This window comes from Ursus arctos, unplaced genomic scaffold (assembly GCF_023065955.2).
Source record: "Ursus arctos isolate Adak ecotype North America unplaced genomic scaffold, UrsArc2.0 scaffold_16, whole genome shotgun sequence".
NCBI classification, from domain to species: domain Eukaryota; kingdom Metazoa; phylum Chordata; class Mammalia; order Carnivora; family Ursidae; genus Ursus; species Ursus arctos.
The window spans coordinates 40,350,886-40,422,781 of record NW_026622830.1 but is presented as its reverse complement, the minus strand read 5'-3'; the positions used below and the strand labels follow the sequence as shown (position 1 = coordinate 40,422,781).

At 42.2% G+C, this 71,896-nt stretch overlaps 2 protein-coding genes across 3 annotated transcripts; both read right to left on the bottom strand.

The window, feature by feature from the left end:
- Positions 1-41,993: 41,993 nt before the first annotated feature.
- OTOR (otoraplin) lies at positions 41,994-44,532 on the bottom strand. The gene is made up of 4 exons (XM_026502842.4): positions 44,351-44,532; positions 43,862-44,001; positions 42,872-42,982; positions 41,994-42,017 (listed from the first exon to the last, which is right to left on the bottom strand). Exons 1-4 carry the CDS (start codon positions 44,463-44,465, stop codon positions 41,994-41,996), a joined length of 390 nt encoding a protein of 129 aa, XP_026358627.2. The 5' UTR covers positions 44,466-44,532.
- A 5,483-nt stretch (positions 44,533-50,015) lies between these two features.
- SNRPB2 (small nuclear ribonucleoprotein polypeptide B2) lies at positions 50,016-61,567 on the bottom strand. Of its 2 annotated transcripts, none has more exons than XM_026503000.4 (7): positions 61,476-61,567; positions 59,470-59,559; positions 58,907-59,079; positions 54,635-54,775; positions 52,554-52,604; positions 50,837-50,925; positions 50,016-50,387 (listed from the first exon to the last, which is right to left on the bottom strand). In XM_026503000.4, the coding sequence occupies exons 2-7, from the start codon at positions 59,531-59,533 to the stop codon at positions 50,228-50,230; spliced, it is 678 nt and encodes a 225-aa protein (XP_026358785.1). In that variant the 5' UTR covers positions 59,534-59,559; positions 61,476-61,567; the 3' UTR covers positions 50,016-50,227. The 2 variants fall into 2 exon arrangements, with proteins under 2 accessions (XP_026358785.1, XP_026358786.1); XM_026503001.4 differs by lacking the exon at positions 61,476-61,567 and adding an exon at positions 61,017-61,271.
- Positions 61,568-71,896: the final 10,329 nt, after the last annotated feature.

The window sequence follows — 71,896 nt, the reverse complement described above, 5'->3', positions numbered from 1 at the left end:
AGTTCAGACCTGTCCCGGGTGCAGTTTCACAGGTGAAAGAAAGTCAGATCTCACTTTGTGGCCAGGCAGCTCTCCTCTGGGTAGGGTGACACAGCAAGGCTGAGTGACTATCATTTCTTCTCTTGCTTTCAAGCTAAGAAAGTCATTCCCCATCCAAATCCAGCTAAAATCCATCTACCTTTTTCCCTAGTTTATCTTAAATATACTTCTTTTCTTTGTTTCCATTAATTCTTTTTGGCTGGATTTTATTTGCACATACAATGTAAAGCAAGGATCTAACTTTTCCCCCTACAGTATTTCACCACTGATTTGTGATACGTCCTTTATCCTATTTTGAGCTTTTTTTTTTTTTTTTTTTTAATTTTCAGGTCTCTTTCAGTACTCACTGCTTTATTGATCTTTTGTTTTTTAGCTTTTTGACCAATGCAACACTATCTTAACTCTTGCTGCTGTTCAATTTATTTTTAGATTGGGAAGAACACGTTATTCTCTTGTTCTTTCTCTTTAGAAATATTCTGGCTATTTTTACCAATTACTTTTTTCTTCTTCCAGATGAACTTGAGGAATAAATCTATATTGATTTTTCCTTCCCTGTATTTATTCTTTAAAACTGGACCAAACAAGCTTCTCAGACTCTTCATTTGTTTCTTCTCACCTTTCACGACCTCTCTTTCCTTCCTTTATACCGAGAATTAACTACTCATGACATACATAATGAATAGATTTTTGCTTTTGTCTTGAAGACTGTCTTCAACAATCATATTTCCTCAAAAAAGGCTGACTTTCTCTCGTGCCTCTCAACCTCTAAGTTTTTCTATCTCTTTGACCTTGAAATAAGGGCAATGTAAAGCAACCTTGATCCTTAGAGATTTTTTTTAAATCACTTCTGAAAACTCAATTTATCTCTTCCCTTATCCTCCAAGAACAAAGGTTATTTGTTTTGTCTTCAGCACAATAGATGCTAAAATTATCTTCACAACACCATTTAAATCATGCCTTCCTCTGCCTGATATTGACATTGCTTAAATATTCAAACGCAGCTTTCTTTGCCGTAAACACAAATCACCAGACTTTTCCCAGCACTCCGCAGCCCATAAATCACCCATAAGCTAAACCAATTGCAAGAAAACAAATTGGAAGCCATCCAGATCGAGTTCGCCGTCAACACGGTCTGCGCAGACTCTGAGGTAATACACAGAGATGCGGTGGTGTCCCTTGGCCTGTGTTTCCAGTTCTCGAACGTACTCTCTGTGTCTAGCAGGCAAAGCCACGACCACCACCACCACCCTGAAGAGCAAGAGATGGGTGGGTTCAGGTTTACCAGTGAAGCCAAACTGGGCCATTGCATAGGCTCTCTTGTAAGAATCGGGGACTGGAATTCAGAAATGCCACAAATCCCTACTGATGGTTTGATCCGAGGGTGTGTAAATTCTGAAGCTATGACGTGTTCATCATTAGCACCGAGAGTCGGAGAAAAGATGTCTGCAGGGAAATAACAATGAAGCAGACAGGCTAAGAATAGAGAAACAAGTGCGGGAGAGAGAATTAGAGAAAGCGTGAATTACTTGGCTTGCTCCTGATACACTTGCCCCTCCGGGACCTGTGACTCCTGCCTGCACTTCCTGAAAACAATTTATTAGGTTGTGCTTCAGTTATCCTTCTTTTACTGTCCGTGTAAGAAAACTTGAACAATATTGGCTAAAACTCTGAAGTAGAATGATTTCCTAAAGCAATTCAGACTCCCCAAATTCAAGTGTGTTTATTTATCATACCCTACTGATAAATACACAAAAATAGGCTCATCTATTTTTTTTTTAATAATACAGCTTTCGGCATAAAACATAATAACAATATGGGGCACCTGAGTGGTTCAGTCGTTAAGCATCTGCCTTCGGCTCAGGGCCTGATCCCAGGGTCCTGGGATCCAGTCCCGCCTCGGGCTCCCTGCTCCACTGGGAGACTGCTTCTCTCTCTCCCACTCCCCCTGCTTGCGTTCCCTCTCTTGCTCTCTCTCTGTCAAATAAATAAAATATTTTTAAAAAACAAACGTAATAACAATCTGAAATGAAAACATGACAGGATTTGCAAAGAACCAATTGTTTCAAGAGTCCTCTCTAACAGCAAACAAAATCTGCCTGTACTTGTAATTATACTATGACTGTTATATCTTTACGTTTACAGTTTTAGTTTAGTTTTTTGGTGGTTATTTTTGTTTCCAAAATAACACATAAGTATGGCAAAAAATTGAAAATAGAGAAGGGTCAAACTGAAAACCAGTGGTTTCCTGCCCCACCACTTCCCATGCCTCCTCCCACCGTGAGACTCCATAACCTTTTACCATTTATCTTCTCAGTGCAACAGTGATTACCTCTATGTTTGTTTTGGGTTTTTTTTTTTTTAAGATTTTTATTTATTTATTTATTTGACAGAGACATAGAGCACAAGCAGGGGGAGCAGCAGGCAGAGGGAGAGGGAGAAGTAGACTCCCTGCTGAGCAGGGAGCCCGATGCTGGGCTCCATCCCAGGACCCTGGAATCATGACCTGAGCTGAAGGCAGATGCTTAACGAACTGAGCCACCCAGGCGCCCCTACGTCCATGTTTTAAATGAAGTGATTATGTCACTTTCTTGATTCATCTTGTTTTTTAAGATTTTATTTATTTATTTATTTATTTGAGAGAGAGAGAGAGTATAAGTGGGGGGAGGAGCAGAGGGGGAGAAGGAGTGAGGGGATGAATCTCAAGCAGACTCCTTGCTGAGGGATCCCAATGTCGGGTTCCATCTCACGACCCTGAGATCATGACCTGAGCCAAAACCAAGAGTCAGAAAGAGCCACCTAGATGCTCCTTGATTCATCATCTTTTGACAGTAATCACTGACTTACAGCTAAGAGAAGAAAGATCCGGCTCACCTACATCTCAACCATGCATCCTCTCTCTTCTCAATTTTTTATAATTACTTAACGGTAGTAGCATGATTTTTTGGCCATCATTTCTACATACCTTCCCTCCTGGGAGCAGTCTGATGTGATTTTTGAGTGCATCATGCAATTGCCTATCTGTTCTCAGGTCGTTCTCCCACCCATCTCTCTTTGCTGAATATTGTAGATCCTTAAACCACAATTGCTAGACTCTCTTGCCTTCTGGCTTCCTGAGTTTCTGGTAGTGAGAAATAGTGGCGGGTTACTGGAAGGCAGTTGGAGAGAATAAATTCTCTTCCTCGTTCCAGTTTTGGGCTGTTTCTCTGGCCCCAACAGGGACACCAATGTTAATGATGACAATATCAATGAGATGGTGGTGGTGGCAGCAATGGGGACTGCAACAAGAAGGGACTGCAAGATGCAGGATTCCTAATCACACAGTGACTTCCGATAGCAAGAACCTCTGTAGCACTGTGCTGCTCTGGATTATTTTCTCAGAGCTCTTTTCCACTTAACCACTTCTCTCTTTGACTGTTTTTAATATATTGGTTAGCTCATCCACTGGGTTTCTTTTATGTTGTAATTTGTGTCTTGTTAACAGATAGACTAGATGTTTTCCCCCTTATCCAAAAGTATACTTCTTTAAAAGTCCCGGCCATGTGAGAGTCTAGGATCAAAGTCTCCAAAGAGGAGACTAAGACTAGGGTTCATTTCTGATTCTCTCATAGCCATTAAAATATAATTGCTTGCTTACCTAATGCCAGTGAAGCTTCACTTCCCACTAAGCATCCTATTTGTTTTGTCCTCTGCATATTTTTCTTACACGTTCTTGGGATATCACAAATGCATTTTAAATTTTATACATATTTTTCTAGCATTTCTAGGTATTTTGTAGATTTTCCCTGCACTGTCTTTCCAGATGACTTATGAAAACAAAAACAAAATCAACAATGTTTCCGTCATTTTTGGCTAAGATTTAATTATCTGATTCCGACCCTATTAGAGCAGGAAAGTAATTAACTGTACTTCTTTTTCACTACACGCACATGTGAGTGAAGATTCTCGATCTTATTTACTTTGAGGCTAAAAATAAAAAACAAACACACAGAATTTATCTCAACATAGTACTTCCTCTTAAAGTAAGCTACAACAACGTAACTGTTTTTTAAAAGAATAGGATTTTTATTTAGTTTTATAAAATGATCTCCAAGATATATTTGTAAAGCAACGTTATAACTGTTATGTAAAGTATGCTCTCATTTATGTTAAAAAAGCAGGAGAGGAAAGTATATCTAAATGCATTTGCAAATGGATGGATAGATAGATAGATAGATAGATAGATAGATAGATAGATAGATAGTAGATAAATAGATCTATCGTGAAACAAAATAAAACAAGGTATCTATCTGCCTAAGAATAACTTTTTTAACTTAATTATTTTTTTTAAGAGTACAATATATGCATTGTCGTACAGCAGACCTCTAGAAATTATTCCTCTTGGGGTGCCTGGGTGGCATAGCGGTTAAGCGTCTGCCTTCGGCTCAGGGCCTATTTCACTTAGCATCCCGTCCTCAAGGTTCATCCATGTTGTAGCCTGTGTCAGAACTTCGTTCCTTTTTAAGGCCGAATAATTTTCCTTTGGACGTATAGGTCTCATTTCCTTTATCTACTCACCCATTGCTAAACATTTAGGTTGTTTCTACCTCTTGGCTATTGTGAATGATGCTGCAATGAATGTGGGGGTGCAGCGATCTCTTTGAGATCCTGATTACAATTCTTTTGGAAAAAGACCCAGAAGTGGAATTGCTGGATCCTACGATAGCTCTATTTTTTTTTAAAGATTTTATTTATTCATTTGAGAGAGACAGATGGAGAGAGCACAAGCTGGGGGAGAGGCAGAGAGAGAAGCAGACCCTCCACTGAGCTGGGAGCCCAACATGGGGTTCGATCCCAGGACCTGGAGATCGTGACCTGAGCTGAAGGCAGATGCTTAACCATTTGAGCGCCCCAACAATAGTTCTATTTTTAACTTTTTGAGGAGCCTCCATGCTTTTTTCCACAATGGCTGTGCCATTTTTCATTCCCACCAACAGTGCATAAGGGTTTTAATTTCTCCACATCCTTGTCAACACTTGTTATTTTCTGGCGTTTTGTTTTGTTTTGTTTTTTGTATAATGACAATCCTAATGGGGGTGGGGTGATAGCCCATTGTGGTTTTGTTTCACATTTCCCTGATGATTAGTGATATTGAGCTACTCGTATGTCTTCTCTGGAGAAATGTCTATTCAATTCCTTTGCCCATTTTTTTTTTAAAGATTTTATTTATTTATTCGACAGAGATAGAGACAGCCAGCGAGAGAGAGAACACAAGCAGGGGGAGTGGGAGAGGAAGAAGCAGGCTCATAGCGGAGGAGCCCGATGTGGGGCTCGATCCCACAACGCCGGGATCACGCCCTGAGCCGAAGGCAGACGCTTAACTGCTGTGCCACCCAGGCGCCCCTCCTTTGCCCATTTTTAAATAGGGCAATTATTTCTTTGTGGTTGAGTTGTAGGAGTTTCTTACACATTTTGGAGATTAACTCCTTATCAGATACATGTTTGCATATATTTTCTCCCCTTCCGTAGGTTGCCCTTTCACTGTGTTGATGATTTCCTTTACTGCACAGAAGGTTTTTAGTCTGATGTAGTTCCACTGTCTATATTTGCTTTTTTTGTCTACATTTTCGGTCTCATAGCCAAGAAATAATTGCTGAGACCAATATCATAAAGTTTTTATGCTATGTTTTCTTCTAAGTATTTGATAGTTTTGGGCCTTGTGTTTAAGCCTTTCATCTCTTTTGAGTTGATTTTTGTGTAATCTGAGCTAAGTGTCTGATTTTATTCTTTTACATGTGGCTATCCAATTTTCCCAGCACCATCTGTTGAAGAAACTATCCTTTACCCATTGTGCAGTCTTAGAACCCTTGTCAAAGATTATTTGACCACATATATGTGGTTTTATTCCTGGGCTTTCTGTTCTGCTTCATTGTTCTATATTTCTGTCCTTAACCCAGTACCATATTGTTTTGATTACCGTAGCTTTGTAATATGTTTTCTTTAAAAGATTTATTTATTTATTTATTTATTTATTTATTTATTTATTTATTTATTTTGAGGAAAAGAGAGAGCAAGCAGGGGGAGGGGAAGAGGGACGGGGAGAGAGCGGATCCTCAGACAGACTCCCCACTGATCATGGAGCCTAACATAAGACCTGAGATCATGACCTGAGCTGAAATCAACAGTCAGACACCTTACTAACTGAGACACCCAGGCAACCCTGTAATAAGTTCTGAAGTCAAAAAGTGTGAGATTCCAGCTTTTTCCTTCTTTCTCGAGGTTGTTTTGGCTATCTCGGGTGCTCTGTGGCTCCATATTAATTTTAGGATGGATGTTTCTATTTCTGTGAAAAATTCCACTGGAATTTTGATAGGGAGTGCACTGAATCTCTAGATGGCTTTAGATAACGCAGACGTTTTAACAATATTAATGCTTCCAATCCATGAACACATGATATCTTTCCATTTGTTTGTGTCTTCATTTTCTTTCACCAAAGACTTTTAGTTTTCAGTGTACAGATCTTTCACCTCCTTGGTTAAATTTATTTCTAACTATTTTATTGTTTTTGGTGTTATTATGAGTGGGATTTTTGAAATTTCTTTTTCAGATAGCTTGTTAGTATATAGAAATGCAACTGATTTATGAATGTTGATTTTGTATCCTGCAACTTTATTGAATTTGTTAATTAGTTCTAATCTGTTTTTGGTGAAGTTTTTAGGAGTTTCTTCAAACACAATCACATCAACTGCAAACAAAGACAATTTTACTTCTTCCTTTACTATTTGGATGTCCTTTACTTTTTTTTCTTGCCTGATGTTCTGGCTAGGACTTCCAGTATCATGCTGAATAGGAGGGGTATGAGTGAGCATGGACACCTTGGCCTTGTTTCTGATCTTAGAGAAAAATCTTTCAATCTTTCGCCAGAATGAGATAGCTGTCGGCTTGCTATATATAGCTTTTATTGTGTTGAGTAACATTCCTTATATACTCAATTTGTTGAATGAATACAAGAAAGTATCTTGTATTTTGTCAAATGCTTTTTCTGTATCTATTGAGATGATCATATGATTTTTAACTTTCATTCTATTAATGTAGCATATCACATTTATTGATTTGGTGTGTTGAACCATCCTTGCATCCCACGGATAAATCCTGCTCTATCCTGGTATATGATCTTTTTAACATGCTGTTCAGTTTGGTTTGTTAATATTTTGTTGAGGATTTTTGCATCCATGTTTATCAGGAATATCTGTCTGTGGTTTTCTTTTCTTATGCTGTCCTTCTTGGGTTTTGCTATCAGGGTGATGCTGGCCTCATAAAATGGGTTTGGGAGTATTCCCTCCTCTTCAATTTTTGGAAGAGTTTTAAGAAGAACTTTAAATGTTTGATAGACTTCACCAGTGAAACTACCTGGCTGAGAACTTTTCTTTGTTAAGACCTTTTATTACCTTCTCCAAGTCTGTTATTATTTGCCTTATATATTTAGGTTCTCCTATGTTGGGTGCATAAGTATTTACAAATATTATATCCTCTTATTCACCCATCTATCATTATGCAATGACTTTATCTTTTCTTACAGTCTGTCTTAAAGTCTTTCACATCTGATATAAGGATAGCTACCTCAAACACTACCAACAGCAGCCAAATTATGGAAAGAGCCTTAATGTCCATCGACTGATGAATGGATAAACAAGATGTGGTGTATATAGACAATAGAATACCATTCAGCCATCAGAGAGAATGAGATCTTGCCATTTGCAACAATGTGGGTGGAACTAGAGTGTATAACGCTAAGCAAAACAAGTCAGTCAGAGAAAGACAAATACCATATGATTTTACTTATATGTGGAATTTAAGAAGCAAAACAGATGAACATAGGAGAAGGGAAGGAAAAATAAGATAAAAACAGAGAGCGAGACAAACCATGAGACTCTTAACTATGGAGAACAAACTGAGGATTGCTGGAGGGGAGGAGGGTGGAGGGATGAAATGGGTGATGGGCATTAAGGAGGGTGTTTATTGTGATGAGCACCGGGTGTTACATGTAAGTGATGGATCGCTAAATTCTATCCCTGAAACTAGTACTACACTACATGTTAACTAACTTGAATTTAAATAAAATCTTGGAAGAAAAAAAATAATAAATGTAGTTACCTCAGCTTTCTACCATTTTGCTGATATCATGAAGTCATCTCATTATTATTGACTCAGCATTTTACTACTGACTCATCATAAAGAGATCCAGCCTAATCAGAGAGGAATTACTTACCATATTCTATTTTATGCTTATATTTTTATAAGTGTACTTATATTTTAATTTATACTTCTCATACCTTTATTTTTATAAATTAGGATTTGTTTTTATTATATTGATTATTTTAAATTTATTTTTAATTAAGCCAACTTACTGCCATTATAAATAACTCCTATTCATGGCAAAAAATGGTTTTTCCTGCTTAATAGTGCTATTAAAATGATTATGTTTAAGTAAAAAATGATTACAAATAAAAGAAAATGTAAGTAAATAATAACAATACACGTTGTATAAGATACGGCAAAACTCATATGAGTAAAGTTTAGGAAACAGATTTGTCACCTGGTATCTGAAAGAGAATTTTCTTATTTTATACACCTTCAAAAGTATGCCTTGCCTTTTTTTTTCTTTTTTTGTAAAAGATGAGGATAGGAGGGCCCGTTTTACTTCTTTCCACCTGTCTTCCTTTTTCCAATTTCCAAATCCATTAGCTATAGCTTTGCGTTTTCAAGATTGATAAGATTTACATTCTGGTTTTTTGCTGTAATTAATTTCCATTTACTTTGCAATTTCCATTTACTTTGCTGTAATTAATTTCCATTTACTTTGAGAGTGTATAAAAGTGTGTAACCACAAGCGTTTATATTATTACAATATGTTTTTCTTCCCTCGCAGAGCCATGTAGTACACCGTCTCTATTTTTCTGTTTTACTACTATGAAATTCAAGATTTAATGAATTGTTTTATTACGTCTTACTATTCTTTAACATCATGCCAAATTTCAGCTTCCTGCATACTCGGACCATGACTTTCTTTTACAGTTCTCTGTATATGATTTTTCTAAAGTTTCTCAATGCTCTTCTGTCTTTAAATTGCTTACACATACATTTGATAAGTATTTATTGAGTGTATATCCAGTGTCAGGCAAAGAACAAATAGTCAACGATCCCTGACATCATGGAGCTTACATTCTATGGGGGACAAAGGCAATAAACAATAAACATAATCAGTTGATCAATTAATCATATCACATGTTAATAGAGCAGAAGAGAGATCGGAAGGGCTGGAGTGAAACAGTTTGCAGGTTTAAATATGATTATCTGGATAAGCCTCACTTAGATGACATCTGCACGAAAGCTTAAAGGAGATGTGGGGGTGAAATGTATGGACACCTGGAGTAAATGCATTTATGTCAGAGAAACAGGTGACCCAAAACCCCTAAGGTGGGGTTGTGTCTGCTGTCCTTTGAGGCATGTTGAGGAAGCCAGGGTGGTTGGAACTGAATGAAGGAGAGAGAGGTGGGAGATGGGTAACAAAGGGCCAGATTAAGCAAAACTTGTAAGCTATCATCAGAAGTGTGGCTTTGAGGCACCTGGGTGGCTCAGTCGGTTAAGCCCCCGACTCTTGATTTCAGCTCAGGTCATGATCTCAGGGTCATGAGATGGAGCCCCACATTGGGCTCCAAGCCCTGCATGAGTCTCCTTAAGTTTCTCTCTCCCTCTTCGCCTCCTCCCATGTGGGCGCTCTCTCTCTCTCTCTCTATCATAGAAATGAAAGAAAGAAAGAAAGAAAGAAAGAGAAAGAAGGAAGAAAGAAAGAAAGAAAGAAAGAAAGAAAGAAAGAAAGAAAGAAGAAAGAAAGAAGAAAGAAAGAAAGAAAGAAAGAAAGAAAGAAAGAAAGAAAGAAAGAAAGAAAGAAAATATTGTGACTTTTGCTGTGAATGAAATGGAGAGCTACTGGTAAGTTCTGAGCAGAGGAGTGACATGATATCTCTGAAGCACTGAGACTAGACTAAAGGAGAAGGAGAGTAGAAACATACATGTCAGGAGGCCATTGAAGTGATGCAGGTGATAGATGATGGTGATTCAGACCAAGGTGGAAGTAGTAGAGGTGATGGGAACCGTTACAACTCTGGATATGGATGTGGGATGAGAAAGAAGAGAGATTGGAAGGATGGTGTTGCCAACAACTGAGGTGAGGAAGGCTGGCCGTGCAGCAGGTTTTAGGGCGAGTATGGTGGACATCAGACTTCAGTTTGGGACATTGCATTTGAGATATCTTATTATACTTCCTAAGGAAGGAATGATTACACGTCCTAAGGAAGAACATTCCTAAAACATTGTAGTCTAAATGTCAGAATCTCACTCCAAATGCTTGAGAAAGTTGTGTTAGATCCTTCCACGTTCCTGTTCTAGTTTAGAGAAATATCATGCCGCGCCATATAACCATCACCCTGAGATTCATCTTCTTTTGATTTTTAGGATGAACTTCTGATTTGCATGTACCACAACCTCTCTCTTGGTATTTACTGTCTCCTTGAAATAAATACTCAGGTAACGTCCTCAGAAAAGGCACACAAAACTTTCTAAGACTATACATTTTCTGAAAATGAATTTAACTTGACTTACATTCAATAATTACTTTAGCCCTGAATAGAAGTCTATACCTCTCAGAACTTTAAAGTTTTTGCGTCATGCTCTTCTGGAATCCATTGTTGCAGATGAGAAGACTGCTGACAGTCTCGGTCTTATTCCTTTATTGTGACCCCCCCCCAAGACTTTATCTGTATCCTATATGTTCAGACATTTCATAGCAATGTGACTAGGACTGGGCCTATAATTATTTATTCGGCTCAGCATCCAGTGGAACCCTTCTCTTTGAAGAATGTGTCTCTGATCAGCTCTGGGAAATTTTCTTCCATTCTGTCCCTTCTAGATTCATCCTCTATACTCTTACCTTTCCTTTTATATTTTATTCTCTGGATTCTGAGCGATGCCCTGAATTAGTCTTCCAAACTTCTGAATATATGCGTTCTAAAAATATCAACAACCATATGTTTAATTTCCAACAGCAATTTATTGTTTTCTGTTCCATTTTCATATCATCCTGTTCCTGTTCTACGGATGAAATGTCGCCTCTGATTTCTCTCACAATAACAGTCTGTTTTACCATCTCTTCAGTTTTATGATTACCTCTTTTCTATTAATAGTCCCTCTATTAATCTCCACCCTTCTCTTGCCACAGGTTTTCTTCCAATGTCTATTTATGTTTGGATTTTATTAATACTTTAAAATAAAGGAAAGGTGGCTGGTAACTCAGTGAATATATGTGAGGTCTATCATCCACCACGGAGTGAAAATAATACGTAGCTATGCTCAGGGCTCCCCCAGATGCCATAACAGGTGTATATTTATTCTGAGACATGAACACCTGCCCCAGCTCTCCTAGTTGTCTTTACACATACTGTCCAATTCCTTTCGAGAGAAACCTGGGGTGAGGGAGGGAAAACCCTGGGATGACTGAACTCATAGGTGGGAGAGAGAAGGGGGGACTGAAGGTGGACTATTTGTGATGAAATCATTAATTAGTCCTCTTGTTTTTATCTCCACTTCTCACCCTCACATTGCCTGGTGCCCACCATCTCTGAATATAGAACCTATCTAGGATTCTTCTGGGCAGCCTCTTTCCATTTATTCTGGCTGTGACTTTGTCCACTCGGTTTTCTCCTCCATCTTCTGTCCAACATATAGAAACTTACGTCATTCATCAACTGCTGGCCAGACTCATATTCTCTTTTATATTTGTCTGATATGGCAATGGGCTTCTCAGACTGAAGAAAGACACAAGAGGGCTCAGTCTTCTGTGCTCAGGTGGAAACCCTTATACATTGATTCCTGATCCCAGCAAGCTGCTCCTCCAGCCTTCACGCCGCCCTACACAGGACAGGAGGGAACGTTCACAGGTCTGTGTACCCCTAGTTAAGAGCATCTGTGTTAGCTGCCTCGATCAGGTATCCACAAAATGTGGCGGCTAACAAAATAGGAGCTTATTTCTTTTACACATAAACATCGAGATAAGGGATACAGAGCTGATAGGACACCTTAATAATGTCAGAAATCTGGGCCATCCTCAAGTTGCAGTTTTTTGATTGTGGTCCAAGATGCATGCTCTGGATTATGGTATCTCATCTGTAGTTTAGCCAAAAGGAAAGGAGAACGAGGGAATGGGATGGAGGATGGAGGGTATGGCCCTTACATTTTAGAAACAAGACTTAAAAGCTGCATACATCAAATTTACTCACATCCCGTTGTCTAGGACTTAGTCATGTGGCCACACCCAATTGCAAGGGAGGCTAGAAAGTAAGATTCACTGGGTGGTCATGTTTCTAATGTATCCAACTAAAAATTTTATTACTGTGTAAGAGGAGTAGACATTAGCCACGCCACACCATCATTCCCTCATCCTCTACACCCTGTTACTGTCCCTCCACCAGTCTTGGCATTGTCCACAGCACGGTTCAATGAGTGCGCTCTCTCTCTCTCTCTCTCTCTCAAATAAATAGATAAATCTTAAAGAAAAGACACACACTTAAAATGCAAAGATTCCAGAAGATTCAAAGTAAAATGATAGGTAGATACACCAAGCAAGGAGAAATAAGAAAGAAGGGGATATAAGAGTGATATCTGATAAAGTTCAATTAAGACCCAAAAACGTCTATGAAAGATATTTCCAGAGGCTACAAATCATAACAGAACACATAACAGTTATTAATATTTGTACTGCAAAACACCCCATAAGTATCATAAAATAGAAACTATCACAGATATAAGGAAAAATACGCAGAAAGCTGGGATGATAGGAATGTTACACACACCTCTCTCTAATGAGACTGAGCAGGAGAACCAATAAAACTTAAGATGGATCTAGAAGTTCTAAACATCATCTCATCAATAAGGTAGAAGTGACAGGTATATATTGAACTCTGAACTCCGTAATAGATAATACACCTTTTCAAATGCCACGGAAGGCATAAAATTTGACCATCTCTTGAATCACAAAAGAATCTTTAATAAATTCCCCCATACAGAGATTATATAAACAGTGATCTCTGACCACAATTCAATAAAACTGGAAATTAATAACAAGCCAAAAAAACTCATTCCACCTGAAAATTTAAAAAAGCTGTGCAATGCTGAGTCAAAGCCGAAGTAATGGGAGAAATTGCAAAATTAATTAATTAAAAACAAAGAATAATAGAAGATTTTGAGTGGGAGGGACTTGATTTATGAGTCCTTTTCTCTGATGCTTTAAAAATTATTTTGTTTTAAGAAAATAAAGAAGTGTGCTTGGGTGGCTCAGTCGGTTAAGCAGCTGCCTCTTGATTTTGGCTCAGGTCATAATCTCAAGGTCGTGAAATTGAGCCCCTCATTGGGCTCGGCGCTCAGTAGGGAGACTGCTTGTCCCTTTCCATGCCCCTCTCCCCCACCTGCTCATGCTCTCTCTCTTAAATAAATAAATAAATAAATAAATAAATAAATAAATAAAACCTTTTTTTAAAAAAGATGTGTAAAGGGGCGCCTGAGTAGCGCAGTCGTTAGGTGTCTGCCTTCAGCGCAAGGCGTGATCCCAGCGTTCCGGGATCGAGTCCCACATTGGGCTCCTCTGCTGGGAGCCTGCTTCTTCCTCTCCCTCTCCCCTGCTGTGTTCCCTAGCTCGCTGGCTGTCTCTCTGTCACATAAATAAATAAAATCTTCAAAAAAAAAAAAAGATGTGTAAAGATACACAAAAGTAGAGAGAATGATGAACTCTCCTTCAATGATCTACACCTGACTATCCTTGTTTCATTCGTACCTCTATCAACTTTTTCCTTCCCGCCCTATTATTGAATTATTTTGAAACCAGTCCCACCTCACACAGAATGAAATCCAGAATTCTTCCCAGTCATGAGATCCTACATGATCCAGTTCCCAGGCGGTAACACATCGCCTTGCCTCTGACTCTCCCCCTTCTGCCGTCCTGACCCTCCACTCCAGCCACAGCCAGCAGGACGCCTCCCCAGGTTTGCCCTGGCTTCGTCCCCTACCTTGAATGCTCTGCAGGCAGATATTTGTGTGCCTGATTTCAATGCTTTTATTCAAATAGCAGTGAAATTTTTCAGCAGTGAAATTTTCTGACTACTCACGGGCATTTTCTACTATTCCCTTGTTCTAATCTTTTTTTTTTTTTTTTTTTTTTTTTTTTTTGCCTTCAAACGCATACTGTTGCCTGACTTGAAATCAAATACTTAATACTTCTTTATCATCTGTCTGTCCCCATTAGAATAGAAGCTTCATGAGGACAAGGCTCTCTCTCCTTTGCTGCTGTATCCCGGAGCCTGGACAGTGTCTGGCATGTAATAGGTTCTCAGTACATATATTCTGAATTTGTTTAATGAGTATTTATTTTTGAAAATTTTTCAAATAAGCCCTGGCTATTTGGTTGATGGGGGTACCTATTACATGAACATCTCCCTTAACTCAGGCTTTAGCAATAAGTGTAGCAAAAAATCAAATGAAAGGAATGAATTATCATACCCCAGTTTCTCAGCAGAAACACTGTTCGAGAACAAAATAATTTAGGAGGGATTAGGATCCACTTCAAGATAGCACAAAGGGGATTGTGGGAATGAAAATATTATTAAGTGTTGCTAAAATCATGCCAAAGGTTCTAGAAAGCATAAAAGAAGATTTTAATATAATCTCTAATAATTAACTTTAAAAAAATTCTTCTACACATGGAATAAAACTTGAAACAAGGCATAAATGCTATTGCTTTTTTCCCGGAAGACCTGCTGTGACATGTTAGCAAAAGAGCGAGCAAGCGTCGGGGAGCATCCCCGCGCAGTGTGGTAGAGGCACTAGGATGCACCTTTCGCAGCCGGAGACACATGGTGGCTGCGAAAGTATCTCTCTCCCAGCAGATTCTGTTCTTCTCCTTAATTTGGGGGGATTTTTTTAATGATTTTATTTATTTGAGAGAGAGAACGAGCAAGCGCATGAGTGGGGGGGGGGGCAGAGGAAGAGGGAAAAGCAGACTCCCCCTGAGCAGGGAGCTCAAAGCGGGGCTCCATCTCAGGACCCTGAGATCATGACCTGAGCCAAAGGCAAACGCCGAGCCAACTAAGCCACCCAGGCACCTGAACTCTCATTTCTGATGCCCAAAATGACGCCCAAATTAATTTTTTGTTCAAGATGAATAACAATGAAGATTAAGGCAAAGCTTTAAAACGGACGTTGTAAGAAAACGTGTTTCTGTATTTCATTGTGTAGTTAAAAAGTAATGAAAGAATTAAAAGCCAAAAGAGAACCAGCGATACCAGCATGTGTACCAGTTTTCACTGGCCCATGTTTGGGGGGATGTCTAGAAGAGAAGGTTTCTCCACCCCTGTCTGAGTGCTACCTGCTGTCTTCCCACCACCCACCATCTCTCTCCAGATCCTTCCTCCTGCTCAAATCAGCCTAGGAAAAAGCAGCAGGACTGGGGCACATCCAAACATAAAATTGGGGAGGGGGAGTCAATGAGACAACAGAGTGGGGGAATGTATAGCATTCTCCACACAGGCAGAGAACCGCTTACTGTCATCATTTTTTTTCTCCACCTAGTGTTCTAGACCAATGCACCCCAACAGAACTTCATGCCATGCTGGAAAGAATTCTATGTTTGTGCTGGTCAATGAAATAGCACTACCATCATGAGGCTATTAAACATTCACAATGTAGTCAGTGCAACTGAAGAGCTGAACTGGCTAAATTGGACTTAATTGTAATTAATTTACATTTAAGTAGTTGCATATTACTAATAGCTACCATACTGAACAGCACATCCCCGGGTAGGGATGAGATGATGGCCACCCCGTAAGGCTGGCGTAGCCACCACTTGTAGTGGTTCTTTGGGGTCTGTCTGGTGGCTCTTGCTAAATGATCCTCAGATTTAAGGTTGTTTCTGTTTTTACTTAATTCAGAGACCCAAAAAACTCTCCTTGTTAACATCCTGATATCCAACGGGTGAACGGCTCATTCTGCAACCTCAGGCAGTTCGCAACTTGGATGCCTATCTTCTTTCCACTCCCCTACTCACAAACCTCCCAACTGAGTTACCTTCAGCATACCAAATGCTCCACTATCTTTCATCTTTTAAAGCATTTTCTGTTGACCTCGTATTTTCCTCTAAGTCCCATTTCTCTGTTCCCTTTCATAGTAAACTACTCCCGAAGAAGTAAACTACTCCCGAAAGGTGCATACTAGAGCCATAGTAAACTGCCTCTCTCCACTTCCTCAGACTCCCTATGTCCTAGAACCCACACTAATTGGGCTTTTACTCCCAGAATTCCACTAGCGTCTCCATGTTACCAAACCCAGTGATCAATTCACACCTCTCATCATCCTCATAGCAGCCTTTGACACCGTTGATCATATTTTTCTTCTTAAATTACATTTTCTTTTGTTTCTGGTTCACTATCCATTCACTGAATAAATTTTTATTGACTGTTCCTTGAGAAATAATCCCACTGAATATATATTAGCACTCCTCTTTTCTCAGCTGCATTAATAGATAAAATGGTACAAAACAATAATTATAACACTGTATCATTAAGTTTGTAATATTTTATAGATGAATACTTATAATAATAACAGCAAAAAGAAAGCAAGGAGACATAGAGCTATTTCTTTTTTTTTCTTTTTTTCTTTTTAAGATTTTATTTATTTATTTGACAGAGATAGAGACAGCCAGCGAAAGAGGGAACACAAGCAGGGGGAGTGGGAGAGGAAGAAGCAGGCTCCCAGTGGAGGAGCCTGATGTGGGGCTCGATCCCAGAACACTGGGATCACGCCCTGAGCCGAAGGCAGACGCTTAACCGCTGTGCCACCCAGGCGCCCCCATAGAGCTATTTAGAAGAAACATTTCTATACGTTATACTAACCTAAGTTAGTATAAATCTGAATTAGATTCTGGTAAGTTAAAATACATATGGTAAATGATAGAACAATGACTAAGAAAATTACAAAAATGTAATAGTGAAAAATTCTTGGAGAAACTAGGACGCTACCCTAGAAAGTATTTGCTTAATGCAAAAGAAAGCAGTAAAGGAGAAATAGAAGAACAAAAAAGACATGAGTAATACAGAAAACAGAAAGTAAAATGGCAGAAATAAATCCAACTATATCAATAATAACATTAATTGTGAATGGATTAAACAATCCAATAAAAAAGAGACTAGCAGAATGAATTAAAAGACATGCTCTAACTATGTGTTGTCTAAAGGAGACATACTGTATTTTTTTATTGAAGCATAATTAATATACAGTGTTATATTAGTTTAAGTATCAGGAGACCGCTTTAGATTCAAAGATACAAATAGGTTGAAAGTAAAAGGACGGGGAAAAAAGATCACCAAATAACAGCCATAGGAGAGTTGAGATGACTACACTAATATATGATAAAAGAGACTTTAAAAGAAAAATACGTTACTACACATTTATAGGGACATTTTTGAGTTATAAAATTGTCAATCCATAAAGAAGTTATAATAATTACAAACACACATGCATCTAACAATAGAACTTCAAAATATATGAAACAAAGGCTGACAAAACTGAGGGGAGAAACAGGAAATTCAACAGTCATAGTTGGATGCTTCATGCCCCATTTTCCCTAATGGACAGAACAACCAGACAGAAGATAAACAGGAAATAGAAAACTTAACCAACACTATTAACAACCTAGACCTAGCTAGGTCTATTGTTGTCAATAACAATCCGAAAACATAAGAATAATAAATTCTTCTTAAGCAATGAAACATTCTCCAGGAGAGACCACAAGTTAGGCCATAAGACAAGCTTCAGTAAATTACAAAGAATTGGAATCATACAAATTATGTTCTTTGATCACAATGGATTGAAATTGGAAATTGGTAACAGAAAAGAAACTGAGAAATTAACAAACACAGAGAAATTAAACAATGCATTCCTAAGTAATCAACGAGTCAAAAAAGAAATCACGAGGGAAATTAGAAAATGCTTTCAGATGAATGAAAATGGAGACATAACACAGCATAAGAGATGCAGTTAAGCAGTTTGTACAAGGAAATGTGTAGCTGTAAAAGCCTACCTCAAGAAAGAAGAAATACCTCAAATTAACATTCCATCTTAAAAACTAGAAAGGGAAGAGTGAACTAAATTCAAAGAAAGCAGAAGGAAGGAAATAATGAAGATTAGATGAAGGTGAATGACACAGAGAATAGAAAAACCCTAGAGTGAATCAATGAAACCAAAAATTGATTCTTTGAAAAAGATCCAAAAAATTATAAATCTTTCACTATACTAACAGAGAGAGAGAGAGAAAGAGAGAGAAGAGATTCAAACTACTAAAATCTTAAAAGAAAGTGGGGATGTTATTACCAGCCTGAGAAAAATAAAGAGGATTATAAGAGAATACTATGGACGATTCTATGCCAACAAATTAAATAACCTTAATGAAATGGATAAATTCCAAGAAACCTACATTACCAAGACTAACTGAAGAAGGCATGTAAAATCCAAATAGACCTATAACTGGTGTAGAGACGGAATCGTTCAATAAAACAAAACTTCCAACAAAGAAAAGCTCAGGACCAGATGGCTACATTGGTGAATGCTACTAAATATTTAAAGAAAAATGGACATCAATTTTTCTCACAATCTTCTAAAAAATGTAAGGAGAAGAAACACTTCCTAATTCAGTCTATGAAACCAGTATTATTCTGATACCAAAGAAAAAATCACCACAAGTAAAGAAAACGACACAATTTATAAATATAGATGCCAAAATCCTTAACAAAATACTAGCAAACTGAAGTCAGCAGCATACGAAGATAATTATACACCATGCCCAACTGGATTTACTCCAGGAATGCACGAGTGATTCAACATAACAAAAATCTATCAATGAAATACACCATATTCATAGAATAAAGGAAAACACACGATCGTCCCAACTGAGGCAGAAAAAACATTAGACAGAATACCATACTCTCTCCGTATAAAAACAGTCAACAAATTAGGACTAGAAAGGAATCTCTTCAAATAATAAAGAGCATCAGTGAAAAACCCATGGTTAAAATCATGCTTACTGGTGAGAAAAACTGAATGCTTTCCCTGCAAGAACAGGAAAAAGACCAAAATGTCTACTCTCCCCACCTCTATTCACTGTACTGGAAGTTCTAGCCAGAGCCGAGTAGGCAAGAAAAAAACAGGGTAAAAGGCATATCTAGATTAGAAAGGAAAATATAAAACTCTTCTTGCAGAAGACATGATCTTACATATAGGAACATTTAAAAAAAAAATTCATGAACAAACTGTTCAAATTAGTAAATGAGCTTGGCAAAGTTGTAGGATACAAGATCAATTTTTTTAATATACTTGCAATGAACAAAATAACATTATGAAAATAATTCCATTTATAATAGCATCAAAAGCAATAAAATATTTAGGAATAAATAACCAAGGAATTGCAAAACCTTCACATTGAAATTACAAAATATGGTTTAAAAAAATTAAAGAAGATGTACATCAAAGGGAAAAAACTCATGGTCATGGATTGGAAGATTTAATATTCTTAGGACGGCAACCCTACCAGAACTGCTCTACATATTTGATTCTTTTTTTATTATAATAATAATTTTTATTACATTATGTTAGTCACCATACAGTACATCCCCGGTTTCCGATGTAAAGTTCGATGATTCATGAGTTGCTTATAACACCCAGTGCACCATGCAATACGTGCCCTCCTTACTACCCATCACCAGCCTATCCCATTCCCCCAGCCCTCTCCCCTCTGAAGCCCTCAGTTTGTTTCTCAGAGTCCATAGTCTCTCATGGCTCATTCCCCCTTCTGATTACCCCCCCCTTTCTTTATCCCTTTCTTCTCCTATCAGTCTTCCTAGTTCTTATGTTCCATAGATGAGAGAAACCATATGATAATTGTCTTTCTCTGTTTGACTTATTTCACTTAGCATTATCTCCTCCAGTGCTGTCCATGTTGCAGCAAATATTGAGAAATCGTTCTTTCTGATAGCTGAGTAATATTCCATTGTATATATGGACCACATCTTCTTAATCCAGTCATCTGTTGAAGGGCATCTCGGCTCCTTCCACGATTTAGCTATTGTGGACAGAGCTGCTATGAACATTGGGGTGCATATGGCCCTTCTCTTCACTACGTCTGTATCTTTGGGGTAAATACCCAATAGTGCAATGGCTGGGTCATAGGGTAGCTCAATTTTTAACTTTTTAAGGGACCTCCACACTGTTTTCCAGAGTGGCTGTACCAACTTGCATTCCCACCAACAATGTAGGAGGGATCCCCTTTCTCCACATCCTCTCCAACAATTGTTGTCTCTTGCCTTGTCTATTTTTGCCATTCTAACTGGCATAAGGTGGTATCTCAGTGTGGTTTTGATTTGAATTTCCCTGATGGCTAATGATGTTGAACATTTTTTCATGTGTCTGTTAGCCATTTGTATGTCTTCATTGGAAAAGTGTCTGTTCATATCTTCTGCCCATTTTATGATTTGTGGGACTTCACCAAGATAAAACCTTCTGCACAGCCAAGGAAACAGTCAAAAAAACTAAGAGGCAGCCCACGGAATGGGAGAAGATATTTGCAAATGACACTACAGATAAAAGACTGGTATCCAAGATCTACAAAGAACTTCTCAAACTCAATACACAAGAAACAAATATACATATTTGATCCTTATCAAAATCCCAGCTGCATTTTTTAAAAAGATTTTATTTATTTGTCAGAGAGAGAGTCATCATAAGCAGGGAGAGTGCCAGGCAGAGGGAGAAGCAGGCTCCCCTCTGAGCAAGGAGCCCAACGCGGGCCTCTATCCCAACACCCTGGGGTCAGACCCGAGCCAAAGGCAGACATTTAACCAACTGAGCCACCCAGGTGTCCCTCCAACTGCATTTTTGACAGAAATAGACAAGAGGATCCTAAATTTTATATGAAATTGTAGGGTAATCCAAATAGCTGAAATAATCTTGAAAAAGGAAAATAAAGTTAGAGGACTCACACTTTCTGATATCAAAACTTACTATAAAGATACAGTGATCAAAACTGTATTTGTGGCATAAAGGTAGACATATATACCAATGGAATAAAATTGAAAGTCCAGAAATAAACTCAAACATCTATAACCAATTGATTTATGACAAGGGTGCCAAGATCATTCAGTGGGGAAAGAATATTATTTTCAACAAATAATCCTGGGATAAGTGAATATCTACATACAAATAATGAATGTGGACCCCTACCTCACATCATATACAAAAATGAACTAAAATGGATCAAAGACCCAAATGTAAGAGATAAAACTCTTAAAAGGAAATTGTATTGGGGAGGGGTCTATAGCTGGTGTAGTAAATGAAAAATATGCAAATTATGACCTGCTGAATGGGGAGGCAGGAGCTGTCAACACAGGGTCAGCCAGTAGGTTCTTCGGCATCTGAGTTTCCACTTTGGGGAAGTGAAAACGCTGGGGTCTTTTTAATTGAAGGCAGTTTCAATATACTCACACAAAGAAAGTAAAGTCACAATATTAATTACTTACATGTCCCAGAAACAGGGGCAGGGTGTGCAATGAGCTGGGGGAAGGTACTCCTCTGCCCCAGGTCACCAGTAAGCAGGAGATAGAGAACAGGGTAGCATGCACCTAGTACTTACAAGGTGGTTGAGGCAGAAGTCACTAACTTTTTGTAGGCTCAACTCTAAGTGGTTGCTTTAAAACATGCCCCAGGAAAACAAAGTGGGAACTTGGGGGTGCAAATCCTAAATTCGAGTCCTGATCTCAATGTGCAGATTCTGGATGTGAGCAAGGTTGTCATACTGTAAGATACCTAGGCAGCAACCCAAACTAGCTGGTTTTTCATACCAGAGACATGGGTCTAAATGTCCACGATCTTGTCATGGTCACGGTTTCTTAAGTAGGACACCAAAGCACAAACAATAATAAAGAAAAGAGATAAGTTTGACTTATTAAAATGGAAAACTTTGGTGCCTTAAAGGACACTACTAATAAATTTTAAAGACAACCCACCTAATGGGAGAAAATCATGTATCTGCTAAGAGTCCAGAAACCAGAATATAAGGAAAAAACCCTGCAAAACCATAAACAACTCAATTGAAAACTGAGCGCAACCCTTGAATATTTCTCTAGAGAAGATAGACAAATGGCAAATAAGCACATGAAAAGATGCTCAATATTGTTAGTTACAATGGAAATGCAAGCCAAACACAATGAAATCCCACTTCATATACATTAAGATGGTTATAGTACAGTAATAATAATAATAATAATAATAATAATAATAATAATAAAGTGTTGGAAAGGATGTGGAGAAATTGGAATACTGATACATTGATGGTCAGAAAGTAAAATGGTACAGCCACTGTGAAAAACATTTTGGCTGCTGTCAAAAAGCTAAACATAGTATAAGACCTATGTATAGGGGCGCCTGGGTGGCACAGCAGTTAAGCGTCTGCCTTCGGTTCAGGGCGTGATCCCGGCATTATGGGATCGAGCCCCGCATCGGGCTCCCTGCTCCACCGGGAAGCCTGCTTCTTCCTCTCCCACTCCCCCTGCTTGTGTTCCCTCTCTCACTGGCTGTATCTCTCTCTGTCAAATAAATAAATAAAATCTTAAAAAAAAAAAAAGACCTATGTATGTACCCAAGAGAAATGAAAGTGTATGTCCACACAAAAACTTGTGCCTGAATATTCGTATAAGCCCCTAAGTGGAAACAAATTAAATGTCCATTAACTAATCAACAGATAAATAAAATGTGGTTTATCTCCATATAACAGAACACTACACAGCACAAAAACAGTTATAAAACACTAACGTATGCTAAAACATAGACAAACACTGAAACTATCGTGCTAAGCTAAGGGAAAAATCCAGACAAGAAAAGGCCTCATATTATATAATTCCACTTATAGAAAACACCCAGAAGAGGCAAACTCAGAGAGACAGAAAGTAGAATCGTGTTTGCCAAAAGCTGGGGGCAGGGCAGAAAGGGGAACTACTGCTTCATTGGTACAAGGATTCTTTTGGGGTGATACATCCCAAAATTAGATCGTAATTACGATTGCACAACATTGTGATGGTGCTAAATGCCCCTGAATTATACACTTTATTTTTTTTTAAGATTTTATTTATTTATTCGACGAGATAGAGACAGCCAGCGAGAGAGGGAACACAAGCAGGGGGAGTGGGAGAGGAAGAAGCAGGCTCCTAGCGGAGGAGCCTGATGTGGGGCTCGATCCCAGAACGCCGGGATCACGCCCTGAGCCCAAGGCAGACACTTAAGCTCTGTGCCACCCAGGCATCCCTGAATTATACACTTTAAAATGGTTAAAATGGTGAATTTTAGGTTATATGCATTTTTCTTTCCATTAAGAAAGAAGCAGAGAAAAATGAATATGGCAGAGAGGAGAAAACAATTAAGGAGACTGGAGCATGGACCCATGTCCACAGCTGCAGCAAGACTGGCTGGACCACGCAGGCGTGGCGGGGCACATCCCACGCACCTGCAGCAGGGGTCTTTATTCTGAGTGGTCTATGTGCTGCTCAAATTCAAGAACTTGCTACTAGAGGAAGAAGGAGAAAACCAGAAATGGACCTCGACTCTATGGTCAACTAATCTTTGATAAAGCAGGAAAAAACATCGAGTGGAAGAAAGACAGTCTCTTCAATAAATGGTGCTGGGAAAATTGGACAGCTACACGCAAAAGAATGAAACTTGACCACTCTCTCACACCATACACAAAGATAAACTCCAAATGGATGAAAGACCTCGATGTGAGACAGGAATCCATCAAAATCCTAGAGTAGAACATAGGCTGCAACCTCTTTGACATTGGCCACAGCAACCTTTTTCATGACACATCTCCAAAGGCAAGAGAAACAAAAGAAAAAATGAACTAGTGGGACTTCATCAAGATAAAAATCTTCTGCACAGCCAAGGAAACAGTCAAAAAAACTAAGGCAGCCCATGGAATGGGAGAAGATATTTGCAAATGACACTACAGATAAAAGGCTGGTATCCAAGATCTACAAAGAACTTCTCAAACTCAATACACTGGAAACAAATAATCAAATCAAAAAATGGGCAGAAGATATGAACAGACACTTGTCCAATGAAGACATATGAATGGCTAACAGACACATGAAAAAATGTGCAACATCATTAGCCATCAGGGAAATTCAAATCAAAACCACACTGAGATACCACCTTAGGCCAGTTAGAATGGCAAAAATAGACAAGGCAAGAAACAACAAATGTTAGAGAGGATGTGGAGAAAGGGGAACCCACTTACACTGTTGGTGGGAATGCAAGTTGGTTCAGCCACTTTGGAAAACAGTGTGGAGGTCCCTCAAAAAGTTAAAAATTGAGCTACCCTATGACCCAGCCATTGCACTACTGGGTATTTACCCCAAAGATACAGACGTAGTGAAGAGAAGGGCCATATGCACCCCAATGTTCATAGCGCATTGTCCACAATAGCTAAACTGTGGAAGAAGCCGAGGTGCCCTTCAACAGACAAATGGATTAAGAAGATGTGGTCCATATATACAATGGAATATTATTCAGCCATTACAAAGAACGATTACCCAACATTTACAGCGACATGGACGGGACTGGAGGAGATTATGCTAAATGAAATAAGTCAAGCAAAGAAAGACAATTATCAAATGGTTTCACTCATCTATGGAACAAAAGAAATAGGAAGATTGGAAGGAGAAGGAAGGGAAGAATGAAGGGGGAAAACAGAGGGGGAAATGAACCACGAGAGACGCTGGACTCTGGGAAACAAACTGAGGGTTTTAGAGGGGAGGTGGGCTAACCCGGTGATGGGTATTAAGGAGGGCACATATTGCATGGAGCACTGGGTGTTATATGCAGACAATGAATCATGGAACGCTACATCAAAAACTAATGATGTACTGTATGGTGACTAACATAACATAATTGAAAAAAAAAAAAGGTAAAACAGATTTGGGGAATCCATTGGTGGTCTCTGTCAAATCCCCCTTGACTTTTATCTTGAATGGTTTCTCAGCAAAGCCACCAACAGGGAAAGTAAAACCAGGACCACTTAAAGGTCAGGGCCAGAACCACAGGCAGTATTTCTGCCAGTAGTCCCCACCAAGTCAGGCCTCGTGCCAGGTTGAGGCTTTGTGAAGACCCAGAGCTTTGCCTTCTTTCATGCACGTTGGCCGACCCTGTGCCTTCGGGTACGTTCTCTGCCCTGAGTGGTATCGGAGCCCCTCTTGTTAGCAGTACGCTCCGAGGCAGGGAAGAACTAGCTACTGCTGCCTGGCAAACTGCTCCTAAACTCGGTGTTTTAAAATGACATATTTGCCTGTGAACGTGCAGTTTGGGACCCTCTGGATGGGGGCAGCTCATCTCCGCACCACATGGCTCCACCGGAGCCGCTCAGTGGCTCACGACTAGCATCTTCTGAAGCTTCACTCACGCCATGTCTGCTGCCGATGATACTTAGGATGGCTGGTCAACGCTGACAGTCGGCTAGGTTTGTGGCCAGGACTTCAGCAGTGGCCATCCCATGCGGCTGGCGGCAGGATCCCCAGGTCAAGGATCCTGGGAAGGCCAACTGAAAGTTGCAATGCCCTTTATGACCGACCCCTGCATCATAGTCACAGGCCCACCAGGTGCAAAGAGGGGAAGAGAGGACCCCCCCCCCCAATTTCTTGTTGGGAGAGGAACTATGTCCATTATAAGAATATGTGGATGGAACCATCCTTGGAAATGACAATCTGCCACAGCAGGCATGAGATTCATACAGTGTTCCTACCAACTACGCATATCGTGTGTGTGTGTGTGTGTGTGTGTGTGTGTGTGTGTGTGTGTTGTTTCTTCTTTAACCACCTCGTGTCTGTGCGCTCCCCGCTGCCTACAGTCTGACCTTGGCAAAGCCCCTTCTCTCTACACATCCCAGGCTATGGGACACCTTGAGGGGTGCCAGGCTTTATTTAGTACTTTCTAATGAAATCCACAGAGCTCTGAGGGCTATAAATCACGTTCCGAGAGCTTCGGCGTTGTGCTTAATGGCAAAGCTAAGACGAAATGCCTTCCTCTTGGGTTTCCAGCAAGTTATTAACTTGGGTTAGAAATATTGCCACTCAGCAGTTTCCAAAGTTTTCTCTCTAATAACCCTTGGTTCCTGTGAGTACATGTTATGGATCTCTTCTCTCTCTCTCTCTCTCTTTTTTTTTTTTTTTTGTTTAAATGAAGAAATTCAAATTACCCTTCTCAGACTACCGGAAAGTACTTACTGTGTCTAAGATTCTGCTCTTTATGGTTCTCTCCTCTAATCAAGCCGGGCCTCTCAGTCTCCTTCCTTTAAACCATATGCCCAAGTTGTTACTCGGACAACTGAGCGTGGGCCACACACGTGACACAGTCCACGGGGATACAGCAAGCTTATCTTAGGAATTCATTGAACTGCAGGTAACCCAACTCTCGGCAGCTTAAATGCCGATTTATCGGTCTCACCTCAAAAGTGCATAGATGGCACCAACTTCCAATAATGACAGACTAGCTTACTGAACACATTACTCTCACCAAGAGAATCAGAAAAGCTGGACAAAATACATGAAATATGTGTGAGCCATCGGAGAGCCTCTGAGGTGATGAGGAGTGGAAGAGGCAGCCGTCAGGCAGAAGGGAAATGCAGAGAGCCGAGTCCCACTGTGCTGGTACAACTGAGATTGTGTGGGCACCAGCCCATCAGAATGACGCAGAATCCTGAGGACAAATGCTGTTCTGGGCGTTAGTAAACCTTGTAATTGTGGGAGGCCCTGGTGATCCCAGAGGAAGAGCCTGTGAGATACGGGTGTCCGTGAAGGGACGCAGGGACTATTTACCAGCCAATAAAGCAGTTTTTCAAGAATTTAACTAGTACCAATGAATCTTGGAGAAGTTAACTAACTGCCTGCCATAAATCTCAGGCAGGCAAAACCATCTGTCAAAGCGAGGTATATCAGAGTGTGATTTTTATACCGTGTAGTAAGTCCAACAGGTTTCTGAGAGGGTTTGATTAGATCAAGTGATGAGCAAAGGTGCTGTGGCTGCTATTTGAAAGCATGACCGAGGCTTGGGAAAACACCATGCAGCATCCCCACCTCTTCATTCATCAGATTATGAAATAAGGATGCACGGCCTGGAGCCTGTTCCGAGTACTGGCAATCTCCTGCATGTGGGGCTTTAGGAAAATTGGGGAGCTTCCCAAACCTGGGTGTTCTCCCCGGCAACCTGCCAGCCTCTGTCATCTCTCTCTCTGGCAGAAGGGCACTGCATTGTTTGTACCTGTATGAGGTCAAGTGTCTGGCCCATAACAGGTTCGAGAATAGCTACTCTAAGGGTCACCTGGGTAGATCGGTCAGCCGAGCATCCAACTCTTGATTTGGGCTCAGATCATGATCTCAGGGTCGTGAGATCGAGCCCCGAGTCATCATGGAGCCCACTTAAGATTCTCTCTGCCCCTCTTCCGCTGCCCCTCTCCCCACCGCTCACACGTCTCACTCTCTCTCACTCAAAAAGGAAAGAAGAAAAGAATAGCTACTCTAGTCCCCAGTCCACCTGTCCCTTTGGGAAATGGGACCGTGGGCCTGGCAATCTGGACAGAGCACGTGGGGAGCAGGTGTCATGAAGGAGCAGAGCACTTGTTGGGTCATGCTGGGAAGGGGGAGGATGGCACCTCCAAGTACTTTGTCATTTTCCTCCGGTTTAAATTTGAGGCTGCACCAGGGCCAGTCTCACCGCACTTCCTCAATCACACATTAGCTTCTGACAATAATTGTGTTTCTAAAACTATGAACTTTTCAAACTTTAAAAGCAGAAACATATCCCCACTTAGAACCAGTCTCCCTTAAAAAAAAAAAAAAAAAAGCCTGTTTCCAACTGTTTTTAGCGTTCCCATCATATTTTGGCTTGACCTTTAAGTGAAGACCTTTCTTAACCTGGCAGCCATTTTACTCAGCTTCCGACTCCAGGAAATGTTCCCTGCCTGTTGAGGACAGAGGCATTTGGCAAATGTTTGCCTAACCTTTGCTTCGAGCATAATCTTACCTTTTAATAAAATACACCTGAAAGGCTGCTCTACAAGTTTTTCAGAGCTCTGAGTCATGTTCGTACCAGGAAGTGGGAGAATTTAAGAACTGTTTTGTTTGAATAGTTAAATCCTAGTGTGATGAATCCGAAGGAGAGGAGGGATGGCTGGGGATGGCTTAAGAAGCTTTGAATAGGAACTGGAGGCGAGTAATAGGCCGTCCTTCTGCAGGGAGGGGAGCTTGCGGGAGTTCTGAGCCCAGGCAGCCTGGAATGTTTGCCACAGGGACCTGGGAACAGCCAGGGATAAACCTGAGCCCCCAGCGAAGCGAATCTTTTCATTTTGGCTTTTCTCTTCTTTCTCAGGGATGGGGTGGGATGGGAACCTGAGGGAAATCTCAAATTTTGTGCCGCTCTCCCCTCCACATTTCGTCCTCCCCAGTGAGGAAGGAATTACAAATGATATGGGTCAGATTCCGAGACACTCAGTGAGCCACGTTCTGCGAGTGGATGGGGACCACTGGGCTTGGACATACGGCCCTGCTTTGTCCCCTGCTCACCTCTGCATGCCAGGCCTTCCTCCCACCTCGTGTTCTGCATCGGGCTTCCCTGCCCAGGGCCTGCCTGCTCAGGACCAGAATGGGACAGATGTTTTGTCTTGGTTTAGAAACAGGCCCTGAAACAAGGACACACGCAGAAGTAATTCCTTGGAGAGATGATTCCAGAGATCAGAGTGGGGGCATGGGAAAGTGAGCTGGAGAAGACATGACAGGCACGGAGGGTGTTCTATCAAGAACGTCATCCCTGTGGGCACTGGAACACAGGTTCACTAGGCACGTCTGGGAGACAGTGGACTCTACCCACCGAAGAGTTAACCCCTCCAAGGATGGGGGTGCTGATATATTATACGCCAATCCCCATCCATCATTGGCTACGGGCTCCTCCCGGGAGGTGTTAATCCCCTCATACTCCCAGACTGCCTTGAAAGGGGAGAGCAAACTCCAGGGACTACAAAGGCCATCAGGCAGAGAGGCAGGTGTCTTGGACCAGGTGTCAAGAGCATCTGCTCTTCTTCTCTATTGTGGTAACTTCTCCATCGACACTGGAGTGGGATCTGTTATTTGTCCCGTGGCTAGTTGCACCCTGTGCCCCAGACCCCGGTGATTGAGACGCAGAGCCGCAGCAGCCAGGAGACCTTATGCAGACCTGCCAGTCTGAGCCACACTCTCCATCCAGCCTGTGCCCCAGAAGCCCTAAGTCAGGAGATGGGGGCAGCTTCTGATGCTTGCCTAATGTTAGTTAAGCTGATATTTCACAACTCACTTGGTTCTTTCACCTGGTGGGTGTCCTTTCCTTGTCAGGAGCCTCGGGAATGTGGGATCTGGAGCACCCAAACCCAAATTCCAAGCCCTCGTGTGTATTTTAGCCATCGTACCTTCCTGTTGCTCAGAGTGTCCATTTTGAAAAATGTAATACAAAAAAAAAAAAAAAACCAATACTATGTCACATGAGGGCAGGAGGTTTTGAAGAGAAATGTCTTCTTTCTTTCTTTCTTTTAAACTTAAATCCATTAGAAACTTAAAAAAGAAAAAAAAAAAGGTCACACAAGCCCCATTCAAGGTTGTGAGCCATAACAGTAGGGGTTAAATTCAGGCTTCATTCCAAAATCTACGTTCTTTTAGGCTTCAGGTATGAGATAAAGTAATACATTTCCAATTAGGCTTTAGGTCTCCAATTACATATCTCTTTTAAACAAACCCACAGTTCTAATAGATGAGAGCTGTACGGTATCTTTCTCCCCTTCTCGGAACTGAAGTATGCACTGAAAAGTACATCACATGTATAGTTATTAATGCTTAAGTAAATTCTTGCTCCAAGGAATGAGAAATGTCAACATTAGGCTAAATGCATGGTGTTTCAATTTTAATTGTGTGGGGGAGGAAAACATTTCCCTTCTTACCTTCTAGGTTCTTTGGCTGGTATAATAATTGAATTGACGTAAATCAGATTAACAGGAGAAAAACAGATTTAATTTCACACACACAGAAACTCATTGAGGTGTGGGACTCAGAGAAGTGACCAAAGCTGGCAGCTTTTTGCCTTTCCAACAAAGAAACAATAATTTGTGAAAAATTGACAAAACCAAGGGGTTTGGGTTTGGGGTAGCTAGTTGGTGAGGCAGTAGCCAGGCTTGTTTATGCAGACTTCCCTGCCCAGAATTCTCTATCTCTGGCGATCAGGGTGCCTCCTCCCCTCCAGGTGCAGGGAGGGTATCCTTCACATAGGGAATTTATTTCCCGCTTTCAGGGGGACAGAGGAGGGTCAAAGTGTCCTTCTTGCACTGGCTCTTTCTTAAGTAACTTGAATTCAAAATAATTGATATGCCAACTGGCCCATTTGGGGGTGATATATTCTGCTCCCCCTCAATTGTATCCACAAATGCACAGATACTCCATAAATATATCTGTGAGCTTAGGAAGCTCTCCCAAGACAGGTTAAACAGGATGACAATAGCAAAGGGGGGGGGGGATAAAGGGAAAAAGAGATTCATGTCGGGTAGAGACAGCTGATGCTATTGAAATTGACAGCGCATACATTACTGAGGGCTAAGGAAGCACTATTTTTGCTTGAAAAATAATAGGACATTGTAATCATCTTCTGGAAGAAGCTGTAAAGCTAGGAGGACATGATAGCTGTTTGAAAAGCAATTAAGCAATCTCTTAGAAGAGACTGAAAGGGCTGTAGGAAGAAATGCAAGATAGCCTTCAGTCCCCATCATGTGTCAGCCCTTCACTAGCCCCGAGCCCTCCCCGAGCTGATGAAGGGCGTTTGGTGAAATGTTACATCAGGAGCAAGGCCATGCACAGCTGGAGCATGGAGCAAAAGGACCGTGTTTCAAATTATGAAGAAAGGGGATTGCTGATGCTCATTTGTAACAAGCTGACTGCAACATGGAGGTTCTCTCTGTGCTCTCCTAGCTCCAGAAGGTGTGGCGTATGTGCGTCAGGATAATCCATCTGATGGTTCATCACAATTCAGGAAATAGGGTGCCTGGCTGGCTCAGTCCATAGAGAGCATGTGACTCTTGATCTCAGGGTTGTGAGTTTGAGCCCCACATTGAGGGTAGAGATTACTTAAAATTTAAAATATATATATATTTTTTTTTCATATATATATATGAAAAAGCGAAAAAAACACAGCCAGATAATTGCTAAGGCCTTCCTAGCATTTGTCACTCATTCGAAATTCACCTACTGATTAATATCCCCCCTTACAGTAGCTTTCTCCACCTGCACATTACTGTCGTTTAGGTCTGCATCATTCTTGGTTGGGGGCGCTCTCGTCCAGGATAACATGTTTAGCAACATCACTGGCCTCTACGCACTAGATGCCAGGAGTGCCTCCCTCCAGTTGTAACAATCAAGAATGTATCAGGCGGGGCGCCTGGGTGGCACAGCGGTTAAGCGTCTGCCTTCGGCTCAGGGCGTGATCCCGGCATTATGGGATCGAGCCCCACATCAGGCTCTTCTGCTAGGAGCCTGCTTCTTCCTCTCCCACTCCCCCTGCTTGTGTTCCCTCTCTCGCTGGCTGTCTCTATCTCTGTCGAATAAATAAATAAAATCTTTAAAAAAAAACAAAAAGAATGTATCAGGCGCCTGGTGGCTCAGTTGGTTGAGTGTCCGACTCTTGATTTCGGCTCAAGTCATGATTTCAGGGTCATGAGATCTAACCCCGCGTTAGACTCTGCCCTGGGTGTGGAGCTTGCTTCAGATTCCCTCTCTCCCTCTCCCTCTGCCCCTCTATCCCCCAAGGGGAAAAAAAAATGTCCCTAGATATTGTCAAATGTTCCCAGTAGGGGGCAGGGGTATGAGGTCAGAATCACCGTCAGTAGAAAACCACCCTGTTAGAAACCAATTCTTTTTTCTTACTCTCATTTCAGCATGGTGTCATGCACAGCTTGTGAGCTTGAAGCCAGGCGGTCTAGATGCAGATCCCTGCTCTCATGCTTTATAAGTGAAGGATTTGGGACACTGAGTCCTCTATCTTTCAGCTACTCCATGGCGCCCCCTAGAGGGGCTTCTGCTCCCTCCGCTCGAGGTGCTATTGCTGCTTTTCTACAGATGAATTAAATCAACAAACACAGTCTATAAGTTCTGCAGAGAAACATACAAAATGGGTCTGAAAGTGAAATGTCAGCTTCCCCTAATGTGTGAATTTTCAGATCAGTGGAATTTATTATCAGGTCAGCAGTAAAGGTGGGTTATTACCCCTATCTATTGCCATGTGACAAGCAGATTTTAAGACTGTGCGTGTTGGAAGGAAGAAGGGGTGTGGTTGGAGAGTCCACCCAAGGAGGTGGCCCTGACATTGAGGATTCTGAACGCTACAAAGTACGCTCACACCGGGGGTTGCTGACTTAAGTTTGGAAATGTCTCTCTGAGTGCCAGATCCCAAGCTCACCACTGGGTGTCACCCTGGTCCCACCGAAGTTCCCACTACCGCTAACTTGCACAGCACAAAGTTTCAGGGTCCACGGAAGCTGATCAAGGAGGAAATCTGAGATTGGATCAGCCCCACCGCAACCCTTAATCAACGATGGGCTGGCCAGAAGAAAGCTCAGCTTTCTTGACGGGTCCAGACAGCCTCTGAGGTGTACCCTACTGCCCTTGGAAGTCCCGGTGGGATCAGGCAGGAGCTGGACACTGTGGGGCCTTGCAGGAGGTTACACCCTTGCCGAGCTCATTCCCTATCCTGCCGCCCTTCTCCCTTGCCTGTTTCCCTGGAAGTCACACTTCCATAAATCACTGTACACAAATCCTCACGTCAGGGTCTGCTTCTGGGGAGCCTCATGCAAGACACTGGTCTACAGGTGGTGCTTGGAAATACTGGTTCTTATCTGCCTGCTTCAGGTAACAGTGGGACTGGGGGACACATCTCACCTAGAGTCGCCTTCTCCTGCAGGACAGACCAGCACTGCAAGTCTATCCAACCGACCCACTCTCCCTTGTCTGCCGACTGTCCCTCGTGCCCTAACTGAGGCTGGATCTGGTGTCTGCTTGTGGCCCCTGGGAGTCAAGGCTCAAGTTTGTCTGCTAATCCATGTGTGGCATTAGTAGTAACAGAAGGCTCAAGGAAAGATCTAGGAGCAGGAAAAAAAAAAAAAAAAGCCTTAAATCATTTTGTCACAAGGGGCAGGGGAGAGAAGAAAGAAGCGTGAACTCCTGAGTGACTGGGGCCCAGCCAGGTGGGTGGATGGACACCTCAGGCTTTCTGCCTTTGGTTTGTGAAAATCTCAAAGCCCCCATGAACTCCCCCCCCAACCCCCACCAGCTTGACACAGATTTGCTCAAAGGGGTTAACACTGCCAGCGCGACTGAAGCTTTTGCCAAGATAAATTGCCCTGCGGAAGCAAACAGGAAGAAGGGGAGGGAGGGTAAGAAGATGAGAGGCAGGGAAGGTGGGTGAGGCGTTGGTCGCGCCCCCAAACACCCTCGCTTGAGCGCCGCGCACGCTCGGCGAAGAAATGATTAAAACAATTGCTCACGTGTGACAGGAAAGTCATTTCCATTTAGCAAAATATTCAAATCACAGCTTGGGGAGCCTTCTCTGTCCTTGTGAGTGATGGGTTAGAGGGCGGAATCGCTGCAGCGTGCGGGTCCATAGGCCGTTTTTCCGATGACATTCCTGATCTCGGGGGGATTTGCAGGGGCCGCAGGCAGACCCTGCACCGCGCGGGCCTCCGCGGGTCTGTATTCAAGGACAGAACGCGCGCTCGCAGGAGCTTGCGTAGTGGCTCTCTTACTTTTTTCCCTCGCCCTTTCAGACCGATGAGGCTGATGGTTGAGGAAATGAGATTTTCTTCCCGATGCTCGCTTTTCGTTCTTCTCTCCACTCGGAGCCGAAATCCCCACTTCCTCCGGAGCTTTGTTTAAACACGACATGAAGCCGCTTCATCGCTCCCTGTATTAAGTCGGATCCAGGAGGGCACAGGCGTCTCTGCAGCCAATACACACGAGCCGCAATAAATGCCCCGTGCATCCAGGGTCAGGAGTGGGGGAGGCTAAAGGCCGCGCCACCCTGACTTCTCTCCCTTCTAAGCTTATGAAATCCGCGGGGGGTTTCTAAAACTTGGCCACACAAAAAGCTGCTGCTGAATGTAGCCACACCGCGAACGATGAACTAAGTCAGCTGTGACTCAAATATTTTTCACACAAACTGTCCTCATAGACGCAGTTGGGGCCCCAATACCTTGGAGGCTTCCGGTCAAGTCGACTTGAGGCCTGACATTCCAGCCATCACCCCAGTTACTCCGTGTCCCTATAGCAAGTCTGAAAAAACCTTGCAAGGCCATGTTAGGAAAGGGTCTTAGAAATTCATGGTCGGGAATGGAAAGGATAGGTTTCCAATCTTAATATCTGCTGGGGCTTCTGATTTGCCTCTCTTATAGGTTTGCAGAAAGGAAAAGTAGCATTCCCAACGACTTGCCTCTTGGACAAGAGGCATGCCTTTTAACAAAAAGAATTGCTATTAGCAGGAATATGCAGCTTGACTTGCAGGGAGGAGCTCCCAGCGCTTCTCCTGGGATAATCAAAGCCCTGCCTTAAATTGGCCTTTCTTGCCATTTGCTGATGTTTGTTCCAGGGAAGTGGCCAAGAAAGGGAATTCAAAAGCTTGTACTCTGAAAATGAGGTGTCTTCCAGATCTATAGACTCCATAATTAGGTCAATGTTCATAGTTTCTGTAGGACTGCGAAGGTTTTACTCGAAAGGACCCCCGGCCACTTATTTATTAGTCATCCCAAGCATATCTCACAATCACGAACATTCAGAAGGCAGGTCTGCAGTCAAGTCACGTCAGCTTGGCTGGGCACCACGTAGCGCAGAGAATCCCACGGCCGGCTGCCATATGCAACATTCTCTGGGATAGAGGAGGATGTGGGAGGGAAGGGCTGGAAGTCAGAGAGCTGGGGGCGGGGGGGGACTCTGTTCTGCCAGGTGGGTTTTTTTTCAAGATTTTATTTATTTGAGAGAGAGAATGAGAGAGAGAGAGAGCACGAGATGGGGGGGGGTCAGAGGGAGAAGCAGACTCCCTGCTGAGCAGGGAACCCGATATGGGACTCGATCCCGGGACCCCAGGATCGTGACCTGAGCCTAAGGCAGTTGCTTAACCAACTGAGCCACCCAGGCGCCCTGCCAGGTGTTTCTTGAATGTCTCTTTGACAGAGCACCAGAGACATTCCCCTGATAATGAAGGCCGGGGAGCTGTGCCATCCCAGACATCAGAGAGAGCATTTGTCAAGGTTCGCGTGTGTGTACGTGTGCACGGGTGTTTGTATCTTCCTGCTGAGTATTTGCAGTATGCCTTGCATACAACTTTAAGAAAGCCATGGAAGAACACAAAAGTATTCTAGAAAGAATAGATGCTAAAGATACCATTTTGATTCACTTTAAAAAAAAAAAAAAAGAGCTGTAGTTCTTGAAACGTTTCAAAAATGCCTTAAAAACCTCTCATTTTGAAGTTAATTTTATATACCATTTATTACACACCCACTGTGTACTGTGCTGGGTGATTTTACATACTGTATCTCATTTAATTTAATCCTCATAATTACCCCCCCAATTAGTTATTCTCATCCTCAAAGGCATTCTTATTCCCACGTGTAGAAAAGTTCCATGGGAGGCAAGAGGTTCAGTGACACGCATATGGCCACACAAACAATAGAACACTTTGCCATCAGGCCACGTGATGTGCACAAACCCCAAGGGGTCTCAGGGCTACAACAATTCACGTTACAGTCATTCCACTGGCTTCGCCATAACATGGGGAACCCACCAAATGGAGCCCAAATTACTTGGATTTATAAAAATTACTTGTATTTATTATAGGATTATTTAACATAACACAAGTGTGGCCAGTAAGAAATCACATACTCTGGGGTGCCTGGGTGGCTCCGTCGGTTGGGCCACCGATTCTTGATTTCAGCTCAGGTCGTGTTCTCGGGGTGGTGAGATCGAGCCCTGCCTGGGGCTCCGCACTCAGCACATGGAGCCTGCTCAAGATTCTCTCTCTCTCCCCCTCTCCCTCTGCCCCACCCCCGCTCCAAAAAATAATTAATTAATTAATTAATTAAAGCAATCACTACTCTAGCCATCTATTCAGGATGAATGTCTCATTAGCATGCATTCCACACTCATGCATACTTTTTTAGAGATGGAGTAGAAGCCACAGGACCTCAGTCTCGGGTGGGTGCCTGTGGCGGTCCGTAGAGGCCTTCTGTCTTCCTGGTGCGATGAGCTTTGGATCTCGTGTAAGGCTCTCTTCAGAGTTAGGGTCAAAATCTCTGGCCAGGGGCGCCTGGGTAGCACAGTCGTTAAGCGTCTGCCTTCGGCTCAGGGCGTGATCCCAGCGTTCTGGGATCGAGTCCCACATCGGCCTCCTCCTCTGGGAGCCTGCTTCTTCCTCTCCCACTCCCCTGCTGTGTTCCCTCTCTCGCTGGCTGTCTCTCTGTCACATAAATAAATAAAATTAAAAAAAAAAAAAAAAAAAAAAACTCTGGCCAGAGACGTGAACTTCCAGCATCAGGAGAGCGGAGGACCAGTATTCACCCCTGCAGTCGGAGCGAGAGCCATCACGCTGTGGAAACCCAAGGTGGCACGCGCCCCTTCCAAGAGGGGTCGTTAATCTGCACCCTCGCGGGGATGGCTAGATGCAAATGAGACAACCCAACTTCGCTGAGCCTAAATATGATTAATTTACATACTAACATCCAGCTGCCTGCAGCTCTCAAAGATACACAAATACATAGCGAACTTAATATGTTGACTCTTAGAAGGTGTGTAAATGACCCTCACTCGTTGGTGTTAACGAAGGGCTGTGGCCAGAACTGGGACTTCAGATCCCAATTATACACCCCACACCGTGTCACCACATTGCTAGTGGAACGACTCGGGACTATTTCAGGTCATTTCAGATGTCTTTGTTTTTGGTTTTTTTAGGAAACGAAACCACAAAAAAAGTATGCAATCTGGAAATATCTTTGATTCAGAAATCCCAGACGGTCTGAAGGGGAAATTACAATTTCTTCTCAGTGACGTATCTGGCAGATTACAGCACAGCTCTTGAGGGAAGGCCGTTCTCCGTCCGGCCCCCTTGGGTCAGATAATACTGGCTACCACCTAGGGGTCCCACTCTTAGGAGCCTCTGTCTTCTATTCCACACCCCATATTATATCTAAGCCCTGCAACGACCCAGCAAGGAAGATGCTGGGAACAGCACTGCTAGCCAAGGAAACGGAGGTCGGGCAAAGTCTGAACCTTATTCCAGCATGCACGGACAGGGAACCACAGCCCTGAAAAAGCCACACAGCCTACCTTGTTCCATGCTGCCCTGGGCTCTGTGCTCAGCCCACTTCGCTGAGCCACCAATTACACAGTTCCCTTAAATAATATTTCATTTCATTTTATTGCCTGCCGGGGTCTTCCACGCCCTGGCTGCTTTCACCTCGGTTGGGTTTCAGGGCTTTTCTCGTCTTGTACTGGTAACCTCTTTGAATAGGTCTGCTCCAGGCAAAGTCTCACCATTTGCCCTAAATTGGCTCCTGAAATCTACTTGCCTGGGCTACCTATATCTGCTGCCCTGTATTGTTTCCCATGTTTGCGAGGTGAGGGATGAGGAAATTTTTTTTTTTTATGGTTAGTTTCAGATGCACAGTATAGTGATTCAACACTTCTGTCCATCACTGAGTGCTCGTCATAAGTGTACTTTTTTTTTTAAGATTTTATTTATTACTTATTTGACAGAGAAAGACAGCCAGCGAGAGAGGGAACACAAGCAGGGGGAGTGGGAGAGGAAGAAGCAGGCTCATAGCGGAGGAGCCTGATGTGGGGCTCGATCCCATAACACCGGGATCACGCGCTGAGCCGAAGGCAGACGCTTAACGACTGCGCCACCCAGGCGCCCCGCATAAGTGTACTCTTGATACTATTTCCCCATCTCTCCACCTGCCTCCCCTCTGGCAACCTCCAGTTTGTTCTCTACAGTTAAAAGTCTGTTTTTGGAAAAAATATTTTTAAAAAGTCTGTTTTTTGGTTTGTCTCTTTTTTTCTTTGTTTGTTTTGTTTTGTAAATTCCACATGAGTGAAATCATAGGGTGTTTGTCTTTCTCTGACTGACTTATTTCACTTAGCGTAATACTCCATCCATGTAGCTGCAAATGTCAAGATCTCATTCTCTTATATGGCTGAGGAATGTTCCATTGTATACACATAAGGGATGGTGAAATCCTTATTTTTCTCCCAAAGAGGAAACGGTACAGCTACATGGAAAAACGTGAATACGACACAGACACACACAGCCTCAGCTTGGGAGTATAGAGGAAACCTACAAGTTGGAATTCCCTCAGGGATCCCTAAACCTAGTTGTGTGGGGTTTTTTGTTTCGTTAACGTCTGTTGGGGGAGGGCAGGGAGAGGACGTGACCACCAGTGGACCCTCGAGCCGGATATGAACGGTCAGTAGGGGCTCCTCTCTTGTCTTGCAGCTGCCCACCCACGACAAGCCTCGTGTATAAGTAAGTCCCTTGCTTCAGGCAACTGCCACCTACCAATCTGGAATGATCTGCCTCTTCCCCAGGCTCCCTATGCCCTCCCAGGGCCTGGTTTCCAGTTTCTCAGGAGCTCCCGAGATTGCAAAGCAACCACATCAGTGACTGAGAACCACTTAGAGGCAGAAGGTACTCTTACTCGTAGTGGGGAGGAAGGAGGATTCCCCAAGTGGCCTCACTGCCCCCCACCCCGACTCTCACTCCTCCACCCCATGTCCCCCTTTTCTTCAGGGTAGAGATCTGTAGACGCCAAGCAGGTGCCTACAACATCGGGGGGATCCTGGTTTAGGAACGTGGCAATCCTGCCCGTCCAACCTTGGGAGAGTGGCTTCAACTCCCAGCTGCTCTCGCTTTTTTCGTTTCTCTCTTTATGTGTCAGAGGAGAGGAGAGAACTAAAACGAGTGCTCCTCAGAACCGTTAATGTCCAAGGGCTTCAGAACACGCTACCCCCAAAAGTGTCTCTTCAGCGTGTTGACCATTTTGAGCCGAAGGCAGGTGAGGACGCGCAGATGCAGGAAGGGCTCTCTGACCTCCCCCTTTCTACCTAAAAACAGGCCATAAAATCTCCCACGAGGAAGGTGCCCTCGGTGCACTGGGAAGAGGACGCTCTTATCACCAGGCCCTGGGAGAAGGCGCTGGAAGGGACAGGTACAAACAAACCTTATCTTCCGCTGCTCTCCTTGTACGTTTCCCAGTCACTGTCCCACGATTTACTGCCCCGCGCCCAAGCCTCTTTGTCTTGTCACGTCCCGCAATTTATTGTTCACTGTCGAGAAAGGTATATAAGTACGTGGGTCTTCATTTTCCTTTTGAAGATTCCCATCTCCGTGTAAAAATAGGAAATTAAACACACCCGCTTCTCTCCTGGTGATCTGTCTATGTCAGTTTTATTCTTAGGCCCAGCCAGAGACCCTAGGAGGTAGAAGCAGGTTTCTCTTTCCTTCCAATGTACCCATGAATCTCGAATCTGGGGGGCTCTTGTGAAAATGCAAATTGTGGGGGCTCCTGGGTGGCACAGCGGTTAAGCGTCTGCCTTCAGCTCAGGGCGTGATCCTGGTGTTATGGGATCGAGCCCCACATCAGGCTCTTCAGCTATGAGCCTGCTTCTTCCTCTCCCACTCCCCCTGCTTGTGTTCCCTCTCTCGCTGGCTGTCTCTATCTCTGTCAAATAAATAAATAAAAATCTTTAAGAAAATGCAAATTGTGATTCAGAAAGTCTGCAGTGGGCCCTGGGGTTCTGCCTTCTTAACCAGCATTCAAGCGAGGCCCACGCTGCCGCCGGGCCAGGGATGGCCCTTTGCCTTCGGAAAGGCTAGCTGGTGTTTGAAAGTCCCTGGAGGCGCTTTCATTCTGTTAATGCAGGTGGGCCCCAAGAAGATGGAAACCCCAAAAGTCCTGGATGAGATCGGTTCTGGTGAGGGGGAGGCAGGTGCAGCCAGGGGGGACTGCAGCCTGGAGCCCAGAGCCTGGGGAGAAAGGCTGGGAGCATGAGGCCAGAGAGATGGGGGTTTTGGCAGATGGAGGGTGTCATGGAGATGCTGGGTGTCTTGAGGGATAATGGGGTACCTGGAATGTGGGAGCCAGCAAGTGAGAGGCAGGTAGAAAGAGGATAAATTTACCTTACCTTAAATTGTGTGGACCACCCTAGATGCCGCCTGAAACATTTTATGGAATGAAGTAAGACAGAGACAGTAAACTGGTGGGTTTGGGTTTGGGGGGCTTTTGGGGGGTACCATTTCACATGATGGAACCCCATCAGAATTTGGCAAAAATATATTCACCCCAAATCACAGTGGACACAGCTAGAAAAATGACCCTGTGGTCCCAGTCTCCGACTTGTCCTACATGCCGTCCTCATCCACAGACCACAGAAAATTGAGGAACCAACCCCATTTCCAAGCTCCTTCCAGATTTTTTATGCCCCCGGGGGGGGGGGAAATGTTTTAAAACAATTTTTAAGTCAGAAATTGTCTTTTTTTTTTTAGTACAGGCATTTTAATTACATGTAAACAAAGACTTATGACTACATAAAAAGAATTATACTAGGAATATACAATCAAAGCAAATTTCCAATTAAATGTAGAGAAACTTGTACGCCCATTGGGACCACCAGTCCCCTCACCAGCTTTCTCCACACCTCATCCTTGACTCGGAGACTTGCCCGGGAAGAGGAAATTCGAAGTTGAAAGAGAAGTAGAGAAAAAACCCACAGACTTTTTTCCCCATCTTTTTTTTTTTTCTTTAAAGATTTATTTATTTATTTATTTGACAGAGAGAGCCAGCGAGAGAGGGAACACAAGCAGGGGGAGTGGGAGAGGAAGAACAGGCCCCCAGCGGAGGTGCCCGACGTGGGACTTGATCCCGGAATGCCGGGATCACGCCCTGAGCCCAAGGCAGCCGCTTAACGACTGCGCCACCCAGGCGCCCCTCCCCATCTTTTGACTTGAAGCCTGAGCTACAGCAGACCGGAAGGGGACGCTATCCCGTGATAAATATTTCATAAGCTGCTCCACCCTTACTGTATGCACCCATACTTACTTACAATCTGGGAAGAGGCAAACGGATCATTAGAAGATAAAATTCAATTGGAATAATTTGTGAATTTTGTTTAAAGAGAAGGAGGCATAGTCCAGATATCTATGAGCACAAACAGCTCACCCACTCCCACCGGCTTCACATCCCAAGCGCATCAAATATTAAAAGTAACAACAATCCTCGAATACTCCTTGAGGTTAGAACCCCTTTGGGCACGTTATAACACTCCCAATGGCCAGGGAGACAAATAATTAGAAAACAGCATGTCCAAAGGGAAGACCTGTGACCTACCAAGTTTATACAAGGAGCCAAAGAGCCGGCAAGAATTACAAGTTGGAAGTAATAAAAATGAGCCATCTCCTGTATGTATTCCTGCATAAGAGAGGGTCCTCTAGGCTGAAATAGAATTCCTGCTTTCAATTCTCCCACTTGAACCAAACGTCGCCCTGCCCCAGGTCAGGGGAAGATCAGGCCGACAAAAAACTGAGTGGAGCCCCCTCCTTCATCCCCCAAGGCCCAGCCCTCCTGTAAGGATAACAAAGCCTTGAAAAAAAGTCAGGAATTAGGGACACGTATTTTTTTGTTGTTGTTATTTCGCTTTTTCTAGTTTTTTGGTGTTTCCTTCTTATTTGCAAGTTTGTCTGATTTCTTACTCACAGAAGAAGTCAATATCCTGGAAAAAAACAAAAGCGAACAGAAAAAAAAGATTGAACTGAGCAGACAAGGGCCAAAAAACAAATGTAGTTTCTTTATTTAAAACTCATAGGTCATCAAAGGGAAATTTGGATTTAAAATAAGGTGGAACCCCAAAGAGTATGACATAATTATCACTTTAAGTCAAAATCTACTTAAAGTGAAGGTTCTCAAATACACTTTTAATTGGTGGTGATTTGACATATTCAAGCTCAATGCTCAGAAGCGATGACAAGCGAGTCCCATTTGCGTAGGTTGGGCAATGTTTTGAAGTTCTTTCACGCAGCAATTAGCTCCAGGAGAATCTCTTCAAAACAACCTCCCTGCCAAGTAACTCAAAGGGGATCTTTTACATCTCTTCTGGGGTTTGCAAGACCCCAGGGCATTGGAAAGAGTATCATTTCTCTTTCAACAAAAGTAGAATCTATCTACCACAGAAAGAAGGCATCCAAAGACTTTTTTCCCCCCAGAATGTTTTGATTTGATTAAATACAGGTACTGATTTTTTTCCCCAGCCCAAGTGTTTTAGTATATAAATGTAACCATCAGTTAAGCGTCCGTGAATACTATATTCATTTCTTTCTTTGTGACATGGACTCCTTTCTAGGATAACTTGTATCTAACAATGAAAGGGGGTGGGTGGAGAAAGTTCAGTAACCTTTCCACACTGAGAGCAGGTGTAAATGCTCTCCCAAACCTTCCGGTCTCAGGGAAGCCTCCACTGCAAGTAAGGGGGTCTGCTCCTTACATCTTGTAAGTGGCAAGATGCATTTTTAACACCTGCCTGCATCAGCCCAGGATCTGAGTCCTTCTCCAGCCCACTCAGACACTTACCGTGGTGGGGACTTCCTTGGTGGCTTCTTGGTACACGCGTTGCTCCTCGACCAAGCTGCTGGGGAAATAGCCCAGGGTGCCCATCTCGTCCTCGTGGTCATCTCCATAAACCTGAGTGCCCAGAAGAGTAACAGTCAGGGGACTGCGGAAACCCTCTGGCATCGCATTTGCTGTGAATGAGAATTACATAATTGCAATGCCTCGCTTTTTCACTCTGGGTTCCAGGGGCCTCAGATCCAACTCTGAAGCTCATTCAAAGCCCCTGAGTCAACCCACAGAAATTGTGTCTCTGTTCTTCTGTGGCCGGGTCTTCCCGGTCGCACTGAGGATTCCTTTATTTTATGCAAACTTGTGAGCCACCCGGAATCTTTTTAGAAGCCATCAATAAAGTCAGTACATTTTACAAAAACTAAATAGATACTTTGATTTTAAAGAACTGGCCCTTCTCAGTTGTTAAAAAATCGAGCGCACGGATACTTCGGTGAATTTAAGATTTAATTCTTCATTCCTTGAGAATCTGTAGGGCTGGTGAGGACAAGAAATCAGCCCTGCTTCGTCCCTCCCTAGGGTCCACCCCTGTGGGTTTTCACTGAAGAAAGCAGATTGTCTGGGACTGAAGAGGGTGTTAGTTTCCCATAACATCTTGAAGCGGAGCCTGACTGCCAACATGCGTGCCTTTTCCTTGGCAAATCCGCTCAAACATTTTTGAGTAAGTTTCAAACTCTTTGGGATGTTCAAGCCCCCATGTGGTTGACTAGTTCTTGCCAAGACATCACATAAACCTACATTTGGTTTTGTTACGAAAGTTTCCGTTTCTTCAAAATGTAACAAAAGCAAATACATGTGAATTTCTGCACTTGCATCTTAACCTCTCCATTGTTCTTAAGAGCTCATTTCAAACACAAAGATGTATTGGGGGTAGGTCAGAGAGAAAAAATGAAGAGCAACCTATGTCGAGATGTGTGTTTATTTGCAAGGATCTCATCTTACACTGCCAGCCCAAAATTCTCCGGCTCCATTTTCTTGTACCAGCTTTGAGTAAACGTAAATCCGCTGTCCTTTTTTAACATTAATGAACCTACAGTCCGGGGCATTGTAATCTTCTTGAGCTCTGGCCAGAGAAATAGTATCTGGAAGAAAAGAAACACTGAAATGACTACAGTTTAGTCTCCTGGATTTTCTAACAGTAAAAAGGCCAAGCTTATCAGAAAACTAGGAAATCAGAGATGAAAAACTCCCAGTTTACAGCTCCTGTTCAGTTCAAGAGGAGTAATATAGCCAAAGTATGAAAGCTGAGAATCTTAACCAAGTGAATTGTCTCCGTAGTTAGACACCAAAGGTACAGATCAGGAGAAACAGTGCTAGCGACATACACGTTAGAGAAGATTCACTTAAAGCCCAATTAGATGTTCTGCTGTTAGTGGGGTATTTTTCAGTTATATAATAGAAAGAGAATGAAAGGCTAAGAAATGTCCTTACACACGCACTCGTCATCTGCACAGAGTTTCTTGGAAGCAAGTCTGTCCATAAATATTCCATGCACGGCACATATGGCCACAAGACCCAGGAGAGAAAGTAATAATAGTCTGGCCATCTTCCTTTTTTGCTGTTTTTTGCTGTCGTCCGTTAACTGGAAGTGGAAACTGACTGCAGTGGTTCCTGTCTTTTATGTGGAAGCCAGACATCTGGGTGAGTCCCCCTGGCCAATGGGAAGGTGCCCACCGTTCCTTCCTCTGCTTTCCTAACAGCTCCTGGGCTCCAGGGGCTAATTTGCATCTGGTTTTCCGGAGACTCAAACTCGTCTTTTTTTTTTTTCCCAAATGATATCCAAAACGGCCCACCATTGGTAAAGCCACTTAGCTGTGGTGTGCTGCACGAGCAGGGCGTTGTGGAAAGAACGATGAGAATTTTAAATCATTTGAAACAATTTTTTGGCTCCATTTTCATATTCTTGCCACTTAGGAGCAGAGATGTACTAACTAGAGGCATGTGCTGGAATGCGAACTCCATATCCTTAGGACACATCGTGTTCCTTGCAACAAATCCAATTAAGAGACGTGTGGATTTACAGAATAGAGAAGTCAAGGATGCTTCCGTTTACAAATCAGCCACGAGAGGAGGTTTGGAAGTCGCATCTGTCCTGAGGCAGACATGGTTTGTAACACAAACCATTACCACATCTAGACCCTGTCAGTGGGGAAAGGAAGACATAGGTGAGATGGAAAGCATAGAACATTCTTTTTTTTCTGTCTGGGACATTTGAAATTCAGTCTCAAAATGCTCATGGGTAGAGACAGGAGAAAGCTAGAGGTTCCTGTGACGGCCCTTCTCCCTCTTCTGGGAATCGTTCCCATGGACAGGGGAGCGCTGCTAGAAGTCCCCAAAGTTGAAGTGCCAACATGCAGCTCCATCTATTCCACAAATATTTACTGAGCACCTACTGTGTGCCAGGCACTGTTCTAGGCCCTAGAGATAGAGCAGTGAACACAATAATTCCCTGGTCCCAAGGATTTACTTTCTGTGAGGAGAGGGAGACAATACGTTGCTGCTTTTTCTGGTGTTTGGGGCTGGTATCTCTTTCATAAGGCTCACACACACATACCCTCATTGTTTCTAGAACAGAGGTCCCTGTCAGGATGCCCTGTCCGACTTGGCTGATGAGACTTCAGAGCAGAACCTCCTTTTCCCTCCCCCCAACATGCAGTCACCTCACAAGATGAGGGACAAGCATTCAACTTACAAAATAATTTTGTGCAAAACTGGGGATAAACTGGAAAAGCAAAATATACGTTTAGCATTATTTTTTTTAAAAAAGGTTTTATTTGGGGGTGGGGTGGAGTATGTGTGTGTGTGTGTGTGTGTGTGTGTGTGTTATTTTCAGAGGACAATCTTTTATAGAGCTGGCCCAGATTTGGAAACTTCTTTAATTCAATATCTTCATGATCGATAAAGAAACCACAGCCCCTACAGTCCAGCAAAGGCCAGAACCATCTTTTTTTTTTTTTTAAGATTTTTTAATTTATTCATTTGAGAAAAAGAGAGAGCACAAGCAGGGGGAGAGGCAGAAGGAGAGGGAGAAGCAGACTCCCCACAGAGCAAGGAGTCCGACATGGAACATGGGGCTCGATCCCAGGACCCTGGGATCATGACCTGAGCCAAAGGCAGACGCTTAACTGACTGAGCCACCCAGCTGCCCCAAAATTGAGATTTTAAACTCATTTCCTGTTTCACTTCAAGGAAAAGATGAATTAGAAATCATTTCCAAAAGCAGGCTGCCAACGCATTTTTCCTTCCTATAATCTTGGGGCCTAAGAGGGTCTCTGGGAAAACTAAAGCATTGATTCAATCTTCTTAATCCTGATCGGCGGCTGTTCCACAGACTGAGATGGTCTCAAGCCAGCCTGCAACACAGGAGAGCTGAAAGACAATTGGCACTTAAGAGGCACTTAACAGAAACAGAAACGGGGATTGCCACACCATGTCTAACCCCCCACCCCCGGAGCAGAATGAAACGGAATAAAGCCACAACCAAGCCATCCTAACAATTTAGCAAGCTAAGGCCGGTGTTCACACTAAGCCATTATTGGCTATTGGAAGGTGGAGAAGTAAAGAGATGTCAAGTCATCTGAGTGCATCCCGGGCGGGCCTGCAATGTCTCAGCACTCTGTCGCGGCCAGAGACAGGATGGAAACGAAGGTTTTGCTTGCAAACTGGAACTTTAATTTACGCTAACTCAGCGAGCAGTTGTCCCTGGAGGCACGCACGCTCCAGACCCTGTGGATACTGGGGGTCAGGGGAAGGGCTCTATCCTGAGCAGACTCACCTCCTTCATCTGGATTTTCAGGTCTATCCTCTGCGCCTTTAATCCCCAAATGACATTTTTCTGCTTTCTTCCTAAATTGGTTCTCGATCAGCAGTTCTTAAAGTGGAGGCCGTGGCTCTTTTAAGGTCTAAAAATAGCCTTGGGCGGTGGATAGGGTGGAAGCAGCCTCCCTGCCGTGTCCCACAAGGCCCTGTGCGATCTGGCCCCTCTGCCCCTCTGAAGTCACCTGCTGTCACTCTCTCCCTCACTCACTCTGCGTTCTGCTCCGTCTTTTGAAAATGCGAAGCCCATTGGTACTTCAGGCCCTCCAGAGCTGGTGAGGGGGAAGCCTTCGCTCCACAGACGGGCCCTCGGTCTCCGACACGCTGTCTCCTCAGGCAGCCCGGTTGCACAAAGCCATTCTTGCACCCTCCGACTCAGCCCTTCCATCGTGGGACCTGGCGCAGTGCCTCGTCACTTAGCACTGCCTGACAGGCCTTCTTCATTTACGCGGAGGCGATTTGTCCCCAGACACCCCAATGAAAGCTCCCGGAGATGGGGACCTTGTCTACCTTGCCCTTTGCTCTATCACTAGCACCCAGAAAAACGGGTATTCATTGAATGAATGCGTGGCCTCCCTGAAAGTGTATGCTTAGGAGCATACATGCACGCTTTGGTTTTTATTTTTGTTTTTTCCTGGGAAAAGCCCTTGGGTTTTATCAGATTTCAAGAGAGGTTCATAACACCCCCAAATCAAGACTCACGAAGTTATCAGGGCAAAGACTCTGGGGTTTTGCCACCCACGCGGGGCCCCCAGACCAGCACCTCCAGCACCACTTTATAAAGCCTCTCCAACCCCAGCCCTCGGGCGCCTGGGTGGCTTGGTTGGTTAGGGGACTGCCTTGGGCTTGGGTCATGATCCCCGGGGACTTGGGATCAAGTGTGCTTCTCCCTCTGACCCCCTCTCATGCTCTCTCTATCGCTCTCAAATAAATAAAATCTTAAGGAAAAAACAACAACCCACCCCTCTCCCCCAGTCCTGCTAGATCAGTCTACAGTTTAATAAGCTACAAAGGTGATTTGGAAGAACATGAAAGTTAGAGAAGTACTGCTCAAGGGCAAATCAATTACAGCACAAATTTGAAGCCAGGGCCTCACATTCTTCGTTAGATCTTTACTGGATACAAGATTTCCAAGAACAAAATGCTTGCTAAATACCCAAACAGAAAATACTTTCAGCCTTAAAGTTCAAAATGGAGATGTGAGCCTCTTGCAATGCTTTCCTTTAAGGAAAAAAAAAAATTATTTATTTGAAAGAGAGAGAGAAAGAGTGTGAGCAGGAGGAAGAGGGAGAGAAAATCTAAACAGAAGCCAAGAGTCAGACACTTAACCAACGGAACCACCCACGTGCCCCCACAACACTTCATTTTTCATTTTTACACCATCCTCTTCTTACCAACATGCTGCCTTTGAAAAATACAATTTGAACTAATGATCTACTCATTATAACCTACTTCGAAAGGTAGAAATCTGCTTAGTTCTTAGCTCACGTTGGAATCACTCAGGGAGCTTAAAAATATTGCTGATTGGCTTTCACACCTAGAGATTGGGATTTAATTGATATGGGGTGTAGGTAAGGTGTGGGCATTTGGAAATGTTTCCCAAATGATTCGGATCCACAGCCGAAGTTAAAGTTAAACTCAGAGTTGAGGACCACATTAGATGGGCACAACATCTACTTCCTCCAAGACTCCTGGCAGCTCCCACAGATGGGGAGGGGGAGGAAGGGCCCAAGATCCCAGTGTGATCAAATCATCTTCAAAGTGTAGGTAGCTCCTTTTTTCTTCCCCCTCTTCCCTCTTGAAGCCTCGCTTCCCAGAGTTTGATTATGTTCCAGGAGATTGAAGCAAGTAAGTAAATGCGTTGATCGCTGGGAGCAGAGGAGTTACAAAGAAGGAAAGGGGCGTTGGGGCACCTGGGTGGCTTAGTCGGTTAAGCATCTGCCTTTGGCTCAGGTCACGATCTGAGGGTCCTGGGATCCAGCCCTGTCAGGCTCCCTGCTCAGCAAAAGGTCTGCTTCTCCTTCTCCCTCTTCCCCTCCCTCCTCTTGTGCTCGTTCTCTCTCCAGTAAAATCTTAAAAAAAGAGAGATTCTAAATGTGGCACCTTTAGGAATAAAAACTATTTTGCTTTTTCCTCCTTATGTATACGTAAGAGTGACCTGACAAAAATCTACACAAGTCTCAAAGTAGTCTTCCCATTAAGTATACAATAAAAATTCAACCTTTTGTTCAAGGAAATATTCAGAGAAACATGAGAAAATGATCCAGTGTCACTTTAACATGTAGTATAGATGCAAAAAATTGTCCACTTCTAAAGATAACCATGGTTTTACTAGCAGGGGACTGAATCGCAGCCTTAGGTATAAATCAAATGCTAAAGAAAATGAGCTCTGGTCTTTAAGAATTAAACGCTGGTGTTTGAGAATTACAAAAAGGTATAAAGATTAGAATTGGCAATTATTTACAAGTCAGCCTACTTAAAATTTTTTCTTGATTGTAAATTCTTTCCCTTGGAGGGAAACCTTCCTAAAGCAGAGGTTAGAGTATTAGACAAGCAGGTATTTCTTAGGAAAAATTCTGCATCAAGAGGATAAGAGCATGACGTGGGAAGTTCGAAGACAGCATTCCCTTTCCTTGTTTTCCAGAAAACATGTTACTCCTAAATGGCCTCTATCCAATTAAATGCTGAATGAAAAGCTTTGCTAAATGCCTGCTACCAGCAAGAAATGATGCTCATTTATTTAAAGAACACAAAGTTCAAACTTAGATCCTGTCCAGGTCTCATTTTCTTCTAACACTTAGGGCAATTATTTTTACCATTAATACAACACACACACACACACACACACACACACACACTCTCTCTCTCTCTCTCTCTCTCTAAGAACTCCAGGAGGGCAGTCCATACGAATAAAAAATAACTACAAAAAAATCTAATAATCAAGGGCTTGATCTAATTCTCCTTTTGTTAAAATGATTCAATGGGGGCCTCTGACTTAGGCTCAGGTCACAACCTCAGGGTCCTGGGATCGAGCCCTGCCTCGGGCTCCGTGAGGATTCTCTGGCCCTCTGTCTCTGCCCCTCCCCTTGCTCTGCTCATGTGCTCTCTCAAATAAATAGATATCTTTAAAAAAAAAAAAAAAGATTCAATGTTTCTCTGCCATTAGCTCTCCAAATTATTCCTAGGAAAGCATCCTATTACGGTTTTATACACCTTAAGAGGCGCTCTAGACCAGCATAAACATTTGGTGACAGGACAATGGAATAAATGAAGTATTAGGTAAAGAATACAAATAAAAGTTTATTATACAAAATTGAGGCCTTCATATTTCATAGTTCACTAAGGCTAAACAATATTTTTTAAAATCATTCATGAAAATTTCACTTTCGTTCCCCCTCACCCCAACTATTAAAAAAATGGCCTGACCACATGTTATCAAAACAAACACATTATAAATAACACCAAGTCCTTTGAAGACAACTATCCCATATGTTATTTCTTGGCATAGGTGATCTTCATGGCATGGGACGGTGTGATTTTAAATCCCTGTAAAGCATCCCTGGCAGCTCCAGCCTGTCCGTCATTTTCAAATTCAACAAAAGCAATGTCGTGCCTCCCGGGTACCAAACGTACTTCCTTGAAGCCAGGAAACCTGCAAGAGGAGAAACAATTTATATACGTAAATATATAAAGGATATCAAAGACATAAATGCTTATTCTGTGTTTAAATCAGCAACTTCCAATACTGGTCCAGGAAAGTATCATATCCTACACCAAGAATCCTGAGTAGGCTGAAAGAGCCTGAAATATAATAATACCATGAAGTGTACATGTAGTGTAAGCTAGGTCAATTCTGCCACTGTATCAAAGCTTTGTTTCCTGTTTTACTCATCAATTAGAATAATTCAAACATCAGAGGTAATTCAGCTTTTTATTTGCTAAATCTGCAGATTAGCCTCAATTCACATCATTAATCCCAGACCAAATCAAGGAAGCTATAGGAATTACTGTTGTGATACACAAAAGGATTCAACCCATAGAAGAGCTATTTGTCCTGTGGGGAGGCTTTCAGAACACAGCCTGGTTCGTGAAAAAACTTACTGATTAAAGAGCATGGATAACATCATCTCATTAGTCTCTTCTGGTAAATTATTGAGGAATAAAATATAGTTTGGAGGGTAATCAGGGACCTATCACAAAGAAAAAAGGTAGAGTTAGCTTTAAGTATAAAAAGTAGAGTACACCATTTAGCCCTTACATTAAAATCTAAACTTCAGAGAGCTACGTTCCAGTTTATTAAGGATTATGAAATTGTAGCACTGCATTGAACACTAAAGCTGGACGACGACACCAGAGAAAAAAACATAAACCTAACAGCAACTAAGCAGACGTTCGAGTCACTTAATACAAATTTGGATGATTACAAGTCTTACTAAGTTTACGGTATTTAATAGTATTTAAAACAGCATTTACGTTTTAAGCATCCGTAATCAGTTGTACTGGAAGGATTCTGTCATCTGGATGACATAACCGAAAGATCCTAACAAAACTAGAGAAGACAGCAATGTCACCTATCTTCAAGCTGGTTCTCCGAATAATAACACTCAGAGATCAATCCTCTGAGTTACTGTTTACAACCTCCCAGCATTTTAGAAAATTTGGAATTACCACTTAGAGCCACCACTTGGTGACTTTTAATGTTTTCTTCAAGTAAATGAGATATACAGAGCATCTAGTTACATCCACGTAAGTAGAAACAAATATTATTAGATGTTAAACTAATTATCTGAAACCCTAAGCTGGGGTTATGAGCAACTACAGGGACAGGGTCATCCTGTACCTAAGATCCTCTCTGTCTTCAGGCTACCTTCATGAAGAGACAAGACACGTAAAGAACAACTTAAGGCTTAGAGAATTAAGTGCTGGCATTTGTAAGATGTACTGTAATTGCTGAAAGACTCCAAAGGAGGGAGGTAGATAATACAGGAAAATGCACGTAACTTCAAATCAGAGAAGGAAAGCTGTGAGGTGCAAGGAGTTCTCTGGACTTAAGGATCTTGTCAGACTCTAGCATCCAAGGAACCAAGGGGAAACCATTAGTACCTAACTGAGGCTTTCTCTTTGAGGCCTCCAGCAGGGAAATTTGCTAAGAGGTTTCTAAAACCTATATATAAAGAGACATATATTTGTTCTCAGAAGCCAGAGCAAGGGTAACCATAAAATAATCTTGCTCTATTAGAAAAGCCGGGTCAGTGTTTCAAGCTACTGGTATGGAAAGAGAGCCCATTCACCTGGCCAATTTCCCCTGTGTGCCTGTAAAGCCCTGGGCTTTGTACACACTGTAGAGAAAATAAAAATGTTCGCTCTGCGCCTTTGCAGAGTTTAAGATCTGTCATTTTGATTCCACCATTAAAACATTATGGAAAGCAAGAAATAAAGTCAGGTTTCATTTTCTCCCTCTTAAAAAAATTAAAATGTTTTGAGAAGTGAGTTTCTATAGTAAAGTGTTATACAATTTAATGTCTTTTTTTTTTTTTTTAAGATTTTTATTTATTTATTTGACAGAGAGAGACAGCCAGAGAGAAAGGGAACACAAGCAAAGAGAGTGGGAGAGGAAGAAGCAGGCTCCTAGCAGAGGAGCCTGATGTGGGGCTCGATCCCAGAACGCCGGGATCACGCCCTGAACCGAAGGCAGACGCTTAACAACTGCGCCACCCAGCTGCCCCCAATTTAATGTCTTGTAAAAGGAATTATTTTCAGTTTTTATTGGTTTATAATTTATTTTAAAAAGCAAGCACCACATGGAAACAAAGATTACCTGAGGATTTGGAGTTGAATTTCCTTGGGTATTTGCTGCATTTGGTGTTCCCTAAACGAAAGAAATAGAAAACAGTTAAAATTTCTGATTGCTCTACAAGAGCAACAGGTGATTATAATTTTAATTACTGCATCAATTTTTAAAAGGCCACCTACTAAATGGGAGAAGATATTTGCAAATGACATATCTGATAAAAGGGTAAGTATCCAAAGTATATTACAAACTGATTACACCCAAAAAACAAATAATCCCACTAAAAAATGGGCAGAAGACATGAACAGACAGTTCTCCAAAGACATACAGATGCCCAACAGACACAGGATAAGACGCTCAACATCACTTATCATCAAGGAAATGCAAATCGAAACTACAATGACATGTCACCTCACACCTGTCAGAACAGCTAAAATCAGAAACACAAGAAACCACAAGTGTTGGTGAGGATGTGGAGAAAGCAAAACCCTCTTGCACTGCTGGTCGGAATGCAAACTGGTGCAGCCACTCTGGAAAGCAGTTTGGAGGTTTCTCAAAAAAATTAAAAATAGAACTGCCCCACGATCCAGTAATTGCACTATTGGGTATTTACCCAAAGAATATGAAAACACTAATTCAATACATGCACCCCTATGTTTATATCAGCATTACTTACAACAGCCACCCAAACGTCCATCAACAGATAAATGGATAAAAAAGATGTGGTGTAGCCACAACGGAGTATTATTCAGCCATGAGCAAGAATGAAATCCTGTCTTTTGCAACAACATGGATGGAACTAGAGGGTATAATGCTAAGTGAAATAAGTCAGTCAGAGAAAGACAATTATCATATGATTTCACTCCTATGTGGAATTTCAGAAACAAAAACCGACAAAGGAAAAAAAGAGAAAAGAGAGAGAGACACAACAAGAAACAGACTCTTAATTACAGAGAACAAAGTGATGGTTACTGGAGGGGAGATGGGTAGAGGGATGAGAGAAACAGGTGACAGGGATTTAAGGAGGGCACTTATTGTGACGAGCACGGACTCATGTATTTGCTGAATCACTATACTGTATACTGGAACTAACACCACTTCCGCTAACTCTACTGGAATTAAAATTAAAACCTTAAAAAAACACATTTAAAAAGATTTCTTATTCCATTTAATTTTACATTAAGAATTTACGTCATTAACTGAGTGAAACTTTAACTTGGCAGTTAATTTTGAAAGATCTAGTCCTAAATTTTAAAGACTGTATTATAAAATTTAGCCTCTAACCTTTAAAATTATGGAGAAATTAATAAAAACTACATATTTATAATATGTAAATATAAAATTAGGGAGAAATACATACAGAAAAACCAGGAACCAGTCTTTCCTTTTTTTTTTTTTTAAATAATTAGACAAGAGTCCAGCATTATACTTCGTGACACTGATTTCTAATCACTTTCAAACCAAAAGTAACAACTTTTTGGATGATAATTTCACTTTTATCTGGTATTTTAAATTAGATTTTTTAATTCCTCAACTGTTCAAAGAAATCAGCTTTGTGTGGAGCACTCAAGATTAAAGATAATATCTACAGGATTATTTTTTTTAAATATTTTATTTATTTATTTGACAGAGAGAGACAGCCAGCGAGAGAGGGAACACAGCAGGGGAGTGGGAGAGGAAGAACCAGGCTCCCAGAGGAGGAGCCCGATGTGGGGCTCGATCCCATAACACCGGGATCACGCCCTGAGCCGAAGGCAGACGTTTAAGGACTGCGCCCCCCAGGCGGCCTTATCTACAGCATTATTGACAGGCAGTAAAACTTGAGAAAGAAGCCAGCAAGTATTAACATATTTTGAAGAATGATGTAACTAAATGTCATACAAATTCAAATAAAACTGCTTAATATAAATCTGCGTGTGTAAATTTAATTGGGGGCTTAAACATAAACATTGCAATTCTACAACTCGACTAATTCCAGTTTCCTGAAAGTGGACCTTTTAAACACACATAGGCACGGACACACCCGCCCCAAAGATCATCCCTTAAGTGGAAAACGGACAGCTCTGGCAAGTTAACACCAACAAACCTAGGGACTTTGTCCATCTCACCTGACCGGGCTTTTTGTTTGCAGTGGTCGCAGTTTGTTCCACAGTTTTCGCTTTTTTCTTTTCCTTCTTCTTTTCTTTGTCAGCAAAAGTGCCACGCATTTTAGATATTATATCAGAATCTGTTTTTGCATACTGGATTCGCTGTTTTAATTATTTGGAAACAGGTTACTATTCATTATGCTAAAGCCTGTTGATAGTCTTCATTAATATTTCAAATTTCATTACCCAAGTATACTACAAGCTGGTTTTAAACACATCCCTAAGGAAATCTGTCAAATACACTGAGCACCAAATGAAAATAAATTGTAGTCTATGATTCACAACTTAGACAAAGTTAGACTCAACAATGCTTATTAGAAGAAAACACACAGATTTCCATATGGGAACCACAGAACTTTGAAACATTTGCACTACTGCTTCTCTCAAGTTCACGAAACAGAGAAAAATGTGCTGGAAAGCTGTCTACTCCTTGGTAAGGACTCTCGGTAAAAGGGTCAAAATGTGTCGATAAGCTGTGGAATGTATCATATGGAATTTGTTATTTCCGCAGGTAAAGTACTAAAGATTGAGAATGATTTCCTTTTGAATATGATCTAGGATTTTTAAATGAAATGACTAATAATGGCAACAACTTAAACTTTAAAATGCTTTGAAAAGAAACAAAGGACGGCATCTCAGCTAGCGCAACCAGGCCATTTGCTGACTCCTCCTACACGGCGGCCGGCAGGAACAGTATGCCAGCGAGACAACAGGCGGGCGTTTAAAAACCCTAGTCTAGGAGAGCGTTTCGTAAACTTTAACACGCATTCTAACTACACGGACTACACGGAAGACTGCAGATTCTGATGCAGTAGGTCTGAGTGAGGCCTGAGATTCCGCACTTCTAACAGGCACAAAATAGATGGTGGGGCCCACACTCTGAGTAGTATGGCCCTGGCCTAAAGCATTATCACACAGCTAGGTTCAACACCCATCACCATAATTTTTCCTAGGAGTTAAAACTATTTTCTAGGGTGTATCTATTTGCAAACTGCAATTTCCATTTCCAGGAAACATTTCTTCTCTGGAGCTGTATGAGTTGAAACCACCTCTCTGACCATATCAAAACACGAGAGTCTTACAAATTACGATCTAAAATTGCCTTATAAAATAAGAATTTCATCTCAGTCTGAAAGGAAACAAGTGACCTTCTAAAGTAGCATGAGTTTGAAAGCAGAAAATCTGTTAAAACCAAAAGCAAGTCTCCCTTTTTCCTCAGCTAGAGATGAGCGTGCTGGGGGAAACGAGAGAGGGGCATCGTACCCTCACCTCAGTAAGCAAAGCTTTCTCTGGCTACCCTGGCTGCTGTACCATTGGGTCCCCAAGGGGATTTACTGCTGTAAGCAACTGCCGGTTTTACACGTCATCATCTAACCAGAAGGAATACACTTAGACTCCTAGTCCCAAGGACTCCTTGCCATCTCCCCTGCGTCTTCAATCTTCTCCCTGACCTGAACAGATTTTGGGTGACCTGTCCTTATGACACAGTCACCTGTGAAGACCTCTGATCTCAGCCATCATTCTTAGCTGGCTGGTCTACACTAGTGATTCTCAAGCAGAGGTGATTTTCTGCACAGAGGACAACTGGTGCTATTGAATGGAGACAGTTTGAGCTGTCATGCTACTGGCATGTGGTAGACAGAGCCTAGGAACGCTATTAAACACCGCAATGAACATGACAGCCCGCCACGACAAGAATTATTCTGGTCAAAATGTCAGAAGTACCAATGCGGAAAAAACCTGGTCGAGACCAAATACCCATAAGGGATAAAAGAAAAAAAAAGTACGCCAACAGCTTAGAGAAGGGGCAAGGTTTACATTTATGCCAAAGGTTTTATAAAAGAAGCCATTCAGGAAGATGGTTCTCCTTCACTGAGGTATTTTTGGCGTTAAATAGCCAAATATCCTTGAACTCAGGTAATTTTGTTACGAGTTCCAAGTTATAGCAAATTTTGCTTACTTCTGATCTGGTAATGTTGGGAATTAGAAGAGCAACTGAAACCACCTGAATAAACACAACGCAAGACAGCTCCAAGAACACTCTTCTTCCGCTTCCAGGACGCTGGCAATTTGGCAGTACCTGCTACCTTCCTGAAGGCAGAGAGTGGAACTCACAGAATACTTTCAGTGCATTATCCGTCCACTGGATTTTTTCCATTGATTTAAAATAATTAGTTGGCAAAGTGAAGCCAGTGCCAACAATGCCCAGCCCTCCTGTATCTGAGTAAGCAGCACACGCAGACTTGTCATCTCAACGCAACAGAACAAAATCTTCAACGGGAAGAATTCGTTCCTCTGTGTTCATGTAATTTTAGATTTAAACTAAAACCCAGTCTTACGCTCCTGCCAACTGTGATCTCCATTATACTATTTCTTCATACTTACTAAGACAGACAAACTGGTTTCAGGAAATTCCAACTTATTAAAAAGAGTGTATGTAGGCACAATCCCTGTTTTCTGAGGTGGGCCTTTCCACACAGCTGGTGCCCATCAGATGGGAAGTGATGGGAAAAGGGGAACTGGATAGAAAAGGAGAAGAAAACTTGCTCTAGTAACAGAGAAAAAATGCCCACTCCTGAATTAAACAATGTGCTATATAAAGGCCCTCGAACCACTGACCACAGCCAACACTGCCTGTTTTTGAAAATCAGGTCTTGCTGGAACACAGCCACATTCGTTCATTTGCACACCATCTATGGCTGCTTTTGCCGCCATAACGGCAGAGTTAAACAGCTGCAGGACAGATCACCTGGCTCACAAAGCCTAAAATACCTTCTATCTGGCCCTTCGGGACAGTGTGCCAACTCCCAGTTTTGGGGGAAAAAATCGTAACACTGGGTATCAGGTTAGCTTTTGAGGCCTTGTACTGCCACTGGTTATATTAATATAACCTAGACTGGCAACTAACCTTTCTGTGCCTGACTCTTCTTTTTTTTCCGAGTCTTCATTTCTAAAATAAAGCGATTAGACCAGTATCTGCACTACGGACTACAGGCCAAATCCAACCAGCCCACGGCCTGTTTTTGTATGGTCTATAGGTTAAGGACTCCCCCCCCCAATTTTAAAGGACTGTTAAAAAAACATGCACAGACACAAGAATATGTGACAGAAACAGTTTGTGGCCCATAAAGCCTCAAATATTTACTATCCAGTCCTTTATAAAGTTTTCGCTGACCTCTGAATTGGCCCAAAGGATAGCCAATAAGCTTACATATCACAGGTACTGAAAATGAACACAGGCACACAGCTAATTACTGCAGAATCAGAATGCAGATCCAGGGCCTGGAAACTCTGGGCCTTGGGTCTTTCCTCAAGGTCTCTTCTCTTCCCATTCCAGTCTCGGGATAAAGCACTAGGGAGAAAGCACTAGGAATCCGTACCCAAGGTACTCTACTCACTTACACATGCAGAACCCCTTGCTATACACTGTCTCCACCCTAATCCAATCCTCTACCATCTGTGCCTTACACCAGTGGCCTCCTGAGTTCTCTAGTCCCACATGACCCTCCCACAATCCAGTCTTCACCCAGCAGCTAAATGTGAATCTCACGATGGCATTCCTGAGGTTAAAACTTTCTATGCATAACTATTTCACTGTTGCTCATTGTTTATTCATCAACAAAACCTATGAATTTTTCTTAGATCACTGCTTTTTCTAGACTGTATAGCTTCTGATATGTACTTCACTATGCTATTTTCTGAAACATCAAATTCATTTCCTCTTTGACCCATGATTTTTGTGTTTTGTATTGCTTTACAAGTTTACAAAGGTTTCTTTTTACTTTTTTTTTTTTTTTAAGATTTTATTTATTTGACAGAGACAGCCAGTGAGAAAGGGAACACAAGCAGGGGGAGTGGGAGAATAAGAAGCAGGCCCCTAGCAGAGGCCCCAAAGGCAGACGCTTAACGACTGCGCCACCCAGGCACCCCTCTTTTTACTCTTCTGAGTTAAACTCCTGGTTCTTTTGAGATGAGAATGTTGCCAATACTGCCACTATTCTTTAAACATTGTACACCTTGATATACTTTGTTACTGCCTATCTGATCTATCATAAACTCGTGAATTATAAACTCTATTACTGTTTCTAGAAACACAAATGTGTAAATAAAATAAACCCAAACTTCCTCTAACACATAATTAAAAGCAGAAAGGAACAGCCATAGTTTCAAATGTGTATCTACAAACTTAACATATCATTAACAGTGATTAAACGCAAAATAAGATTGCCTTACCATTGGTTTACCATAAAATGGAAATCCTTGTAACTGTCTCAAGGCATTTGTGGATGAGCCCAGTTCCTTAAAAATAACAAAGGCTTGCCCCCTCATCTTCATGGTCTTTAAAGCTACAATATCTACAACGTGGCCAAACTGAGAAAACAGGGCATACAGGGATCTCTTCAACTCTGAGCAAAAGTAGAGGGGAAAACAATTTATTTGTGAAAAAAACAATGACAAAACTCTTCATAAAATGACACTGCACTGAATGCCCCCCACCATACATTTACTTATTTATACAAAGTTACATATTTTAATAAAATCACATTATACTATTGAATTTTAAAAGTTGTTTTAAACCACTGTATCTATGAGTGAAAACATATTCACCAAATTTTCAGCCTCTACCAATTTTTGTTTTTAAAAAGCCTTAAAATCCTCACACAAAAGGAACAAGCCATTATTTCAGGTACTGACAAAGATTACTACATGGAGAAGTTTTAAAGCAGTACAGTTTTTAAGATGCCAGTAATGAAATGCACTTTGGTTGTGAACAGATGTTTTTTAAAAGCACTTACCTTCTTTTTTAATTTTGTCATTCATATTGTTGATGTAAATTGTATGATTCGGTCTGATATCCATGTTTGGAGTTAAACTGTTCAAATTGTCTAAGGAGACAGTAAATATTGTTATGAACAGGGAGCATTAACTCACACTGTTGTGTGGTATAAGGACGTAACAAGGATTATTAACTTCTCAATTTTCTTTCGAACCCAAATGTCAGAAAATATCAGTTTGTTAGTCTTTAAAACCTCTCCAGCACTTGGCTAGCCCTCCTTTTTAAACAAAAAAAAAACAGTTCTCAGGCTCAAAACTTGGTGGAGTACCAGTACCTAGGCAGATTTCAATAACATTATTTCACCCAATGTATTTATTTTTATACTTATCTTTCACTTGCAACAAACAATAGTTTTTTCACCTGCAAAGTTACTTTGTAACTTTTTTTTTAAAAGATTTTATTTATTTATTCGACAGAGATAGAGACAGCCAGCCAGAGAGCGAACACAAGCAGGGGTTGTGGGAAAGGAAGAAGCAGGCTCATAGCGGAAGAGCCTGATGTGGGGCTCGATCCCAGAACGCCGGGATCACGCCCTGAGGCGAACGCAGACGCTTAACCGCTGTGCCACCCAGGCGCCCCAGTAACTTTTGCTTTTTAATGAAATTATTTTATTTACTTATTTAAGTAGGCTCCACAGCCAGCATGAAGCCCAACATGGGGCTTGAACTGATGACCCTGAGATCAAGAGTTGGATGATTAACTGAGCCACCCAGACGCCTCACTTAATGAAATTATTTTTTAAATGTTTTAGGTTTTAAAAGAAATGAGAAAGAAACTAGCCAATGTGTGCCCAGTAAAAATCATTAAGACAACACATTAAGGAAGTCTGCCAAGCAATACTTCATGATACACTTAAAAAATGCTTTCCTACCACTTAATTTATGTACACATCACCAGCTGTCCTGACTCTAAGGTTAACTCTAATGGACTTGAAATTAAGGAGCTCAGAGAGAGCAGTATTGCATGATGGTTAAGAGCTCAGATTCTATTATCAGCCTCCTGTGAATTCAAATCCTCTCTACGCTTATTACTAGCTGCTCGACTGAAGGCAAGTTCCTTAATCTCAGGTCCACAGCTGTAAAATGGGGCTGGTGTAACAGCATTTACCTACTAGAACTCAGAACACTAGACGAGATAAAGTTCTAGCACAGTTCTCGGATGGGCAGTGAGCACTTTCGGTAGCTGTTACTAATGGCTAGTACAGGTAAAGGACTTGCCTATCGTTAGCTAAGAAACAGCAGGCTTGGGAATTGCACCTTGTCTCCTCTTTTGCACTTTTGTTTCACATCACATCGTTATTTCATTTTTTACACCGTTTTCAGTTGTCAACTGCTGACTCTGCTTTATTTCCTTGGGTGCCCCCCATATTCCTTTATTTCACCAATTTTAAGCCCACTGTGTGTGAAAAATATAGGAAGCCTGACAAGGAAAGAGCCTACGGACAGGGATTGCACTTGTGCGGAAGCAGGTGAAAGGTAACGCTTCTCAGACTTGCGACCCCCCTACCTCAAACCTGGAAGGGCTGGGGTCGCGAACAGAACGAGATGAACGTGAGAGGTCAAACTGAAGGCAGAACTCTCAAAGGAGAGGCCCTTGAAGATCTCGTGCGAGGTCTGACGGTGGTCTGGATTAGAGCAAGGGCACCTGGAGTCCGAAGTGAGCTTCCCGCTTGTCCAGCCACAGGCACGTTCGACCAAAGCCCCAGGAAGCGGCCACGCGATCGCCGATCCTAACCCTTCCCACTACAGACAATTCCCCTAAATTCGGAGGCCTAGCGGGACCCGCGCGTCAGTTTCCAACTCCCCCCGCCCTCTCGCCAACCCCTCCGCGAACCCGGGAGCGAACCCGCGCCGTCCCCAGCACCGCGCCCCGTCTACTCCCGGCTCCCACAAGTGGGCGTCTGGCCGAGCGGCAGCCGACAACCGGAAGAACGGAAACAGCGAACGAGAGCCCGTTCCAACTCACCTGAGGCCTGCGCCCGTCCCGCACGAACCGAAAGCCGGAAACAGAGCCGCTACCGGAAGTTATGCCACCACGCGCCTCAATCATACGCCGACAAGTCGAGCAGTCGAGCTCAGAGTTGATCGATGCCCTCCGGCTCCGACGGCGGCAGCTGGGAATCTCTCTGCGCATGCGCACACCTGGCGGGCGGGAAGGGTGGATGGAGACCGGGAAGAAGCCTGTGGGAACTTCGTGCATTACACTGGGGGTGCAGGGAGGCGATAGCGAAGGGCAGTGATTCCTTAACCAGCCACGACTTTGTGCGGTTTTACCCCACACGACGGTGGCTTTCATCTTTCCAGATCTTATATACTTTTTACAGAGAGCCCCTCATGCCAACTACCTGGGAAGTTTCCCTGGTTTCGCCTTTCGCCTTTCTGGTGGCATCCGGTTTAACATTACGTTGAGGGCACCTGGTACCTCCCCCCAAGTGTCCTCCGATTCCTGGTGCTCTTGAGTGAAAGCTTCTCACCATTCTGCTGATAAGTTTGAATCCCAGAAGCAACTCAGGTTGAGACTCCAAAGCAGAGAGAATCGATTCCTCTCTTCTGCTCTCTCACCTGATAAGGCAACCACCTCCAATAATAGCCAAGCAGGCACCCCTAAGATCATCTGCCTAAACTCACTGGAAAAAAAAAAAACAAAAAACAAAACCCTACTACCTTTCCCATCTTCTTTCCCCACAAAATCCCTAGATTGTTTTAGGACAATACAAGCTGTTGATATTGATGCCTAACTGAATGGGAATCCAAAAATAAGCACATGCAGTCATTCTTCTACTCATCAAATGTATGTAAAGTATCATCAGAAACATGAAACGGTTGTTATGAGCGAAGGGAAATCTAATTTTGTATCTTCCGGTAACCTTTAAAATAAAACTTACTTTACCAGCAAAAAAGTAGGCTTACTCAGGGAATGGCAGGGAATTCTAAAATTCAAGACAAGCAAGTCACAGACAAACCATTGGCAAACCCCACAAACACAGCAGGGGAATGTTATTTTTATGGAGAAGAAGGAGGAAATTGGGAGGGGTTGTTTTGAAGCAAAGTCCATTGGAATAAAACAAGATCTCTGGGTAACGAGGGTTTCTCATTGGCTGAGTTGCAGAGGTAACAAATTTCTTAGAGAAGATGCAATGTACATCTTTTTGTCTGTTGGGACCTGCAATTGATGATTCTTTCCACTAAGGTTTCTTTCCTTGGGTCTGTAATTGACACTAACTTTGGAGTTTGTAATTAACAATTCTTCCTGTAATTGACATTGAGTGGTACTCCCTTTTCTAGCCTCCCCAGTCCACTTTAGTGAGGTTTCCCTTTATTAACTTTCGCACTTCCCCTTAACTAATCTCTCTGAGCCTCCATTCTTTATCTGCAAACTAAGGAGAGTAGTAATACCTCCTTTTGGAGCTATTGTGAGGATTAAGTGAGCTAAATGTAAAGTGGTTAGCACACTGTCAGGCACAAAATAAATGTTTTATAAATGTTATTTATAAATGCTGGCTATGGTTTGTACATATGGATGAAGAGGCCAACTAGGTTGGTTTTATAAGATGGGGATTTTTATTTTTTAAAAAAATCACCTGAAATTGGAACAACTTGAAAATAATGTAAGCTGCTTAAGGGTGGGGATTTTTGTCTACTTTTTTGCTCAAGTACCCTCAGTGACTAGAAAAGTTAACTGATACTCAATAAATATATTAAATGAACGAATGAAATTTCATGGAAAATTAGGCAGCACTAAACAAATGTGATATTTTACGAAGATGCATGTAAGTGTAGGACATAAACGATCACAGAAAAGCATTATTTTCATATATATATATTAGAAGAAATGTAACTAGTTCTATCTCAGTTAAAGAATTATGAGGGAATATAAAGGGCATATCCTTAATACATTAAAAGAGACTATAAACTACAAATAATTTCTGAATAACAAAGGACGAGCTGCCCTTCATATTAATATGGGCATCTGTGCCATTAATTAATTTTGTTTGATGTTACTGAGGATGGCTTAACTATTTCTCTGAAAATAAGCTATAACCTGACAGTATTATGCAAGTGCTTCTGGCCAAGAACTCATCATAACTATTAAAAGGGAATGATGTAGGACTTTGCCAAGATAGGAAGAAAACACCGCAGGAAACACAGAGACCTAAAGACAACCTACACGTAGTGTTTAACAACTAAATAATCCCTATACATTACGCCGTGAGAAAGAAATCATCTAATGCCAACTCAGTGACAATGATCTGCTATTTCCCAGCTTCTTCTCAAAAGAGCTCCTGCATTTTCCTGTCCTTGGGCAGTTGCTCTGTGCTTTCCAATAGCCCATTAATGGTCCTCCATAGTTTCCTGAATGATCTTGAGAAACCGGTAACTGAAAGCAGGAGTGAGAAAGGAATGAAGGGACAGAGGAGCTTTTCTGGTCCTGTGAGAAGCCTTGCATGGCCCGGTTATAGAACTTATTAAGAGCGTTATAATATCTAAACCTTGGTCAGCTGTATTATAAAGCAGCTGAGGCTGGACACCTGTGACCTGGACCTACTTTGAAAGCATAAGCAGAACTATAGTTGGCATCAGCTGCGTAATTAGCTTAGCTCCACGTTCTGTTTTGTTCCCTACTTATGTTTTATGCACCTTTTATCAACCATTAACTTTGCCTTTTCTGCTCCTAGTCCCTGTTTACCCACTGATTGTAGTAACCTGATGGGGATCCGATGATGCTAACATTTGTATTGAACTTATCTGCTTAACCGATTGCCAGGTCCCAAAGGTGCCTCATTGTCTGAAAGAATGAGCACCTCCAGGTTGTGTCAAGGCACCCCCCACACACACTCAAGTTTTCAAGAAACCTTTCACCCTCTTCTGTGTATTCATCTCCTTCCCCAAACACATATAAACTGTCCCTAGGCTCAACTGGGCAAGGCAGCTTTAGGAATGATCCCCTGCCTTCTCCTTGGGCTGCCCTTCCGATAACAAGGCTGTCTTTGCTTCCTAGTCAGTGTCTCGGACATTGGCTGGCTGCGCCCTGGGTGCACGGACAAGTTTGAGTTCTATAACGGAACTGTCATTCCTTTATAACCAAATTCACCTCTTGAGGATCAGATCAGGAATCAGTGTCAAAAGCTTTTGTGGTTTTAAAAATAATAGAAGAGCAGATGGGTTTCCCCGGAGTTCTGTTCAGACCAGTCTCTCACATTTCAGTTAAGCAATGATTTACTTTCCTGTGGAACAGGTTTTTTATCAGACTAAACCCAGAGACAGCGCTGTAACACCTTGGGCAGGCTTGACGTGTCTACTGATGATGAACCTCGCTTAGTTTAGGGGTAGCAGAAAAATGCCTACAAACAGTTGGGAATAAAACGGTGTCAAGACATCGAAATTACAAGGATGATAACTGAGGTGTCTCTTAGTGACTCGGAGTGCACAAATATTTACTTACCTTATCTGCACGTGTTTTATGTTTCTCATTAAATGTTTTCAGTGTCTTGCTGCAGTAGTTCTGAGATGGAGCCATGTTTAGAGGAAAATGCATCATAAAACTGGTGGATAAATTTCCGCTTATTTATGTTAGATAGAGCCACACAACGTACGACCATTTGTTTGTAGCTTCTTTCTCTCCCCAGGTGGCGATTACATTAAGAAATTTATGTAGAGTGAAATTATTTTCACAACAAGCATTAAACAAACCTAGGCATTATTGTTGAGCACTAAATTAGGTTTACCTTTCCCTCGCTGGTTGAGATTCGGTTTGCTGAAACTTCCTTTTTAAAAAGCACGCCCGCCCTCGCAATTCAGAAAGGAAACCATTTTGTGTGATTATTTCCCTTCGCTTCAGCCCTTCTGTTTCTTTCTTTCATTTTTTTTTTTTTTGGAAATATTCTTGTTTTCAGGGAAGAAAAAATAAACCTGAAGTAACTATCCCCTCCGATATGTACTGCTGTGTTAATGGTAATAATCCCATCCACAAGAATAATTCCCTCTCCCCCAGATAGGTGAAATCTGAGCTAGGCTATGATAATATATGTGTTCCTTAAAGTTTGGAAGCAGTAGTTTGCCTTTGAAGACATGATAACTAATCCAAAGAGAAATGGGGGGGGGGGGCTGAACTTCTTATTGCTTAATATTATGATATGTGCAAGTTGCGTTTGGCATGGTGTCTTCTGACCTTCTCTGAGGTCTGCGAAAATAATCTCACAAGGCTGCCATTCTCTTTGAGGCTGGAAAAATAAGATGCTAGTCTCATTAGGCCCACCTAACAAGCAAAATATTATGCAGATAACAATTTTTAAGTAGAGCAGGTTTTGCTTCTATGATTTAAGATATAATTTTTTTTGAGTCTTAAGCCCTATGACAATAGGAAAACCCAAACTTGAAAAAGGAAAGTTCTTTTTTAAATGTCAGACCTCAATTACGGAATTTATACATGATATATCATTGATTTCATGGACATACCCCAGCTATCCTAATCCGGTGCTTCTCAAACGTTAATGTGCACACGGGTCAGCTAGGAATTTTGTTAAAATCAAGTTTCGATTGAGTAGATCTGGGATACAGCCTAAGAATCTGCAGTTATAGCAGCCTTCCAGGTGATGCCAATGCTGCTGGTCCCCCATATTTTAGGTAGGGAGATCCAAAGCATTTCCTCTTTAAGAGAATTAATTAATCCCTAGATTATCAGTATCTCACAACAGTTAGCTCTAAAGCCACAGAGCTTCTATCAGATACAGAATACTATCTTCCTACGCAAACACAACTCAACCATTTCTTTCAAAGGAGGTGCTATTTATCTGAAGCTTTATTTTAACTGCCTTCTCCTGGGCATTTGGAAATAAATCTTAGGTGAGAGTGAGAAAGTCTGGAATTTATATTCTTTATTGACGAGAGATTGCTTTATTGTTCCTTAGGCCCAGGGTCACCTTCTAATTTGTGGTACTCATTATATCTGTGCACAAATGTTCTGATTCTTATCTCCTTCCAGACTCGTGGAGGGTTTGAACTTCTCCACACCCTTTGGAAATCGTCATAGTAGTGTAACTTGTTTCGGCTAATGCTGTCTGAGGACATGAGATACATACCATCTCCAGGCAGCAGCATTGAGAGCTGGTGCACAATTAGCCAAGTGCCCTCTTTCCCGGCTTGGTGATCTTGGAAATATATCCCCAGATGGAACCTCTGTCAAGCTTAGGTCCCTGAGTGATTTCAGTGATTAGACACCTCCCCTACACACACAGATGTCATGTCAAATTGCTGGTGTAACATGAGCAAGAAATAATTAACTGAGGTTTAGGGGATATTTGTTAAGGTGGCATAGCTTCACCAATCCTGACTTATATACTAACTGAAACCGTCTCTGAGAAATAATTCTTAGAAAGTTCAAGAGTTTGGGGAGCCTGACTGGCTCAGTCGGTGAAGTGTATGCAACCCTTGATCTCAGGGTTATGGGTTTCAGCCCCAAGCTGGGTGTAGAGATCACTTAAAAAAAATAAAATCTTAGGAAATAAAAGTTCAAGAGTTTTACACAAGTAGTTTCACAATGAAGGATTGTTTCTGAGTCCTAAGAGGTTATGTAGCTGAAGTGGCTCATTTCTTTTGAAGGAAAATCAAAGTAATCAATTTATAACTGCAGTTAGCCCTTGAATAACGCAAGTTTGTACCGCGTGGGTCCACTTCTTTGCAGATTATCCTTAATAAATTCAGTACAGTACTGTAAATGTATTTTCTCTTCCTTATGATTTTTTAAAGATCTATTTTAGAGAGAGAGAGAGCATGGGGGGGTGGAGGGAGGAAGGGGCAGAGGGAGAGACAACCTCAAGCAGGCTCTACACTGATCACAGAGCCTGATGCAGGGCTCGATCCCAGGACGCTGAGGTCAAGACCAGAGCTGAAACCAAGAGTCACCCAGGTGCCCCTTCCTTATGATTTTCTTAGTAGCATTCTCTTTTCTCTAGCTTACTTTATTAAGAATACAGTATATTGGGGCGCCTGGGTGGCACAGCGGTTAAGCGTCTGCCTTCGGCTCAGGGCGTGATCCCGGCATTCTGGGATCGAGCCCCACATCAGGCTCCTCTGCTGGGAGCCTGCTTCTTCCTCTCCCACTCCCCCTGCTTGTGTTCCCTCTCTCACTGGCTGTCTCTCTTTCTGTCGAATACATAAATAAAATCTTAAAAAAAAATACAGTATATCATACATATAACATACAAAATATGTGTTAATTAACTATGTTATCAGTAAGGTTTCTGATCAACAGTAGTAGTTAAATTTGGGGGGATTGAAAGTTGTATGTGCATTTTCAACTGCATAGGGGTTCTAACCTCTAACCCCCAAATTAGGGCCAAATGTATGTGATCCATGTTTTGAGTGACCTTTATGTAGTAATTTAATCCTAGATTTATTGGGCACGTATGTTAGATGACTATATAAGAAAATATCTTAATGCCTAGCTGAGAGAAGAATCTGTGATTGGTAACATTTTCACGTACCTTCAGAGAAGGGTTCTAAAGAAATAAAGAGATGTCATGCTCACACTCTAATTTTAGAGTGGTCAGAATCATCTTGCAACAAGAGACCAAGATATGTATTAAACATTTCAGGCAAGATTTAACATCATGAGACAGTTTGGATTCTTATTACAAAGAAGTTGAAAGGAAAAAAAATGAAGCTTCTAGTTTGAATTGCAGATTATTTTTGGACAAGACAACCCTGGAAATTATTTCTGTCTAAGGAATCCAAAACAATTATGTAAATGAGGCTAGTACTTCCTATTCTATTTTGTTTAAGGTGAATGGGGATCAGTTCAACTATTGTAAATTTCCCTAATATCCACTGGCAGAAACATCATCACAGAGGTTAATGAGTTTATTAAAATGGATGGTGAAAAAATAAGAAATAATATTTATCTCTTATTGATATGGGATAGTCTCTCCTTAATCAGTCTTTTATTTTTTCAGTTTTAATATGAAACTACTTTCTGACATTTAATGTTACCAAATTACTTCAGTTCCTGAGAGATATTAATATGACATAATACATTTTGTCATTTTAGTAGAAGATTCTGAGTAAGACCGGTCAGTTGAGAAGTCGGAAAGAAATTAGTTCTAAGTTATTTCCTCATGACTGAAATTGCAAATGTCAGATTCCATTACAGGTGGCTAAGAGTAGAAGAGCTCCTCCCTCGCTTCAACCAACAGAGGGTATCCCAGAAGTCTTTGTGCTGTGTTAAGCTTTAAATAGCTTAACACAGGACTAAGACCTTGGGACACTCTTATCTTTATTGAACACCTAGCAAATCCTGTGCTAGCTAAGGAAGACATGATTGTAAGCAGCCCAGACATACTAGTTGGTCTCACAGAACTTCCGATCTCTCGGAGATGTCAGACCACTAAGTAAGTGCTTGTGAACAGCCACTGTGGAAATGTTCCCATTACTCTTGCTGCCTAACAAACTGCGCAAGACTATGCCTCCTGGACTGACTCTGTGGGTCAAGAATTCAGTCAGAGTGTGGCTGGGTGATTCTTCCACTCCTGGAGCGACTGCAGGCGCTCAGTGGGACTCAGCTGGTGGGTGGGCTGATCTAGAGAATCCAAGCAGCTTCGCTCACATGTTTGGTGGGAGGAGGTGCTGAATGACTGAGCTCACATGGGACTGGCAACTGAGCATCCATTAATGGTGTCTCCAGCCTGGTAGTCTCCGGTAGTTGGATTTCTTTTCTTTTCTTTTTTCTTTTCTTTTCTTTTCTTCTCTTCTCTTTTCTTTTCTTTTCTTTTTTAAAGATTTTATTTATTTATTCAACAGAGATACAGACAGCCAGCGAGAGAGGGAACACAAGCAGGGGGAGTGGGAGAGGAAGAAGCAGGCTCATAGCGGAGGAGCCTGATGCGGGGCTCGATCCCAGAACGCCGGGATCACGCCCTGAGCCGAAGGCAGACGCTTAACCGCTGTGCCACCCGGGCACCCCAACGGTAGTTGGATTTCTTACACAGGGGCCAGGTTCCCCCAGACAATATGTCTCAAGAAAATTAGGTGGAAACTTCATGACATTTTTGGACCCAGCCTGGAAAGTCACACAACAAAACTTCCAACAATTTCTTGTTGGTTAACGAAGGAGTCATAAAGCCAGCCTAGATTCAAGGAGAAAGATATTGGATTCCATTTCTTGGTGTGGGAATAGCAAATTCACACTGTAGAAAGCTTGTGGGAAAGGAGATACCATCTTTTTTTTTTTCTTTAATGGTTAAAAAAATGTATACTTAGAATTAGCCAGCTGGACTCGGTTTAGATGATCCCACTTCTGTTGGGTCAACATCCGAAGCACCATAGTCAGGAGCTAGTTGAACATATGCTTTATTCTCTTTATCAGCCTTGATCAGGGTGTTGACCTTGACCACATCAATGTCATAGAGCTTCTTCATAGGCTGTTTGATCTGGCGCTTGCTGGTTTTGACATCCACAATGAATAGAAGTGTGTTGTTGTCTGCTGTCTTCTTCATGGCTGACTCGGTGGTCGGGGGCTTGATGATGGCATAGGGGTCAAACTCGTTTCTACTGGGGGCACTCTTTTGAGGATATTTTGGCTGCCTTCAGAGCCACAGTGTCTTAGGCCGTCAAAAGGTGCTTGATATGCAGATCTTCTTTATGACTATCTTCAAAAATACAATCTTCCAGAAAAAGAAAGAAAGAAAAAACACAGAGTTGGAGGGAAAGACTTTGTAGAACTAAAGGTAAGAAAGACAGGCAGTTAGAAAGGTAGCAAATAGAAAGAAGACAATGGAGACGTTCCTTGGCAGAGTAAATACTTCTTGCAAAGGCCCTATGGTGAAGAGGAATTTGCCAAATTTGAGGAACAAAACAAAACAAAACAGCAGCTGGAGCTGAAGTGTGGAGGGTGAGGGAGAGGGTGAGTTTCAAAGATTAGGTAGTATCTTGCAAACCATGTTAAGACATCTGAGTGCTATACTAAGAGCAGTGGAATCAGATGTTTAAGCAGAGAGTAACATGATCTGAGGCTTTGCATGGATCATTCTGAATGAATTAGAGGGGTCAAGCGTGGGCCAGTTAGGAAATGGTTGCAGTGTCCATGCTGATGATGAAGGTGGCCTGAATTAATATGGTGGTAGAGAAGATTTGAGTTTCATTTAGAGATGTAATCGAGAGATATTGCTGTGGATTGAACTTGGAGAGGGTAGGGATTGTGAGATGTATTGGTTTCCTACAGCTGCTGTACAAATGTGGAAAGTGAAATAAAATGGAGCCAGTTATGTCAAGGGATCTTAAAATGGAGCCATGAGGCCATTAAGGAAATGGACCCTTTGTACATTCTCACTGGGTAGAACCATGAACTTTTGAACTGGGCCAAATCCCAAATATTCCAAGGACTCTACAACACGCTTTTGCTTAGTGATGGTCTTAGCAACCATTTATGTCTACCAAGACGTTTTCTGCCATTAAAACTAACCAAAATCTTTATAAAGACCTACACAAGCATTCCATTTTGTCTTTAAAAACTCCCTGGCTTCTGTTCCCTAGTGGAACACAATGTGAATTACTACCTGCTCTCCAATCTCTGCTCCCCAAACCGTAATTCTGAGACTCCAAATAAATGCCTCTGTTCTATTTTGGCTCTGCCTCTTCTCTTGGTTGACACAACTACCACAAATTAAGTGGCTTAAAACAACAGAAACTTATTCTCTCATAGTTTTGGAGGCTAGACGTCTGAAATCAAGATGTCAGAGCGCCCAACTTTCTCTGAATGTCCTAGAGGAAAATCTATTCAATGCCTTTCTCTTGGTTCTGGTGCTTATTTTAAATAGGTTAAATTTCACATGACAGTGACATGCCCAGGTGGGGAGATCAAGCAGGTAGCTGGATAGACAAGTCTAGAGATTTCTGAGGGGAAATCTGGACAGGAAGCCCTATGTTGAGGGAACTGTAACCTGCTGAGGGACAAGCAAGGGAGTACAGAAGAACTGGTTGGTGAGAACAGAGAGAAAAGCCTAGAGCCCCAGGGGACCTCTGTTCAATGTCTCAAGACAGAAGAGAGAAAATCAAGGCCAGTGTTATGCTAGTAAATGTTTAACAACTAGCTCTCCAGGGGTGGGGAGGGAAGAGGAAAGCCCTGCTTTATGAAGTTGGCCAGTTCCCGTGGTGTAAATATGGTGCACATACTCCTACTATGATCACAGGCTTGAAAAGTCCTGAAAATTTAAAAACTGATTGCTTACAAGCTGGAACAAGCTGGCTCCAGCCCATCCCTGAAGTCAAGGCCCTGGTTCGTGGTACTAGCTGTGTAAGCTGAACCTTACCCTTTCCGGGCCTTTGTATCATTATCTAGGAAATGAATGGCTGCTCCTAGTGGTTTCTTCAGGGTGCTTTCCTGCTCTCACATAG

What these genes read in the sequence shown, in the direction of transcription:
- SNRPB2 (XM_026503000.4), bottom strand. Translation starts at nt 59,533, where the DNA reads ATGGATATCAGACCGAATCATACAATTTACATCAACAATATGAATGAC. An exon ending in TGACAAAATTAAAAAAGAAG is followed by an intron (nt 59,080 to 59,469) that starts GTAAGTGCTTTT and finishes ACTTTTGCTCAG; the next exon opens with AGTTGAAGAGATCCCTGTAT. An exon ending in TTATCCATGCTCTTTAATCA is followed by an intron (nt 50,388 to 50,836) that starts GTAAGTTTTTTC and finishes CTCCTCTTGCAG; the next exon opens with GTTTCCTGGCTTCAAGGAAG.
- OTOR (XM_026502842.4), bottom strand. Translation starts at nt 44,465, where the DNA reads ATGGCCAGACTATTATTACTTTCTCTCCTGGGTCTTGTGGCCATATGT. An exon ending in GAGAATTTTGGGCTGGCAGT is followed by an intron (nt 42,983 to 43,861) that starts GTAAGATGAGAT and finishes CTGGGCACTCAG; the next exon opens with GTTTATGGAGATGACCACGA. An exon ending in CCAAGGAAGTCCCCACCACG is followed by an intron (nt 42,018 to 42,871) that starts GTAAGTGTCTGA and finishes GTTTTTTTCCAG; the next exon opens with GATATTGACTTCTTCTGTGA.